Raw genomic sequence first — 72,089 nt, 5'->3', positions numbered from 1 at the left:
CTAAATTAATTTATGGTCATAGGTAAATATAGTACATGTATTTTTTATTTCAATAATACTGCTTATTACACTATGTTAAATGCCTTTTCTATGTCAACATATACATCATACCAGTATGTTTCCATTATTAACCCGAGACTGGAAGTACACTACCAACCTACAAAATACAATATTACCCGACTTACCGTAGATAAAATAAAGTATGCAACTCACAATACCATTTATATTTGGTGATTTTCATAATATTACCTGACTTTCTGTAGATAAAATATTGTATGCAACTCACAATACATCTGTATTCAGTAATTTTTATAAAATAATACCCATTTACAGAAAAGACTTGTATAGTGGATGTTTGTTAGATTGACCACACCGTAAGAATGGTATAGGTTCTTTGTAAAGAGCAGGTGTATGATTGGAGGGAGATCCATGTATAGTAGTACTCAAGCAGAGAAGATAATATTGAGGATATTTGTTGGTTTGGACATACTGTAAGAATGGTATACGTTCTTCGACATATACTATTTCTAGTAATACCTCATAGGCTGCTGCACGGTATATCGTTTTCAGCGACACCTGGTCTGTATCTTTTATGAATTGTTTTGAGCGACAGAGAGAGAGAGAGAGAGAGAGAGAGAGAGAGAGAGAGAGAGAGAGAGAGAGAGAGAGAGAGAGAAATAGGCTGAAGGAGTGTCTTTTACGCTGACATATAGGTGCTAGATGGCTTGGACATACTTACAAGTTGTAGCCGGCGGGCATGAGAAGTCGGTTTGTTTGATAAAACGAAAGAACTCTAATAGACGAAATCTAATCTCACATTTTTTTGACACATTAAAATAGGTCCAATAGCAATGAAGATACGATATAGTGCTGTTTTGGTACTGTTGTCATGTTTGTTTTTTTCTATTGGCGTATCTCCATGCATTCTATTTCTCTTATACTAAAATCAGATCAATAGCAACGGAGATACTAAATAGTGCCGTTTTGGTGATGACTATGTGTGTTTTTTTTTGTCTCAACATATTCATTACCCCTCTTGTTTCGTTTAACGTTCTAATCATTAAAATCAGATCAATAACAACGGAGATATGTAGTAATGCCATTTTGGCAACATCTTTGCGTTTGTTTTTTATTTTATTGTATTCGCTACCCCCTCCACTTTTCAACCATACCTCACACTTCACGATCCTACGAGCCGTCTCGCCTCCACTACAAAACGAGACAAAAACGAGCAGAATGAACCTTAGCGATTTTATTCGTTTTCCCATAAGAAATAACATGGGGCGCCTCCACCAAATAGCCAGAACTCTCCTAGCTCTTTTACTCCGGAAAGTAAGTATATATCTTATACTTGACATGCTTTTGTTTGCCACTGCATGTGAATGCGTGCATCTTTGTGAGTGTGAGGATTGTACACCATGCGCACATACATGTGGGTATTCATGTACCTGCATGAACATATGTACTTTGATATTGGCTGTATCATTAAATTTTATTTAAACCAGACCACCTAACTAACTCTGGTTTTTTGTTGTTTGTAGTATTTGATTTTACTTTAACCGGACCTGATGATGCTGTACAAATTGAAAACAGCGAAACCGGTCGTCAGTGGTAAAATAAATTGTTTGTGAGAACGTCTCTCTTTTCTTTACTACAATAGTATGGACTCGCACATGCAACCCATTCATTATTTTTATACAAAAATACTTTAAATATACTTACTATTATTATAAAATATCTTATTCCCGAGGAAGACAAATCAAAGACACAAAAATTATAATATATATATTTACTAAAAACACTAATAATATATTCTTTTCACGCACACTTTATTTGCGCTACCTAAAGATGTAGCGACTAACATACTGCCGGTGTGCGCATGCGCCAGGGAATGTAAAAATTCACCCTCGTGCCTAAAGAAGTATAACTTCAAAAATCTTAACTGGCAGTAGACAATGTATACATTCTTTTGTTTCCAAAGGCAACTTGATATTTATTTTGTTTTTGTGAATATTAAAGCCAACGAATTTTGTGCCAAAACTTTTAGGACACGTTAAATACAAAAGTGCCCGTCACAGCTCGGACGAGAATTTTACCTATTAACAGATGGCAAAAGGCAAAATGGTCAAAAATGACAGTTTTTTTCGTTTAAATCGCTACAGGTAAAAAGGGTAATTATATATGTTATTTAGAGTATTCATCTTTTCGTAGATGATCAAAGGTTTAAAATGGCAGTTTTTGAATTTTGCTCCGATCATTTGTTGCTTCGGACATTGCAATACAACTAAAATTTCGAAAAAAAATTTGTATACCTTTAGCGACAATGAAATTTGGTGAAATGAACACTTTGATACTACATGAAAAGTTGAGTCAACCAGTCCGTATGATAATGCATAAAAATTACAAATCGATTCGTCAATTAGTTTAAATTTTATTCAATTTGTTTATCCCGCAGAGCTTTCTTTGCAATATTATTGCTCAGAAAATAATAATGTTGCAGCGATTCAGCGGGTAGGTACCACATGAAACAAGAAGACTTCTATTTTCATAATAATAATAATAATAATAATAATAATAATAAACCCTGTGGGAGTTTTTTGTCAGTTCTTCTATCAGGCGCGGCCCCCTGCGAATGGGGGATGCTTTCTGGGTATTCGTAGCGCCAGTACCCAGAGAGTAGCAGGAATACTTGCCGTGGAACAAAAACTGACACCTGGCAGTAGGTATAAAATGCAAACCCATTAATATGGAGAATTATGATTTATGTTTAGGATCGCTGCCTGGGGATCGCCAGGGCACGTCTGGAGCCGGCGCTGGACGTGACAGCATGCGGGACGTCGGTGGCAGGGTGTTGAGGAGGCGGGCCCCTGTCATACAAACAGCTACAGCCCAACAACAACAACAACCACAAGTGAGCCAAACAACAGCAAGAGCTCCACCCGCCGAAAGTGCTGCGCTGGAACCTCAGCCGGCGCTCACTCAAGCGGGACGACCGAGGCAGCGCATGAAATGGACTGCGTCCATTAATGAAAACATTTTGCGCTTCTACTACAAGGTGACAAACCTCGGTCAAGAAACGATCGGCTACCGACAACAGCTGTATGCCGAATTTTGCAGAGAGTACCCAGATATTCAAGTATCGGAGCAAAGAGTATCAGATCAATACCGGGTAATCATCAGAAATAATCTTATCCCAGAGGCTAGACGCGATACCATCAAAAGCGAAGTCGAACGGGAGATTAATAATCAAGGGCTAATTTTAGATCAAGTCCCTAATGAAATCCCTGATCAGCAGATTCCTGAGCTTCCCATACCAGAAACTCAACCTGATAATACACCGCAGGAAAACAACGAGTTACGTGATAGCCTAGTAAACGAAATGGCTCGCGCCGTACAAGAGTTTAATGGAACAAACCCACTTAGCAGACCACCGCTACCAAGAATTAACTCTTGTAAGAAACTGGGTGCGCTGTTACAAATTGTGAACACTGAAGTCCTACCCAATTACGTCGTAGAAGCTCACACATTAGAATATTTGCATATGCTCATCTACTGTGCAGCAACAGCAATTGCTAATGTAATGGGCATTAAGATCAGAACACGACGGGGTACTAATAACGGAAGAACTGGTAACAGAATTGCACCCTGGGAAAAAAGACTGCAAGGGAAGATTGAATTACTGCGTAGGGATATTGGCCAAGTCACAGAATATTTACGAGGAGTACCAAGTAGAAAAGTCATTAGGAGAGCTGAAGAAATAATGCGGAACACTGCAAGACACTCGAGATACGATCCAGACAATAACACAGCTCAACAGTGTTTGGATACATTAAAACAAAAACTCTCCGTCTATTCAGGGCGACTAAGGAGGTACAAACTTAGTAACAACCGAAAAAGCGACAATGCACTTTTTGAAAATTCCGAGAAGGCGTTCTACCGAAAACTCAATTCCACCGTAGAAAGTGCCGACAAGTCTTACCCAAGCCAAGAAGAAATTCATGAGTTTTGGGGAAATCAACTTTCCACACCAGCTGCTTTTAACAACAATGCTAGATGGATAGAAGATACGACGCACAACTGTCACCACTACGTTACTGCTAACTACGAACCATTCACGACTGAAGAGGTCTCAAATGTCATCAAAGAGCTTCATAACTGGAAATCCCCTGGACCAGACGGAGTTCAGAACTTCTGGCTTAAAAAGTTTTGGTGTATTCATGATTGTTTATCAACATTAATTAATCATGTTATCTCTAATCCGCAGGAAATACCATCATTTCTAACTCAGGGAACTACTTATTTAATACCAAAGGATCAAAATAACACCCAAGATCCATCCAAGTACCGCCCAATTACTTGTCTTCCAACTTTGTATAAATTGGTCACATCCTGTGTAACCCGGCGTATCTACCAACACTGTGCTCTAAACAATATCATAGAGCCTCAACAGAAAGGATGCGCTAAGGGTTCCATGGGTTGCAAAGAACAACTTATCATCGACTCAGTCATTTCTAACCAGGCATTCACAAAAAAAAGGAACCTTTTTACTGCTTTTATTGACTATAAGAAGGCCTTTGATTCAGTACCGCATGAATGGCTTATAGATATATTAAGAATATACAAAGTCGATGATAACATAGTGACCTTTTTAAGGCATATAATGAGAGATTGGAAGACTAAAATTCACCTCCAAATACCCGGTGAAAACAATATCGAAACCGAAAATATCGCAATCAACCGGGGCCTGTTTCAAGGAGACTCGTTGAGTCCATTGTGGTTCTGCTTAGCTTTGAACCCCCTTTCCCAGCTATTAAACTCCACTGACTCAGGTTTTAGCATTAGAAACAATAATACTGTGGTAGCGAAGCTCAATCATCTGTTGTATATGGATGATTTGAAATTAATGGCTTCCACTCGAGAACACCTAGAACAGATGCTAAAAACTGTAGAAACATTCTCTAATGATATTAGCATGCACTTCGGACTAGACAAGTGCCGTGTTTTGAATATAGTCAGAGGAAAGGTACAGCCCGGTGGATTCGACATGCAAAATGGCCAGAACATCGAGGCCAGGGGCGAAAACGATATGTACAAATATCTTGGTGTAAAGCAGGCGCGGAAAATTGACCATAAGCAAATGAAAACTGAGATAACTACTGAGTTTATACGAAGGGTAAAACAGCTGCTTCGTTCACAGCTTAACAGTAAAAATTTGTTTAAGGCACTAAACACCTACGCTTGTTCCGCGCTTAGCTATTCATTTGGTATTGTTAAGTGGACAAAAACAGATATAGAAAATCTTCAGCGAAAAGTACGAACACACCTCACAAAGGCACAAAAACACCACCCTAAAAGTGCAGTAGAACGAACGACATTACCCCGGTATTTAGGAGGAAGAGGACTTATGGATATAGGTGAGCAATTAGATAAACAGATTGCTAATTTAAGAACTTATTTTCAGATGCAGGCTGAGACATCTAATCTACACCGCGCCATTTGCGCAGTAGATGACACAACACCGATCAAGCTGAGGGAACCAGAAATGCGCATAAACCACCTTACTAAGGACGAAAAACTGCGCACCTGGATGGGCAAACTTCTGCACGGGCGACATCCCAATGAGGTCAGCCAAGACTATGTCGACAATACAGCGTCGAACTATTGGTTGACATCGGGTAAGATGTTCCCTGAAACAGAAGGTTCAATACTAGCCATTCAGGATCAGGTTATACCAACTAAAAATTACCTGAAACACATCGTCAAAGACCCTCAGATCCAGAACGACAAATGCCGGTATGGATGCCGAACCCAAGAAACCATCCAACATCTTACAGGGGGCTGCCAGGCATTTGCTGCAACTGAATACAAGGAACGGCATGACGCAGTGGGAAAAATCCTTCATCAAGCGATAGCTATCAAGCTGGGACTTCTCCAAACGGACCATGTCCCATACTATCAATACGTCCCTGAGAGTATGCTTAAGGATGGCAACTACAAGCTATACTGGGACCGTACTGTGCTCACAGACCAAACAGTGGCACATAATAGACCAGATCTCGTACTAGTTAATAAATTAACAAGGCAAACAACATTGATTGATGTGGCGATACCTAACAATAATAATCTACGTAGTAAATTTACTGAAAAGATCGCCAAGTACAGAGATCTGGAAATTCAAATACGAAGACAATGGAGAATGCAAAGTACCCAGACGATACCTATTATTATGTCTACTACTGGAGTCATTCCGAAGAACCTCCTCGAAAACATAAAAAAGCTGGGTCTAAATGAACACCTTTATAAGACCATGCAGAAAGCTGTACTACTCGCGACGGCCAGATGTGTACGAAAATTTCTGGGAGATACTCCAGCATACCAAGTCACCTAGGGCTCGATAACACGGAAAGAGTCCCACCAGAGCTCAATCCTTTTGATACCGTAGGTATCTGGGATGAGTCAATTTTCCCCTTAGAGGGAGTGTGAGCCGTATGGCTAAATCTGGGATAATAATAATAATGGTAAGATATTAGTATGCAGTTCGGTCTAGACAAATGCCGTGTTTTGAATATAGTCAGAGGAAAGGTACAGCCCGGTGGATTCGATATGCAAAATGGCCAGAACATCGAGGCCATGGGCGATAACGATATGTACAAATATCTTGGAGTAAAGCAGGCGCGGAAAATTGACCATAAGCAAATGAAAAATGAGATAACAACTGAGTTTATAAGAAGGGTAAAACAACTGCTTCGTTCACAGCTTAACAGTAAAAATTTGTTTAAGGCACTGAACACCTACGCTTGTTCCGCGCTTAGCTATTCATTTGGTATTGTTAAGTGGACAAAAACGGATATAGAAAATCTTCAGCGAAAAGTACGAACACACCTCACAAAGGCACAAAAACACCACCCTAAAAGTGCAGTAGAACGAACGACATTACCCCGGTATTTAGGAGGAAGAGGACTTATGGATATAGGTGAGCAATTAGATAAACAGATTGCTAATTTAAGAACTTATTTTCAGATGCAGGCTGAGACATCTACTCTACACCGCGCAATTTGCGCAGTAGATGACACAACACCGATCAAACTGAGGGAACCAGAAATGCGCATAAACCACCTTACTAAGGACGAAAAACTGCGCACCTGGATGGGTAAACCTCTGCACGGGCGACATCCCAATGAGGTTAGCCAAGACTATGTCGACAATACAGCGTCGAACTATTGGTTGACATCAGGAAAGATGTTCCCTGAAACGGAGGGTTCATTACTGGCCATTCAGGATCAGGTTATACCAACCAGAAATTACCTGAAATATATCGTCAAAGACCCTCAGGTTCAAAACGACAGATGCCGATATGGATGTCAAGCCCAAGAAACCATCCAACATATTACAGGGGGCTGCCAGGCATTTGCTGCAACTGAATACAAGGAAAGGCATGACGCAGTGGGAAAAATCCTTCATCAAGAGATAGCTAACAAGCTGGGACTTCTCCAAACGGACCGTCTCCCATATTATCAATACGTTCCTGAGAGTATGCTTGAGGATGGCAACTACAAGCTATACTGGGACCGCAGTGTGCTCACAGACCAAACAGTGGCACATAATAGACCAGATCTCGTACTAGTTAATAAATTAACAAGACAAGCAACACTAATTGATGTGGCGATACCTAACAACAATAATCTACGTAGTAAATTTACTGAAAAGATCGCCAAGTATAGAGATCTGGAAATTCAAATACGGAGACAATGGAGAATGCAAAGTACCCAGACGATACCTATTGTTATGTCTACTACTGGAGTCATTCCGAAGACCCTCCTCGAAAGCATAAAAAAGCTGGGTCTCAATGAACATATTTATAAGACCATGCAGAAAGCTGTACTACTTGCGACGGCCAGAAGTGTAAGAAAATTTTTGGGAGATACACCTGCATTCCAAGTCACCTAGGGCTCGATAACACAGAAAGAGTCCCACCAGAGCTCAATCCTTTTGATACCGTAGGTATCTGGGATGAGTCAATTTTCCCCTCAGAGGGAGTGTGAGCCGTATGGCTAAATCTGGTATAATAATAATAATAATAATAATAATAAGCCCAGCTATTAAACTCCACCGACTCAGGTTTTAGCATTAAAAGCAATAATACTGTGCTAGCGAAGCTCAATCATCTGTTGTATATGGATGATTTGAAATTAATGGCTTCCACTCGAGAACACCTAGAAGAGATGCTAAAAACTGTAGAAACATTTTCTAATGATATTAGTATGCAGTTCGGTCTAGACAAGTGCCGTGTTTTGAATATAGTCAGAGGAAAGGTACAGCCCGGTGGATTCGATATGCAAAATGGCCAGAACATCGAGGCCATGGGCGAAACGATATGTACAAATATCTTGGAGTAAAGCAGGCGCGCAAAATTGACCATAAGCAAATGAAAACTGAGATAACTATTGAGTTTATAAGAAGGGTAAAACAGCTGCTTCGTTCACAGCTTAACAGTAAAAATTTGTTTAAGGCACTAAACACCTACGCTTGTTCCGCGCTTAGCTATTCATTTGGTATTGTTAAGTGGACAAAAACGGATATAGAGAATCTTCAGCTAAAAGTACGAACACACCTCACAAAGGCACAAAAACACCACCCTAAAAGTGCAGTAGAACGAACGACATTACCCCGGTATTTAGGAGGAAGAGGACTTATGGATATAGGTGAGCAATTAGATAAACAAATTGCTAATTTAAGAACTTATTTTCAGATGCAGGCTGAGACATCTACTCTACATCGCGCTATCTGCGCAGTAGATGACACAACACCGATCAAACTGAGGGAAGCAGAACTGCGCATAAACCACCTTACTAAGGACGAAAAAGTGCGCGCCTGGATGGGTAAACCTTTGCACGGGCGACATCCCAATGAGGTCAGCCAAGATTATGTCGACAATATAGCGTCGAACTACTGGTTGGCATCAGGAAAGATGTTCCCTGAAACGGAGGGTTCATTACTGGCCATTCAGGATCAGGTTATACCAACCAGAAACTACCTGAAATATATCATCAAAGACCCTCAGGTTCAAAACGACAGATGCCGATATGGATGTCAAGCCCAAGAAACCATCCAACATCTTACAGGGGGCTGCCAGGCATTTGCTGCAACTGAATACAAGAAACGGCATGACGCAGTAGGAAAAATCCTTCATCAAGAGATAGCTATCAAGCTGGGACTTCTCCAAACAGACCATCTCCCGTATTATCAATACGTCCCTGAGAGTATGCTTGAGGATGGCAACTACAAGCTATACTGGGACCGCACTGTGCTCACAGACCAAACAGTGGCACATAATAGACCAGATCTCGTACTAGTTAATAAATTAACAAGACAAACAACACTAATTGATGTGGCGATACCTAACAACAATAATCTACGTAGTAAATTCACTGAAAAGATCGCCAAGTACAGAGATCTAGAAATTCAAATACGAAGGCAATGGAGAATGCAAAGTACCCAGACGATACCTATTGTTATGTCTACTACTGGAGTCATTCCGAAGAACCTCCTCGAAAGCATAAAAAGGCTGCGTCTAAATGAACATCTTTACAAGACCATGCAGAAAGCTGTACTACTCGCAACGGCCAGATGTGTACGAAAATTTTTGGGAGATACACCTGCATACCAAGTCACCTAGGGCTCGATAACACGGAAAGAGTCCCACCAGAGCTCAATCCTTTTGATACCGTAGGTATCTGGGATGAGTCAATTTTCCCCTTAGAGGGAGTGTGAGCCGTATGGCTAAATCTATATAATAATAATAATCCTGTGGGAGTTTTATGTCAGTTCTTCTATCAGGCGCGGCCCCCTGCGAATGGGGGATGCTTTCTGGGTATTCGTAGCGCCAATGCCCAGAGAGTAGCAGGAATACTTGCCGTGGAACAAAAACTGACACCTGGCAGTAGGTATAAAATGCACACCCATGAGAATGGAGACTAATAGTTTATGTTTAAGGCCGCTGCCTGGGGATCGCCAGGGCACGTCTGGAGCCGACGCTGGACGTGACAGCATGCGGGACGTCGGTGGCAGGGTGTTGAGGAGGCGGGCCCCTGTCACACAAACAGCTACAGCCCAACAACAAGAACAACAACCACAAGCGAGCCAAACAACAGCAAGAGCTCCACTCGCTGAAGGTGCTGCGCCGGAACATCAGCCGGCGCTCACTCAAGCGGGACGACCGAGGCAGCGCATGAAATGGACTGTGTCCATTAACGAAAGCATTTTGCGCTTCTATTATAAGGTGACAAACCTCGGTCAAGAAACGATCGGCTACAGACAACAGCTGTATGCCGAATTTTGCAGGGAGTACCCAGATATTCAAGTATCGGAGCAAAGAGTATCAGATCAATACCGGGTAATCGTAAGAAACAACCTTATCCCAGAGACTAGACGCAATACGATCAAAAGCGAAGTCGAACGGGAGATTAATAACCAAGAGCTAGTTTTAGATCAAGTCCCTAATGAAATCCTTGATGAGCAGATTCCTGAGATTCCCATACCAGAAACTCAACCTGACAATACACAGCAGGAAAACAACGAGTTGCGCGATAGTCTAGAGAACGAAATGGCTCGTGCCGTACAAGAGTTTAATGGAACAAATCCACTTAGCAGACCACCGCTACCACGAATAAACTCTTGTAAGAAACTAGGTGCCCTGTTACAAATTGTGAATACTGAAGTCCTACCCAATTATTTCGTAGAAGCCCACACATTGGAGTATCTGCATATGCTAATCTACTGTGCAGCTACAGCAATTGCCAATGTAATGGGCGTTAAGATCAGAACACGACGGGGTACTAATAACGGAAGGACTGGTAACAGAATTGCACCCTGGGAAAAAAGACTTCTCGGAAAAATTGAATTACTGCGTAGGGATATTGGTCAAGTCACAGAATATATAAGAGGTGTTACAAGTAGAAAAGTCATTAAAAGAGCTGAAGAAATAATGCGGAGCACTGCAAGACACTCGAGATACGATCCAGAAAATAACACAGCCCAACAGTGTCTGGATACATTAAAACAAAAACTCTCCGTCTATTCAGGACGATTAAGAAGGTATAAAGTTAGTAACAGCCGAAAATGTGACAATGCACTTTTTGAGAACTCTGAGAAGGCGTTCTACCGAAAACTCAATTCCACCGTAGAAAGTGTCGACAAGTCTTACCCAAGCCAAGAAGAAATTCATGAGTTTTGGGGAAATCAACTTTCCACACCAGCTGCTTTTAACAACAATGCTGGCTGGATAGAAGATACGACGCACAACTCTCACCACTACGTCACTGCTAACTACGAACCATTCACGACTGAAGAAGTCTCAAATGTCATCAAAGAGCTTCATAACTGGAAATCTCCTGGACCAGACGGAGTTCAGAACTTCTGGCTTAAAAAGTTTTGGAGTATCCATGAGTGCTTATCAACATTAATTAATCATGTTATTTCTAATCCGCAGGAATTACCATCATTTCTAACTCAGGGAACTACTTATTTAATACCCAAGGATCAAAATAACACCCAAGATCCATCCAAGTACCGCCCAATTACTTGTCTTCCAACTTTGTATAAATTGGTCACATCCTGTGTAACCCGGCGTATCTACCAACACTGTGCTCTAAACAATATCATAGAGCCTCAACAGAAAGGATGCGCTAAGGGTTCCCTGGGTTGCAAAGAACAGCTTATCATCGACTCAGTCATTTCTAACCAGGCATTCATTAAAAAAAGAAACCTTTTTACTGCTTTTATTGACTATAAAAAGGCCTTTGATTCAGTACCGCATGAATGGCTAATAGATATATTGAAAATATACAAAGTAGATGATAACATAGTGACCTTTTTAAGGCATATAATGAGAGATTGGCAGACTAAAATTCACCTCCAAATACCTGGTGAAAACAATATCGAAACCGAAAATATCGCAATCAACCGGGGCCTATTTCAAGGAGACTCGTTGAGTCCATTGTGGTTCTGTTTAGCTTTGAACCCCCTTTCCCAACTATTAAACTCCACTGACTCAGGTTTTAGCATTAAAAGCAATAATACTGTGGTAGCGAAGCTCAATCATCTGTTGTATATGGATGATTTGAAATTAATGGCTTCCACTCGAGAACACCTAGAAGAGATGCTAAAAACTGTAGAAACATTTTCTAATGATATTAGTATGCAGTTCGGTCTAGACAAGTGCCGTGTTTTGAATATAGTCAGAGGAAAGGTACAGCCCGGTGGATTCGATATGCAAAATGGCCAGAACATCGAGGCCATGGGCGACAACGATATGTACAAATATCTTGGAGTAAAGCAGGCGCGGAAAATTGACCATAAGCAAATGAAAACTGAGATAACTACTGAGTTTATAAGAAGGGTAAAACAGCTGCTTCGTTCACAGCTTAACAGTAAAAATTTGTTTAAGGCACTAAACACCTACGCTTGTTCCGCGCTTAGCTATTCATTTGGTATTGTTAAGTGGACAAAAACGGATATAGAAAATCTTCAGCGAAAAGTACGAACACACCTCACAAAGGCACAAAAACACCACCCTAAAAGTGCAGTAGAACGAACGACATTACCCCGATATTTAGGAGGAAGAGGACTTATGGATATAGGTGAGCAATTAGATAAACAAATTGCTAATTTAAGAACTTATTTTCAGATGAAGGCTGAGACATCTACTCTACATCGCGCTATCTGCGCAGTAGATGACACAACACCGATCAAACTGAGGGAAGCAGAACTACGCATAAACCACCTTACTAAGGACGAAAAAGTGCGCGCCTGGATGGGTAAACCTTTGCACGGGCGACATCCCAATGAGATCAGCCAAGATTATGTCGACAATATAGCGTGGAACTACTGGTTGACATCAGGAAAGATGTTCCCTGAAACGGAGGGTTCATTACTGGCCATTCAGGATCAGGTTATACCAACCAGAAACTACCTGAAATATATCATCAAAGACCCTCAGGTTCAAAACGACAGATGCCGATATGGATGTCAAGCCCAAGAAACCATCCAACATCTTACAGGGGGCTGCCAGGCATTTGCTGCAACTGAATACAAGGAACGGCATGACGCAGTGGGAAAAATCCTTCATCAAGAGATAGCTATCAAGCTGGGACTTCTCCAAACGGACCATCTCCCGTATTATCAATACGTCCCTGAGAGTATGCTTGAGGATGGCAACTACAAGCTATACTGGGACCGCACTGTGCTCACAGACCAAACAGTGGCACATAATAGACCAGATCTCGTACTAGTTAATAAATTAACAAGACAAACAACACTAATTGATGTGGCGATACCTAACAACAATAATCTACGTAGTAAATTCACTGAAAAGATCGCCAAGTACAGAGATCTAGAAATTCAAATACGAAGGCAATGGAGAATGCAAAGTACCCAGACGATACCTATTGTTATATCTACTACTGGAGTCATTCCGAAGAACCTCCTCGAAAGCATAAAAAGGCTGGGTCTAAATGAACATCTTTACAAGACCATGCAGAAAGCTGTACTACTCGCAACGGCCAGATGTGTACGAAAATTTTTGGGAGATACACCTGCATACCAAGTCACCTAGGGCTCGATAACACGGAAAGAGTCCCACCAGAGCTCAATCCTTTTGATACCGTAGGTATCTGGGATGAGTCAATTTTCCCCTTAGAGGAGTGTGAGCCGTATGGCTAAATCTGGAAATAATAATAATAATAACACAGCCCAACAGTGTCTGGATACATTAAAACAAAAACTCTCCGTCTATTCAGGACGATTAAGAAGGTATAAAGTTAGTAACAACCGAAAATGTGACAATGCACTTTTTGAGAACTCTGAGAAGGCGTTTTACCGAAAACTCAATTCCACCGTAGAAAGTGTCGACAAGTCTTACCCAAGCCAAGAAGGAATTCATGAGTTTTGGGGAAATCAACTTTCCACGCCAGCTGCTTTTAACAACAATGCTGGCTGGATAGAAGATACGACGCGCAACTGTCACCACTACGTCACTGCTAACTACGAACCATTCACGACTGAAGAAGTCTCAAATGTCATCAAAGACCTTCATAACTGGAAATCTCCTGGACCAGACCGAGTTCAGAACTTCTGGCTTAAAAAGTTTTGGAGTATTCATGAGTGCTTATCAACATTAATTAATCATGTTATTTCTAATCCGCAGGAATTACCATCATTTCTAACTCAGGGAACTACTTATTTAATACCCAAGGATCAAAATAACACCCAAGATCCATCCAAGTACCGCCCAATTACTTGTCTTCCAACTTTGTATAAATTGGTCACATCCTGTGTAACCCGGCGTATCTACCAACACTGTGCTCTAAACGATATCATAGAGCCTCAACAGAAAGGATGCGCTAAGGGTTCCATGGGTTGCAAAGAACAGCTTATCATCGATTCAGTCATTTCTAACCCGGCATTCACTAAAAAAAGGAACCTTTTTACTGCTTTTATTGACTATAAAAAGGCCTTTGATTCAGTACCGCATGAATGGCTAATAGATATTTTGAAAATATACAAAGTCGATGATAACATAGTGACCTTTTTAAGGCATATAATGAGAGATTGGAAGACTAGAATTCACCTCCAAATACCTGGTGAAAAAAATATTGAAACCGAAAATATCGCAATCAACCGGGGCCTGTTTCAAGGAGACTCGTTGAGTCCACTGTGGTTCTGTTTAGCTTTGAACCCCCTTTCCCAGCTATTAAACTCCACTGATTCAGGTTTTAGCATTAAAAGCAATAATACTGTGGTAGCGAAGCTCAATCATCTGTTGTATATGGATGATTTGAAATTAATGGCTTCCACTCGAGAACACCTAGAAGAGATGCTAAAAACTGTAGAAACATTCTCTAATGATATTAGTATGCAGTTCGGTCTAGACAAGTGCCGTGTTTTGAATATAGTCAGAGGAAAGGTACAGCCCGGTGGATTCGATATGCAAAATGGCCAGAACATCGAGGCCATGGGCGACAACGATATGTATAAATATCTTGGAGTAAAACAGGCGCGGAAAGTTGACCATAAGCAAATGAAAACTGAGATAACTACTGAGTTTATAAGAAGGGTAAAACAGCTGCTTCGTTCACAGCTTAACAGTAAAAATTTGTTTAAGGCACTAAACACCTACGCTTGTTCCGCGCTTAGCTATTCATTTGGTATTGTTAAGTGGACAAAAACGGATATAGAAAATCTTCAGCGAAAAGTACGAACACACCTCACAAAGGCACAAAAACACCACCCTAAAAGTGCAGTAGAACGAACAACATTACCCCGGTATTTAGGAGGAAGAGGACTTATGGATATAGGTGAGCAATTAGATAAACAAATTGCTAATTTAAGAACTTATTTTCAGATGCAGGCTGAGACATCTACTCTACACCGCGCAATTTGCGCAGTAGATGACACAACACCGATCAAACTGAGGGAACCAGAAATGCGCATAAACCACCTTACTAAGGACGAAAAACTGCGCACCTGGATGGATAAACCTCTGCACGGGCGACATCCCAATGAGGTCAGCCAAGACTATGTCGACAATACAGCGTCGAACTATTGGTTGACATCAGGAAAGATGTTCCCTGAAACGGAGGGTTCATTACTGGCCATTCAGGATCAGGTTATACCAACCAGAAATTACCTGAAATATATCGTCAAAGACCCTCAGGTTCAAAACGACAGATGCCGATATGGATGTCAAGCCCAAGAAACCATCCAACATATTACAGGGGGCTGCCAGGCATTTGCTGCAACTGAATACAAGGAACGGCATGACGCAGTGGGAAAAATCCTTCATCAAGAGATAGCTAACAAGCTGGGACTTCTCCAAACGGACCATCTCCCATATTATCAATACGTCCCTGAGAGTATGCTTGAGGATGGCAACTACAAGCTATACTGGGACCGCAGTGTGCTCACAGACCAAACAGTGGCACATAATAGACCAGATCTCGTACTAGTTAATAAATTAACAAGACAAACAACACTAATTGATGTGGCGATACCTAACAACAATAATCTACGTAGTAAATTTACTGAAAAGATCGCCAAGTATAGAGATCTGGAAATTCAAATACGGAGACAATGGAGAATGCAAAGTACCCAGACGATACCTATTGTTATGTCTACTACTGGAGTCATTCCGAAGACCCTCCTCGAAAGCATAAAAAAGCTGGGTCTCAATGAACATATTTATAAGACCATGCAGAAAGCTGTACTACTTGCGACGGCCAGAAGTGTAAGAAAATTTTTGGGAGATACACCTGCATTCCAAGTCATCTAGGGCTCGATAACACGGAAAGAGTCCCACCAGAGCTCAATCCTTTTGATACCGTAGGTATCTGGGATGAGTCAATTTTCCCCTCAGCGGGAGTGTGAGCCGTATGGCTAAATATAATAATAATAATAATAATAATTTTGATATTGGTCAAGTCACAGAATATATAAGAGGTGTTACAAGTAGAAAAGTCATTAAAAGAGCTGAAGAAATAATGCGGAGCACTGCAAGACACTCGAGATACGATCCAGAAAATAACACAGCCCAACAGTGTCTGGATACATTAAAACAAAAACTCTCCGTCTATTCAGGACGATTAAGAAGGTATAAAGTTAGTAACAGCCGAAAATGTGACAATGCACTTTTTGAGAAATCTGAGAAGGCGTTCTACCGAAAACTCAATTCCACCGTAGAAAGTGTCGACAAGTCTTACCCAAGCCAAGAAGAAATTCATGACTTTTGGGGAAATCAACTTTCCACACCAGCTGCTTTTAACAACAATGCTGGCTGGATGGAAGATACGACGCACAACTGTAACCACTACGTCACTGCTAACTACGAACCATTCACGACTGAAGAAGTCTCAAATGTCATCAAAGAGCTTCATAACTGGAAATCTCCTGGACCAGACGGAGTTCAGAACTTCTGGCTTAAAAAGTTTTGGAGTATTCATGAGTGCTTATCAACATTAATTAATCATGTTATTTCTAATCCGCAGGAATTACCATCATTTCTAACTCAGGGAACTACTTATTTAATACCCAAGGATCAAAATAACACCCAAGATCCATCCAAGTACCGCCCAATTACTTGTCTTCCAACTTTGTATAAATTGGTCACATCCTGTGTAACCCGGCGTATCTACCAACACTGTGCTCTAAACAATATCATAGAGCCTCAACAGAAAGGATGCGCTAAGGGTTCCATGGGTTGCAAAGAACAGCTTATCATCGACTCAGTCATTTCTAACCAGGCATTCACTAAAAAAAGGAACCTTTTTACTGCTTTTATTGACTATAAAAAGGCCTTTGATTCAGTACCGCATGAATGGCTAATAGATATATTGAAAATATACAAAGTAGATGATAACATAGTGACCTTTTTAAGTCATATAATGAGAGATTGGAAGACTAAAATTCACCTCCAAATACCTGGTGAAACCAATATCGAAACCGAAAATATCGCAATCAACCGGGGCCTATTTCAAGGAGACTCGTTGAGTCCATTGTGGTTCTGTTTAGCTTTGAACACCCTTTCCCAACTATTAAACTCCACTGACTCAGGTTTTAGCATTAAAAGCAATAATACTGTGGTAGCGAAGCTCAATCATCTGTTGTATATGGATGATTTGAAATTAATGGCTTCCACTCGAGAACACCTAGAAGAGATGCTAAAAACTAAAAACTGTAGAAACATTTTCTAATGATATTGGTATGCAGTTCGGTCTAGACAAGTGCCGTGTTTTGAATATAGTCAGAGGAAAGGTGCAGCCCGGTGGATTCGATATGCAAAATGGCCAGAACATCGAGGCCATGGGCGACAACGATATGTACAAATATCTTGGAGTAAAGCAGGCGCGCAAAATTGACCATAAGCAAATGAAAACTGAGATAACTACTGAGTTTATAAGAAGGGTAAAACAGCCGCTTCGTTCACAGCTTAACAGTAAAAATTTGTTTAAGGCACTAAACACCTACGCTTGTTCCGCGCTTAGCTATTCATTTGGTATTGTTAAGTGGACAAAAACGGATATAGAAAATCTTCAGCGAAAAGTACGAACACACCTCACAAAGGCACAAAAACACCACCCTAAAAGTGCAGTAGAACGAACGACATTACCCCGGTATTTAGGAGGAAGAGGACTTATGGATATAGGTGAGCAATTAGATAAACAAATTGCTAATTTAAGAACTTATTTTCAGATGCAGGCTGAGACATCTACTCTACATCGCGCTATCTGCGCAGTAGATGACACAACACCGATCAAACTGAGGGAAGCAGAACTGCGCATAAACCACCTTACTAAGGACGAAAAAGTGCGCGCCTGGATGGGTAAACCTTTGCACGGGCGACATCCCAATGAGGTCAGCCAAGATTATGTCGACAATATAGCGTCGAACTACTGGTTGACATCAGGAAAGATGTTCCCTGAAACGGAGGGTTCATTACTGGCCATTCAGGATCAGGTTATACCAACCAGAAACTACCTAAAATATATCATCAAAGACCCTCAGGTTCAAAACGACAGATGCCGATATGGATGTCAAGCCCAAGAAACCATCCAACATCTTACAGGGGGCTGTCAGGCATTTGCTGCAACTGAATACAAGGAACGGCATGACGCAGTGGGAAAAATCCTTCATCAAGAGATAGCTATCAAGCTGGGACTTCTCCAAACGGACCATCTCCCGTATTATCAATACGTCCCTGAGAGTATGCTTGAGGATGGCAACTACAAGCTATACTGGGACCGCACTTTGCTTACAGACCAAACAGTGGCACATAATAGACCAGATCTCGTACTAGTTAATAAATTAACAAGACAAACAACACTAATTGATGTGGCGATACCTAACAACAATAATCCACGTATTAAATTCACTGAAAAGATCGCCAAGTACAGAGATCTAGAAATTCAAATACGAAGGCAATGGAGAATGCAAAGTACCCAGACGATACCTATTGTTATATCTACTACTGGAGTCATTCCGAAGAACCTCCTCGAAAGCATAAAAAGACTGGGTCTAAATGAACATCTTTACAAGACCATGCAGAAAGCTGTACTACTCGCAACGGCCAGATGTGTACGAAAATTTTTGGGAGATACACCTGCATACCAAGTCACCTAGGGCTCGATAACACGGAAAGAGTCCCACCAGAGCTCAATCCTTTTGATACCGTAGGTATCTGGGATGAGTCAATTTTCCCCTTAGAGGGAGTGTGAGCCGTATGGCTAAATCTGGATAATAATAATAATAACCTGTGGGAGTTTTATGTCAGTTCTTCTATCAGGCGCGGCCCCCTGCGAATGGGGGATGCTTTCTGGGTATTCGTAGCGCCAATACCCAGAGAGTAGCAGGAATACTTGCCGTGGAACAAAAACTGACACCTGGCAGTAGGTATAAAATGCACACCCATGAGAATGGAGACTAATAGTTTATGTTTAGGGCCGCTGCCTGGGGATCGCCAGGGTACGTCTGGAGCCGACGCTGGACGTGACAGCATGCGGGACGTCGGTGGCAGGGTGTTGAGGAGGCGGGCCCCTGTCACACAAACAGCTACAGCCCAACAACAAGAACAACAACCACAAGCGAGCCAAACAACAGCAAGAGCTCCACTCGCTGAAGGTGCTGCGCCGGAACATCAGCCGGCGCTCACTCAAGCGGGACGACCGAGGCAGCGCATGAAATGGACTGTGTCTATTAACGAAAGCATTTTGCGCTTCTATTATAAGGTGACAAACCTCGGTAAAGAAACCATCGGCTACAGACAACAGCTGTATGCCGAATTTTGCAGGGAGTACCCAGATATTCAAGTATCGGAGCAAAGAGTATCAGATCAATACCGGGTAATCATAAGAAACAACCTTATCCCAGAGACTAGACGCAATACGATCAAGAGCGAAGTCGAACGGGAGATTAATAACCAAGAGCTAGTTTTAGATCAAGTCCCTAATGAAATCCTTGATGAGCAGATTCCTGAGATTCCCATACCAGAAACTCAACCTGACAATACACAGCAGGAAAACAACGAGTTGCGCGATAGTCTAGAAAACGAAATGGCTCGTGCCGTACAAGAGTTTAATGGAACAAATCCACTTAGCAGACCACCGCTACCACGAATAAACTCTTGTAAGAAACTAGGTGCCCTGTTACAAATTGTGAATACTGAAGTCCTACCCAATTATGTCGTAGAAGCCCACACATTGGAATATCTGCATATGCTAATCTACTGTGCAGCTACAGCAATTGCCAATGTAATGGGCGTTAAGATCAGAACACGACGGGGTACTAATAACGGAAGGACTGGTAACAGAATTGCACCCTGGGAAAAAAGACTTCTCGGAAAAATTGAATTACTGCGTAGGGATATTGGTCAAGTCACAGAATATATAAGAGGTGTAACAAGTAGAAAAGTCATTAAAAGAGCTGAAGAAATAATGCGGAGCACTGCAAGACACTCGAGATACGATCCAGAAAATAACACAGCCCAACAGTGTCTGGATACATTAAAACAAAAACTCTCCGTGTATTCAGGACGATTAAGAAGGTATAAAGTTAGTAACAACCGAAAATGTGACAATGCACTTTTTGAGAACTCTGAGAAGGCGTTCTACCGAAAGCTCAATTCCACCGTAGAAAGTGTCGACAAGTCTTACCCAAGCCAAGAAGAAATTCATGAGTTTTGGGGAAATCAACTTTCAACACCAGCTGCTTTTAACAACAATGCTGGCTGGATAGAAGATACGACGCACAACTGTCACCACTACGTCACTGCTAACTACGAACCATTCACGACTGAAGAAGTCTCAAATGTCATCAAAGAGCTTCATAACTGGAAATCTCCTGGACCAGACGGAGTTCAGAACTTCTGGCTTAAAAAGTTTTGGAGTATTCATGAGTGCTTATCAACATTAATCAATCATGTTATTTCTAATCCGCAGGAATTACCATCATTTCTAACTCAGGGAACTACTTATTTAATACCCAAGGATCAAAATAACACCCAAGATCCATCCAAGTACCGCCCAATTACTTGTCTTCCAACTTTGTATAAATTGGTCACATCCTGTGTAACCCGGCGTATCTACCAACACTGTGCTCTAAACAATATCATAGAGCCTCAACAGAAAGGATGCGCTAAGGGTTCCATGGGTTGCAAAGAACAGCTTATCATCGACTCAGTCATTTCTAACCAGGCATTCACTAAAAAAAGGAACCTTTTTACTGCTTTTATTGACTATAAAAAGGCCTTTGATTCAGTACCGCATGAATGGCTAATAGATATATTGAAAATATACAAAGTAGATGATAACATAGTGACCTTTTTAAGGCATATAATGAGAGATTGGAAGACTAAAATTCACCTCCAAATACCTGGTGAAACCAATATCGAAACCGAAAATATCGCAATCAACCGGGGCCTATTTCAAGGAGACTCGTTGAGTCCATTGTGGTTCTGTTTAGCTTTGAATCCCCTTTCCCAGCTATTAAACTCCACCGACTCAGGTTTTAGCATTAAAAGCAATAATACTGTGCTAGCGAAGCTCAATCATCTATTGTATATGGATGATTTGAAATTAATGGCTTCCACTCGAGAACACCTAGAAGAGATGCTAAAAACTGTAGAAACATTTTCTAATGATATTAGTATGCAGTTCGGTCTAGACAAGTGCCGTGTTTTGAATATAGTCAGAGGAAAGGTACAGCCCGGTGGATTCGATATGCAAAATGGCCAGAACATCGAGGCCATGGGCGACAACGATATGTACAAATATCTTGGAGTAAAGCAGGCGCGCAAAATTGACCATAAGCAAATGAAAACTGAGATAACTATTGAGTTTATAAGAAGGGTAAAACAGCTGCTTCGTTCACAGCTTAACAGTAAAAATTTGTTTAAGGCACTAAACACCTACGCTTATTCCGCGCTTAGCTATTCATTTGGTATTGTTAAGTGGACAAAAACGGATATAGAGAATCTTCAGCGAAAAGTACGAACACACCTCACAAAGGCATAAAAACACCACCCTAAAAGTGCAGTAGAACGAACGACATTACCTCGGTATTTAGGAGGAAGAGGACTTATGGATATAGGTGAGCAATTAAATAAACAAATTGCTAATTTAAGAACTTATTTTCAGATGCAGGCTGAGACATCTACTCTACATCGCGCTATCTGCGCAGTAGATGACACAACACCGATCAAACTGAGGGAAGCAGAACTGCGCATAAACCACCTTACTAAGGACGAAAAAGTGCGCGCCTGGATGGGTAAACCTTTGCACGGGCGACATCCCAATGAGGTCAGCCAAGATTATGTCGACAATATAGCGTCGAACTACTGGTTGGCATCAGGAAAGATGTTCCCTGAAACGGAGGGTTCATTACTGGCCATTCAGGATCAGGTTATACCAACCAGAAACTACCTGAATTATATCATCAAAGACCCTCAGGTTCAAAACGACAGATGCCGATATGGATGTCAAGCCCAAGAAACCATCCAACATCTTACAGGGGGCTGCCAGGCATTTGCTGCAACTGAATACAAGGAACGGCATGACGCAGTGGGAAAAATCCTTCATCAAGAGATAGCTATCAAGCTGGGACTTCTCCAAACAGACCATCTCCCGTATTATCAATACGTCCCTGAGAGTATGCTTGAGGATGGCAACTACAAGCTATACTGGGACCGCACTGTGCTCACAGACCAAACAGTGGCACATAATAGACCAGATCTCGTACTAGTTAATAAATTAACAAGACAAACAACACTAATTGATGTGGCGATACCTAACAACAATAATCTACGTAGTAAATTCACTGAAAAGATCGCCAAGTACAGAGATCTAGAAATTCAAATACGAAGGCAATGGAGAATGCAAAGTACCCAGACGATACCTATTGTTATGTCTACTACTGGAGTCATACCGAAGAACCTCCTCGAAAGCATAAAAAGGCTGGGTCTAAATGAACATCTTTACAAGACCATGCAGAAAGCTGTACTACTCGCAACGGCCAGATGTGTACGAAAATTTTTGGGAGATACACCTGCATACCAAGTCACCTAGGGCTCGATAACACGGAAAGAGTCCCACCAGAGCTCAATCCTTTTGATACCGTAGGTATCTGGGATGAGTCAATTTTCCCCTTAGAGGGAGTGTGAGCCGTATGGCTAAATCTATATAATAATAATAATAATAATAATAATATCAGTTCTTCTATCAGGCGCGGCCCCCTGCGAATGGGGGATGCTTTCTGGGTATTCGTAGCGCCAATACCCAGAGAGTAGCAGGGATACTTGCCGTGGAACAAAAACTGACACCTGGCAGTAGCTATAAAATGCACACCCATTAATATGGAGAATTACCGTTTATGTTTAGGATCGCTGCCTGGGGATCGCCAGGGCACGTCTGGAGCCGGCGCTGGACGTGACAGCATGCGGGACGTCGGTGGCAGCGTGTTGAGGAGGCGGGCCCCTGTCATACAATCAGATACAGCCCAACCACAACCACAAGCGAGCCAAACAACAACAAGAACTCCACCCGCCGAAGGTGCTGCGCTGGATCATCAGCCGGCGCTCACTCAAGCGGGACGACCGAGGCAGCGCATGAAATGGACTGTGTCCATAAATGAGAACATTTTGCGCTTCTACTACAAGGTGACAAACCTCGGTCAAGAAACAATCGGCTACCGACAACAGCTGTATGCCGAATTTTGCAGGACGTACCTAGATATTCAAGTATCGGAGCAACGAGTTTCAGACCAATACCGGGTAATTATAAGAAACAACCTTATCCCAGAGACTAGACGCAATATCATCAGAAGCGAAGTCGAACGGGAGATTCATAACGATGTTGTAATTGAAGATCAAGTCCCAAATGAAGTGCATGAGCAGATTCCTGAGCTTGCCATACAAGAAACTCAACCTGACAATACAGAGCAGGAAAATAATGAGCTACATGATAACCTAGTAAGCGAAATGGCACGTGCTGTACAAGAGTTTAATGGAACAAACCCACTTAGCAGACCACCGCTACCACGAATAAACTCTTGTAAGAGACTAGGTGTGCTGTTACAAATTGTGAACACTGAAGTCCTACCCAATTATGTCGTAGAAGCCCACACATTAGAGTATCTGCACATGCTAGTCTACTGTGCAGCAACAGCAATTGCTAATGTAATGGGCATTAAGATCAGAACACGACAGGGTACTAATAACGGAAGGACTGGTAGCAGAATTGCACCCTGGGAAAAAAGACTGCTCGGAAAGATTGAATTACTGCGTAGGGATATTGGTCAAGTCACAGAATATATGCGAGGTGTAAGAAGTACAAGAGTCATCAGGAGAGCTGAAGAAATAATACGGAATACTGCAAGACACTCAAGATACGATCCAGAAAACAACACAGCCCAACAGTGCCTGGATACATTAAAACAAAGACTCTCAGTTTATTCAGGACGACTAAGAAGGTACAAAGTGAGTAACAACCGAAAATCCCACAATGCCCTTTTTGAGACTGCTGAGAAGGCGTTCTATCGAAAACTCAATTCCGCCGTAGAAAATCTCGGTAAGTCTTATCCAAGCCAGGAAGAAATTCATGAGTTCTGGGGGAATCAACTTTCCACACCAGCTGCTCTTAACAACAATGCTGTATGGATAGAAGATACGGCACAGAACTGCCAACACTACACCACTACTCTCTACGAACCCTTCACCACTGAAGAAGTCTCAAATATCATCAAAGAGCTTCATAACTGGAAATCTCCTGGACCAGACCGAGTTCAAAACTTTTGGCTCAAGAAGTTTTGGAGTGCTCATGAATGCTTATCGACACTAATTAATTATGTTATTTCTAATCCGCAGGATATACCATCATTCCTAACTCAGGGAACCACTTATTTAATACCGAAGGATCAAAATAACACCCAAGATCCAGCAAAATACCGCCCAATTACTTGTCTTCCAACTTTGTATAAATTGGTCACATCCTGTGTAGCCCGGCGTATCTACCAACACTGTGCTCTGAACAATATCATAGAGCCTCAACAGAAAGGATGCGCTAAGGGTTCCATGGGTTGCAAAGAACAACTTATCATCGACTCAGTCATTTCTAATCAAGCATATTCCAAAAAGAGGAACCTATTTACTGCTTTTATTGATTACAAGAAGGCCTTTGATTCAGTGCCGCATGAATGGCTTATAGATATATTGAGAATATATAAAGTCGATGATAATATAGTGACCTTTTTACAACATATAATGACAGAGTGGAAAACTAGAATTCACCTTCAAATACCTGGTGAAAATAACATCGAAACTGAAAATATCGCAATCAGCCGGGGCCTGTTTCAAGGAGATTCGTTGAGTCCTCTGTGGTTCTGTCTAGCTATGAACCCACTATCTCAGCTATTGAACTCCACAGATGCAGGTTTTAGCATTAAAAATAACAACAATGTGGTGGCGAAGCTTAATCATTTATTGTACATGGATGATTTGCAATTAATGGCTTCCACTCGAAACCAACTCGACGAGATGCTAAAAACTGTAGAAACTTTTTCAAATGATATTAGTATGCACTTCGGACTAGACAAGTGCCGTATTTTAAATATAGTCAGAGGAAAAGTACAGCCCGGAGGATTCGATATGCAAAATGGCCAGAACATCGAGGCCATGGGTGAAAACGATATGTATAAATATCTTGGAGTAAAGCAAGCGCGGAAAATTGACCATAAACAAATGAAAACAGAAATAACTACTGAGTTTATACGAAGGGTAAAACAGCTGCTTCGCTCACACCTTAACAGTAGAAATTTGTTTAAGGCACTAAACACCTACGCATGTTCTCCGCTTAGCTACTCATTTGGTATTGTTAAGTGGACAAAAACAGATATAGAAGCTCTACAGCGAAAAGTACGAACACACCTCACAAAAGCACAAAAACACCATCCTAAAAGTGCAGTAGAAAGAACAACATTACCACGGAATCTAGGAGGAAAAGGACTTATGGATATAGGTGAGCAATTAGATAAACAAATTGCTAATTTAAGAACTTATTTTCAGATGCAGGCTGAGACATCTACTCTACATCGCGCTATCTGCGCAGTAGATGACACAACACCGATCAAACTGAGGGAACCAGAAATGCGCATAAATCACCTTACTAAGGACGAAAAAGTGCGCGCCTGGATGGGTAAACCTCTGCACGGGCGACATCCCAATGAGGTCAGCCAAGATTATGTCGACAATATAGCGTCGAACTACTGGTTGACATCAGGAAAGATGTTCCCTGAAACGGAGGGGTCATTACTGGCCATTCAGGATCAGGTTATACCAACCAGAAATTACCTAAAATATATCATCAAAGACCCTCAGGTTCAAAACGACAGATGCCGATATGGATGTCAAGCCCAAGAAACCATCCAACATCTTACAGGGGGCTGCCAGGCATTTGCTGCAACTGAATACAAGGAACGGCATGATGCAGTGGGAAAAATCCTTCATCAAGAGATAGCTATCAAGCTGGGACTTCTCCAAACAGACCATCTCCCGTATTATCAATACGTCCCTGAGAGTATGCTTGAGGATGGCAACTACAAGCTATACTGGGACCGCACTGTGCTCACAGACCAAACAGTGGCACATAATAGACCAGATCTCGTACTAGTTAATAAATTAACAAGACAAACAACACTAATTGATGTGGCGATACCTAACAACAATAATCTACGTAGTAAATTTACTGAAAAGATCGTCAAATACAGAGATCCAGAAATTCAAATACGCAGGCAATGGAGAATGCAAAGTACCCAGACGATACCGATTATTATTTCTACTACTGGAGTCATTCCGAAGACCCTCCTCGAAAGCATAAAAAAGCTGGGTCTGAATGAACATCTTTATAAGACCATGCAGAAAGCTGTACTACTCGCGACGGCCAGATGCGTACGAAAATTTCTGGGAGATACACCTGCATTCAAAGTCACCTAGGGCTCGATAACACGGAAAGAGTCCCACCAGAGCTCAATCCTTTTGATACCGTAGGTATCTGGGATGAGTCAATTTTCCCCTTAGAGGGAGTGTGAGCCGTATGGCTAAATCTTGATAATAATATTGGTCAAGTCACAGAATATATAAGAGGTGTTACAAGTAGAAAAATCATTAAAAGAGCTGAAGAAATAATGCGGAGCACTGCAAGACACTCGAGATATGATCCAGAAAATAACACAGCCCAACAGTGTCTGGATACATTAAAACAAAAACTCTCCGTCTATTCAGGACGATTAAGAAGGTATAAAGTTAGTAACAACCGAAAATCTGACAATGCACTTTTTGAGAACTCTGAGAAGGCGTTCTACCGAAAACTCAATTCCACCGTATAAAGTGTCGACAAGTCTTACCCAAGCCAAGAAGAAATTCATGAGTTTTGGGGAAATCAACTTTCCACACCAGCTGCTTTTAACAACAATGCTGGCTGGATAGAAGATACGACGCACAACTGTCACCACTACGTCACTGCTAACTACGAACCATTCACGACTGAAGAAGTCTCAAATGTCATCAAAGAGCTTCATAACTGGAAATCTCCTGGACCAGATGGAGTTCAGAACCTTTGGCTTAAAAAGTTTTGGAGTATTCATGAGTGTTTATCAACATTAATTAATCATGTTATTTCTAATCCGCAGGAATTACCATCATTTCTAACTCAGGGAACTACTTATTTAATACCCAAGGATCAAAATAACACCCAAGATCCATCCAAGTACCGCCCAATTACTTGTCTTCCAACTTTGTATAAATTGGTCATATCCTGTGTAACCCGGCGTATCTACCAACACTGTGCTCTAAACAATATCATAGAGCCTCAACAGAAAGGATGCGCTAAGGGTTCCATGGGTTGCAAAGGACAGCTTATCATCGACCCAGTTATTTCTAACCCGGCATTCACTAAAAAAAGGAACCTTTTTACTGCTTTTATTGACTATAAAAAGCCTTTGACTCAGTACCGCATGAATGGCTAATAGATATATTGAAAATATACAAAGTCGATGATAAAATAGTGACCTTTTTAAGGCATAGAATCAGAGATTGGAAGACTAAAATTCACCTCCAAATACCTGGTGAAAACAATATCGAAACCGAAAATATCGCAATCAACCGGGGCCTGTTTCAAGGAGACTCGTTGAGTCCACTGTGGTTCTGTTTAGATTTGAACCCGCTTTCCCAACTATTAAACTCCACTGACTCAGGTTTTAGCATTAAAAGCAATAATACTGTAGTAGCGAAGCTCAATCACCTGTTGTATATGGATGATTTGAAATTAATGGCTTCCACTCGAGAACACCTAGAAGAGATGCTAAAAACTGTAGAAACATTCTCTAATGATATTAGTATGCAGTTCGGCCTAGACAAGTGCCGTGTTTTGAATATAGTCAGAGGAAAGGTACAGCCCGGTGGATTCGATATGCAAAATGGCCAGAACATCGAGGCCATGGGCGATAACGATATGTACAAATATCTTGGAGTAAAGCAGGCGCGGAAAATTGACCATAAGCAAATGAAAACTGAGATAACAACTGAGTTTATAAGAAGGGTAAAACAACTGCTTCGTTCACAGCTTAACAGTAAAAATTTGTTTAAGGCACTGAACACATACGCTTGTTCCGCGCTTAGCTATTCATTTGGTATTGTTAAGTGGACAAAAACGGATATAGAAAATCTTCAGCGAAAAGTACGAACACACCTCACAAAGGCACAAAAACACCACCCTAAAAGTGCAGTAGAATGAACGACATTACCCCGGTATTTAGGAGGAAGAGGACTTATGGTTATAGGTGAGCAATTAGATAAACAGATTGCTAATTTAAGAACTTATTTTCAGATGCAGGCTGAGACATCTACTCTACACCGCGCAATTTGCGCAGTAAATGACACAACACCGATCAAACTGAGGGAACCAGAAATGCGCATAAACCACCTTACTAAGGACGAAAAACTGCGCACCTGGATGGGTAAACCTTTGCACGGGCGACATCCCAATGAGGTTAGCCAAGACTATGTCGACAATACAGCGTCGAACTATTGGTTGACATCAGGAAAGATGTTCCCTGAAACGGAGGTGAATTGGGATACACAGCATCTCAATAAACATCATATTACAAATAAACCTTTTAATAATTAAATGCCCGTGGTAATGTTTGTTTAATAAATACGAGTAACCTAGTTTTGCATGCTAGTATTTGATACAAGGTCGAGTTGCAATAATATTCAGTGGGTGTTTATTAACAGTCAGCACTTTAAATCACGGTCACCTCGTCTTACCAAAACACTAAATAAACAATAACCGACTTTAATTATATTTTTACGAGAACAGATAAATCAATTAGCAGTTGAGATTCGACGGGGTAACATCGATTTCAAGTAAATAATATACCACCAGTTATTTTCTGTGATATATTTAACGTGTAAATAAATGTCTTAACAACGAACTATCTGTCAGTGTTAAAATTTCAAACGAACTAACTGTCAGTGTTAAAATTGCAAACGAATCGGTCGTGTATCGAGTGAGTTAAATTATACAGGTTTTTTATAGTCATTAATGGACAATAATAATATGGATAACGATATACCTCCTGAACCACCAGATCGAGGAAAAAATGTAAAATTCAACAACGAAGGCGAGATTATGGAAACGGAATTGGAAACACCCGGATTAGGTAGTATTCAGAAAAATACGCAGGTAACGGAAAATCATGATAAAAATAAATATTCAGAGGCTTCGGTAAGTCAAAATAATATTTCTAATCAAAATACAGTAATATCAAAAAGATTTAATTTTACAAATAACAGTCAGTTAGGTGAGGTAAATACCACTCCGAGCGTAAATAATAGTCAGGTAATTAAGAACGCAAACAAAAACTTGTATACTGCAACTGATAATGGACCTTATTATGTCTATATTGAAAATAGTCTAGGCAACATTGGAAAATTTTATCGGATTGGGACAGCAAAAATTATAAATAATTCGGTTCCGGAGATTCAAAATAATATTAAACAAATAACCGTTATAGGTAGAAATAAAGTTAAGGTAGAACTAAATTCGGGAGCAAGTGCAAATAAATTAATATTGTCAGAAAATTTAGCTATTAAAAATTATAATTTGCATGCATATAATTAGCCTTTGAGCATGGGATCACACATGTTCATTAACTCGGCCCATGGAGAGTTAGAGCCATCTTCTCTAACACTCACATGGGTAATTCCTACCTGGCGCGTCCATGTCGCGGGGGTGGGCACCTCTCACTTCAGTAGGCCGGAGTGAACAGGTGGCGAAGTTCAGGTAGGGACCCAGTTCTGTGGGGTATAACGCGGACCCCTGCCCAGGGATACGGGTGAAGACCACAACGGCGGAGACGGCGTAGAAGAGGATCTTCGGTTCGGCGTCAATGGCGGAAGTGGCAGGCCTGTTTTTTCGGCATACCACTGCAGAATCGGATCTAAAATGGGCGGTTGTGGATTCTGGTTGGCGAAGAAACATCGACGGCGAAAGAAAAGGAGCAGATTGGGCTCTTTAGTCCTGTAAGACAACCAATCTAAAGGAAGAAAACCTTGATTACAAATTACCCGGTCCTCCTGGTAGGGGGTTAAGACGTCAGGCCGGTTCCCTGTCACTTGTAAAAATTAGAAAAATACCAAAAAGCCTAAAGATTGCCTCGGAATCTCGGACGGATTAAATAATAAACGACTTCGGCGACGGAAAAGGATTATGAACATTGGCACCTGGAATCTGCAGAGTATCAGCGGAAAGATGGAAGAAATAACTGAAGAAATAAAAAAACTAGATATGGATATAGTTGTCTTAACCGAAACAAAGAAGAAAGGGATAGGTATAGAAAAAGTAAACAATTATGTACACATCTTCAGCGGAGTTTCAAAACATGAGAGAGCGAAAAGAGGAGTATCCGTTCTAATACACAAAAAACATAAACATAAAATCACTGACTTTGAAGCAATAGACGAAAATATAATAAGAGTAAACATAACGATAAAAGAAACACCTATTACGATACTTGGGATTTATGCAATCAGTGATGATGAACCTTACACAAACAAAGATGAGTTCTTTGCTAAAGTTAACGACGAAATTACGAAAATTGGAAATAGAAGAGAATTGATAGTTATGGGAGACCTGAACAGTAGAGTAGGTCGTAAAGTAGATAATAAGGTGGTAGGTCCCTACGGAGAAATAAACCAGAATGATAATGGTGAGAGGCTAATTGAAATATGTGAAAACCATCAATTAAAAATAACCAATGGATTTTTTAAACATAGAGATGTACACAAGTACACCTGGACCCAAACTACAAGAAATTTAAAATCAATTATAGACTATATCATCACAAAACAAAATACTAATATGCAAGTACAGGACACAAGAGCATACAGAGGAATAACATGTGGTTCAGATCATTATGTCGTAAAATCAAAAGTAACCTGTCCATTTAGATATAAAATAACACATAATCAAACAAATTGTCAACCCCAACCAGAAGAAACTTTGGAAAAAAGAAGTTATAATTTGGATAGTTTGACCCAAGAGAGTACAAGAATACTATATCAACAAAGACTGGATGGCAAACTAATGAATATAACTGAAACATCAACAGTAGAGGAGGTATATGGAAACGTAGTCGTTAGCGTTAAAAAAGCTGCAGAAGAAGCACTCGGCTTTAACACTCAAAGAAAAAGTGAAAAACTATGGTGGAACAAAGAAATAGAAGCACTCGTAGAAGAGAAAAAGCAAGCGTATATCAGATGGCTGAGCAGTAAACAACAAAAAGATAGAGATGAATACCTGGAACTCAAAAGAATAACAAGAAGAACAACAGTAAAAGCAAAAAGAGAAATGTGGGATAAGAAGTGTCAGGAAATTAATACCTACCTGGGAGGCAGAAAATGTACAGAAACTGTAGCAGTTACGCTACTAACTAAATAAATCCAAATAAAATTTCATCAAATACCCCTAAATAAATCCCGTGTGCGACGCCGTCGATCGACTTAAGAACGATATCTCTCTGCTCACGCGCGAAAACCTCGGCGTTCGATTTTGTCGATCCGAATCGGAACGGCAGTTTTGGTCAGGCTCAGAGCGAACACGCTGTGTTTTTTTTTCCTAAGTGGCGGATTTGGACGAGATTTTGGATAAAATGGAGCAGATATATCACTAAAATGAAGGAACATTAAGACCATCTTTTTTGGAATAGCGATAATATCAAAACTCAATTTATCTTTGGTTTTTTTTTACATAAAAGAAGTTTAAGGCCAGCGTGTTTCGTCTGTCCAAGTAAGTAAACTGTTGATATATTTCTCATTATTTTTCGTGGTAATGCATCATTGTAGTTAAGTTCATATATAATCCATATTATAATAATGATATTCATTTCCATTTACAAAGGAACAATCAATCAAGGCCACAGGGTTTTAGTGTTAAATTTAAATTCCAAATTGTAGATCATATTATCCTTTAAATATTTGAAAAGAACATTAAAGGTCAAGTTTTTCTAGTGTCCAAACCTAAATTCTAATATCTTTTATACCTTATCGTGACGTTTTTACTTAAGTTTTTTATCTGTGATTTATAAAAAGTTTTAACGAGTATCTATACAGTCTATCTGTCACGCCCATCTAATGCGCACGTCCCTGTCATGTCTGAATTGAAGTAAACTTCAGAAATTTTGACATGACATATGGATACCTAACCTACCTAATATTTGATGTTTTTGTTTGGGCCTGTTCAATATGTACTGCTACTGTTATTGTAATACATAAATAACTAAATTTAATAAACTTTATTGTAGATTCCGCCACTTAGACACTTAGTGACTTAGTCACTTAGTTACGTCGTAACTTAGTCACTTTGCATTCCTTTGCATAATTTATGTCACTTGAAGTATGTACCAGTAACTGTTAGCAACTTTGCCATGGTTTACCCATAGAGCTCGCTGTTTCGTTGGAGAAAACCAGTACCTGACTTCACAACATTTAGGATTTTTCAGTAGGACTTGCCCACCACAGCATCCAACCAGTTTATCGTGCCAAAAGGACTCTCCTATGGACTTCATCTTGAATTCTTAAATAGGAACTGTGGTGAAAGATAAGTTTGTTTACTTTTATTATTTATATATTTTGGGTACTCTATAGTTGCTTGCACTGTAAACTGTTTGTATGCATACAATCGAGTGGAACTAGGTACATATTTTCGTGACAGATAGGGTTTTCAGGTCTTTGTTTTGTTCCATATTATAAATAGTAGTTTTTTCTAATTAAGTAAGTCTTGTTTAATAATAATCATAAATAATTGTAGCTTAAAATTTGATAGGGAATCGGGGGTAAAATTTTGTCGAGCTTTTAAAATAGGGAATATGTCTAGTGGGTTTTTACATTGTATATTAAGAGTCTGACCAGCTCATTTATATAAGTCAATTGTATAATAATTAGTATTTTTGCTAGATGAGATACTTAATTTTTGGTAACCGTAGCGTTCTTGTCGTGTACGTATCTCATTAGACGAGTTCAATTTAGGAAATATTACTAACTTTTAGTTGTAAGAACTTTGTGCTATTCACACGGACTTTTGCTTTTGGATTTTCTACTAATACATTTACTTAGCGCAGTGTGTAGTGGTTAATTGTAAGTTAGTGGCTGTTTGGTCCTGTTTGACCGTTTCACCACCCACTACCACTGTTATTGTGTTTTGATTTATATATTACATTGTCAATATATGTATAATAGAGTTATTGTTAATATATTTGTTATTAGAAAGGTTGATGTTTTATTTCAGTCTGTATTACCAGTATATAATATAGCAAGACACGGTTAGTATTTAGTATTTTGTATTTCAGGTGGTTGTAACCAGTGTCATAGAGTTCCTGTTGTTCGTTACTTCAAAATCTCGAACCTGTCCAACTTCTTGGTTCTGAGAGCTGAGTTGTTCGTTCGAGTTGGCGCCCTTTGTTCTTCTTCTTTCTTTGTTGTATCTCGATATTATTTTATCTCTAGCATTCTGATCTATTTTTCTTCCATTTTTGTGTTTGCAGGTCTCATTTTCTTTCTAGTTACTATCATTTCATTATCAATTTTTTTTTCTCATATCTCCAAAGCCAATATTCGGTGTATAGAAGCTAGCCCAAATACCCACTTGAGATTTAGTGTCTCTCTGCCCATTTAATTTGTCCTTCTGAGCTAAGCCCCTCTTCTTGTCGTCTTAAATCTCTTCTCATTTCTTTTACCCATCTTTATTCAGTTCTTCTTCTCTTCAAAAATCTCTATACCCAGAGTATAGAGGTTTCAATTGGCGCCCAACGTGGGGCCTCTTTTACATTTTTGGCTTTAAAAATATTTTCTTTAACTTTTGGTTTTATCTTGGTGGTTTCAGTGCCTGTGTTTTTAGATTTTCATTTTAACGTTTAGTTTATACTTCAATTTTTTTTTTGGACAGTATCTTGTATCTATATCTTGAATAAACTTGTTTTGCTATGGTATACTCTGTTGACTGAATGGATTGCTTTGTTTTGATTGGTCAAATAATTATTTTGAATTAATAATAAATAAATTGAAAATTTGAATATCTTGAATTTAGCTATTTTACAAGTCCGGAATAGCATTAAAAGTGAATCACTACCTTGAATTAAAAGTTTTTTCGATTTTAGGTTTATCGGAAGTTGTAGCAGTACATTTCATCAGATTTCACGACTGGACCAAACAAATAAACATTACTGGTATAGGTATCCACTCAGAACATTAACTTGAGGACAGAGAGTAAGTTAAACTTTACCTACTTACATTTTATCTCATTCTCGTGTTTATTTCCCAGTTGTTTATAATGGCATCGTTAAGGTATAAAATCTGTTTATTTATTTTGTTTACCTAGTTAACATCTGTTGTTGTGCCTTTTATCTTATATTATCTTATCTTAATGTTGACTAATATCTTAGTTTTGGACTTGTTCATTTTGCTGTTAGTTGCCTCTTGAAAGTCCAAACTATATACCATAGGAGTACAGGATGGATAATGGGAATTTTCCCCATCTTGAATTCTGGGTTAAATGAGTATTTATAGGGATACTTAGAAAATACTGTTAAAACATTTTCTTTGAGTTATGGCTTTGCATGGTTCAAGCGCGCGGACCATGCCCATAAAGCTTATGTATTCACTTAACTGTGTCAGGGTTTAGCGTGGGTTCAGGACTGATCACCCCGAACTTGTGCACTTCACTTGGCTCAGAAATACATTAATATCTATAAGTTGTTCCCAGAGTGTCTCTTAGGTTGAAATTAGAATGTGTCATCTAGAATTGGATCGTTCTGATATTCAGCAGTAAGTAAGTCTGTTTAACTTGGTTGTCATCTCCTATGCTGTTATCTTTTAAATGATTTGAGTTTTAACATATCTTTACCTGAAGTGACTTTACCTTTACCTGAAGTGAGTTTACTTTTACCTGAAGTGAGCTTATCTTTACCTTTACCTGAGGTGAGCTTATCTTTACCTTTACCTGAAGTGAGTTTATCTTTACCTGAAGTGACTTTACCTTTACCTGAAGTGAGTTTACCTTTACCTGAAGTGAGCTTATCTTTACCTTTACCTGAGGTGAGCTTATCTTTACCTTTACCTGAAGTGAGTTTATCTTTATCTTTACCTGAAGTGACTTTACCTTTACCTGAAGTGAGTTTATCTTTACCTTGAGTTTATCTCGTACCTTTACCTTGATGAGTGCATCTCTTATCTATATCTGATTGAATGTATATCTTATCTTTATCTTGATTATTATAAAGTCCTAAGAATCTGTCCTTCTCTGTGCTTGTCGTGAGTAAAGAATTGGATCACGTCAATAGTGCAGTTTAGGTATTACAGTTAGGACCCTAATTATATCTTACCTTTTGTGCATACCCTCTACCATGAGTAGATGTGGGCTTGCAATTATCTTTACCTTTTAGCATACTCTATACCATGAGTATAGTGGGCTTGCTAGTATCTTTACCTAGATTGTGTCTTCCTATCACTGCTCAAGAGAGTAGATGTTAAGGATTATCTTTTACCTTGATTTTTAGTTGTTGGTGATATCCAGAACCATATCATTATTTATGTTTAGCTTTGTAGTAATGTAGTTTCAACTAGTCTTGATGAATTAGTCCCTCATTGAATTCTCGGGTGATTAGTAGAATTTGTTCGCTCTAGTATCAATGTTGGGTAAATTTGATATGTTGATTGTTGTGTATGGTTCTTGGTTATACTGTGTTAGGTGTTGTTAATACACACCTGTAATTTAGATTTAATGATGGGTTACTAACACTTGAGAATGCAGATAGTAAGTAGTGTTAAGAGTTGACTTACTCTATAAGGTTGTATAATTATATTTAGAATGTAAGCGATTAACACGTGATTGTTTGTTTTTTTTTTTTTTTCAATCTTTGGTTTTACTAAATTAAAATTATCGCGTTGAATAACTTATGTCGGTCAGTTACCTATGTCGGTTAGTTACACATCTTTTCTATGTTTTATACTTTCTGCAAATATGATTAAATATGTCTCGCGTGGCCTTTATACTGTCTGTATGACTTCGTTCCTGATTTTTGTTCCGCCTCCTCAGCAAATAGTATGGCTGTTGAGGCTACCATAATTATGGTTTTATACCACCACGTTTCTCCTTTACTGTGTCCATCCTCGGGTTCGCCCTAGCGTTAGTTCGCTCAGGAAAACTTAAAAAAAAAAAAGGAATCCTTTGGGAGTTTTCCTTTTTTTTGCTGGAGATGAGGGAGAATGTAGCAGTTACGCTACTAACTAAATAAATCCAAATAAAATTTCATCAAATACCCCTAAATAAATCCCGTGTGCGACGCCGTCGATCGACTTAAGAACGATATCTCTCTGCTCACGCGCGAAAACCTCGGCGTTCGATTTTGTCGATCCGAATCGGAACGGCAGTTTTGGTCAGGCTCAGAGCGAACACGCTGTGTTTTTTTTTCCTAAGTGGCGGATTTGGACGAGATTTTGGATAAAATGGAGCAGATATATCACTAAAATGAAGGAACATTAAGACCATCTTTTTTGGAATAGCGATAATATCAAAACTCAATTTATCTTTGGTTTTTTTTTACATAAAAGAAGTTTAAGGCCAGCGTGTTTCGTCTGTCCAAGTAAGTAAACTGTTGATATATTTCTCATTATTTTTCGTGGTAATGCATCATTGTAGTTAAGTTCATATATAATCCATATTATAATAATGATATTCATTTCCATTTACAAAGGAACAATCAATCAAGGCCACAGGGTTTTAGTGTTAAATTTAAATTCCAAATTGTAGATCATATTATCCTTTAAATATTTGAAAAGAACATTAAAGGTCAAGTTTTTCTAGTGTCCAAACCTAAATTCTAATATCTTTTATACCTTATCGTGACGTTTTTACTTAAGTTTTTTATCTGTGATTTATAAAAAGTTTTAACGAGTATCTATACAGTCTATCTGTCACGCCCATCTAATGCGCACGTCCCTGTCATGTCTGAATTGAAGTAAACTTCAGAAATTTTGACATGACATATGGATACCTAACCTACCTAATATTTGATGTTTTTGTTTGGGCCTGTTCAATATGTACTGCTACTGTTATTGTAATACATAAATAACTAAATTTAATAAACTTTATTGTAGATTCCGCCACTTAGACACTTAGTGACTTAGTCACTTAGTTACGTCGTAACTTAGTCACTTTGCATTCCTTTGCATAATTTATGTCACTTGAAGTATGTACCAGTAACTGTTAGCAACTTTGCCATGGTTTACCCATAGAGCTCGCTGTTTCGTTGGAGAAAACCAGTACCTGACTTCACAACATTTAGGATTTTTCAGTAGGACTTGCCCACCACAGCATCCAACCAGTTTATCGTGCCAAAAGGACTCTCCTATGGACTTCATCTTGAATTCTTAAATAGGAACTGTGGTGAAAGATAAGTTTGTTTACTTTTATTATTTATATATTTTGGGTACTCTATAGTTGCTTGCACTGTAAACTGTTTGTATGCATACAATCGAGTGGAACTAGGTACATATTTTCGTGACAGATAGGGTTTTCAGGTCTTTGTTTTGTTCCATATTATAAATAGTAGTTTTTTCTAATTAAGTAAGTCTTGTTTAATAATAATCATAAATAATTGTAGCTTAAAATTTGATAGGGAATCGGGGGTAAAATTTTGTCGAGCTTTTAAAATAGGGAATATGTCTAGTGGGTTTTTACATTGTATATTAAGAGTCTGACCAGCTCATTTATATAAGTCAATTGTATAATAATTAGTATTTTTGCTAGATGAGATACTTAATTTTTGGTAACCGTAGCGTTCTTGTCGTGTACGTATCTCATTAGACGAGTTCAATTTAGGAAATATTACTAACTTTTAGTTGTAAGAACTTTGTGCTATTCACACGGACTTTTGCTTTTGGATTTTCTACTAATACATTTACTTAGCGCAGTGTGTAGTGGTTAATTGTAAGTTAGTGGCTGTTTGGTCCTGTTTGACCGTTTCACCACCCACTACCACTGTTATTGTGTTTTGATTTATATATTACATTGTCAATATATGTATAATAGAGTTATTGTTAATATATTTGTTATTAGAAAGGTTGATGTTTTATTTCAGTCTGTATTACCAGTATATAATATAGCAAGACACGGTTAGTATTTAGTATTTTGTATTTCAGGTGGTTGTAACCAGTGTCATAGAGTTCCTGTTGTTCGTTACTTCAAAATCTCGAACCTGTCCAACTTCTTGGTTCTGAGAGCTGAGTTGTTCGTTCGAGTTGGCGCCCTTTGTTCTTCTTCTTTCTTTGTTGTATCTCGATATTATTTTATCTCTAGCATTCTGATCTATTTTTCTTCCATTTTTGTGTTTGCAGGTCTCATTTTCTTTCTAGTTACTATCATTTCATTATCAATTTTTTTTTCTCATATCTCCAAAGCCAATATTCGGTGTATAGAAGCTAGCCCAAATACCCACTTGAGATTTAGTGTCTCTCTGCCCATTTAATTTGTCCTTCTGAGCTAAGCCCCTCTTCTTGTCGTCTTAAATCTCTTCTCATTTCTTTTACCCATCTTTATTCAGTTCTTCTTCTCTTCAAAAATCTCTATACCCAGAGTATAGAGGTTTCAAAACATGGAAGTTCCTCAATAAAATAAGAACTAACGAAAGGAAGAGCACAAACATTCAATTAATATCCACACAAAAATGGGAAAAGTACTATGGGGAACTACTGACAGAAAATAGGGACGAATACTTAACTCAATCACCAACAGAGGTTAACATTGAAGGAGAAGATATAACAATACAAGTGACAGAAATTATAAAAGCTATAAAAGAACTGAAAAACGGTAGGTCTCCAGGACCAGGCGATATCCCAGCCGAACTAATAAAATGTGGATCACAAAAATTGTTTGAAACCGTCACTTGGTGCATAAATCAATTTATAAATGGTTCTCCCATACCCGACGAGTGGAAAATTGCTTATATTTCGTCGATCCATAAGAAAGGAGATAAGCTTAAATGTGAAAACTATAGAGGGATATCAGTGACTAGTACATTCAGCCGTTTGTATGGACGAATAATTAGAGACCGCATTGAGAAGGAGTACAAAGACCAAGAGGAAGAAGAACAATCCGGTTTTCGAACAGGAAGAAGCTGTACTGATAATATCTTCTGCCTCAAACAACTAATAGAAAAAAAATTAAGCACAAATCAAGAAGCCCACCTCATGTTTATTGACTTGCAGAAGGCGTACGATACAGTTCCTGTAAACAAACTCTGGAACGTGTTACGACAGACGAATATTAGTGTCACCTTAATAAAAGCCTTAAGAAATTTGTATGAAGGGTCAACATCATGTAACGGTCCACCCGTTATATTATCATTTTTAGCGCTGTAATTATTTTTAAAAAAATAATTATTTTCTCTTGACCTCCCATTTAAATTCTTTAATTTATCGTAAAGGACTTCTCATGTGACGTCACACTGTACGGAACATAGTTGTTGAACCGTTCCTTGTCGTTTAATTCGTGTTCCGTGAGAGTTTGACGTTTTCCTCGCTGACTGTGGGAGGAATGAGAGGCACTTGGCCGGTGGCTGCGAGGTTGACAGGTTGGTGTTGGTGGTTAGTACCGTAAATGGCGGTTAATTTCTTCGAAATTAATTTTTATTTCAACTAAGTTTGGAAGTATAGTAAAAAGTTACCACCACTTGTTTCCTGGAGTACGGGTTTCCTGGAGTAAGGATGGGAGTACCATCAGTGGAAGAGGAATAAAAAATTAACCGGTAAATCGTTTTTTCTACTAATGTTTTTTAGTTAACCTTGAATATATGAAATAGTTGGTTCATTGTTAAATGTTCTTAGCCAGTCCCTTAGGTGAAGGATGTAGATTATTTCGATCTTTATATTATCTTTATATCGATCTTTATATTAATGGGGTTTTTGGTTTTACATAACCAAACATTTTTGAAGTCCTCAAATTAATATTGGAAATAATTACCATTTCTCTGTACGTTTTAAACCGATTGAACATCCAATATATCTATAAATTTTCATGTCCAATATATCTATAAATTGTCATGTAACTATCTTTGTCTGGTTCAATACCATTTCATTAAGGTATATAAAATGTATGTAGATGGCTATTACTATCTTAATCTCATGTTATTTCAGATAAGTCATATTTTATATTCCTATTTCAAATGCAATGCCATTATTTGTTCATGTTTTCAAACTCAAAATAGTTCAAGGTTACCTGAGATTAGTTTTTGTTCCATTTTTAATGGTTGTTTTTTTTATGTTATTGCTTCTAAAAAGTTTTCCTCGATTATTTCTTCTTCTCTTTACTTTTGTTTACCGGTTTATATGAGAAATCAAACGAAGTATATGTTTTTAGCCATTTGGAAGAAAACTAACCCTCATGTGATGTCGTACCCACCTTGACTACCTAGGGAAGCCACCTTGACCTTATTGCAGCTACCGCCAAGTCAAACTGGGAGTATGTTTTGGGAACAAGCTTTTTGGGGGACATTCCAGCTCCTTTTCGTCCTGCCACCTGGGCCTACGGGGGGGCATGGAGGTGCATCATAGTGATGCTCATTTTCTAGGATGCAACCGCAACCTCGTTTGGGAACATTTAGTGAGGAGTTTTAGTAACTATTGGTTTTTTTTATATTTCAGACTATCTGTTAAATACACTATGTTTTTTTTCCAGATTTAGGTTACCTCTGTTTTTTTTGACATATGTATTTGTATATTAGATTATTTGGTTCCCAAACTTTGTATCTACGGTAACTTCTTGTGCACAGGAATAAGCCTAGAGAAAATTAGGTTTTTAATACTTTATTATTGCTTTGATATTGGTTTATGTAATTCGGGTAAATTTATTTTGTAACATTACTTGCTTGTTTCCCAAATATTGTATTTATTCGCTTTATTTCGTTTGTTCGGTTACTTCGTCGTTACTTTATTTCATTGCATTTGCTCGGTTAATTTAGGTCATTTTGTCGGTATTTTTCTTAACTTCACTTCTATAACGTTTATTCATTTGTATATTTAATTTTGCTTTATTCAGTATTGTATTTTCTCTTAGTGAGGCTTGGGCCTATTTATTTGTATTATTTTCATCTTCGTCGGTTTCCTTTAGTTGTACGTAGCAGGCGTACTATAACCATTTGGTAGAAGACTTATGTAATTTTGTACCCTATATGTTAGTGAGAGGTACTTATACCTGTAATTTTGTAACAGGTAACATTGTTGTTATCTTAGGTTGAACATAACTTTTGCAAACTTTTGTCATGTTAGAGTCACATAATATGAACTTGTTTAACTCAGAGATTGTTAAAAATCTAGTAGTTATTTTTAATAAATATGTATTTATTTTGTATATCATGAATTTTATTATTCCTTTATGTTCATTATTACAGGTTTAATATATTTAATATTTGACAGCAGTATAAGATACCTGGGAAAATGATCGAAGATCATTTTCATGGCGCCCATGATTAGTTAGTTTTATTTATTTTGTTCGTTTTTAGTCATTAGTCATCTCCATTCATTTTCAGTACATTATTCTTATTTTATTATTTCATCTTTTAGTCATCATTACTATCTATATAGAGCTACTGTTCTTCGACAGGCATGCAAACGAGCCGTATCCATCCTTGAGTGTCAAGTTGCTCTCTTGCATCTATAGCTAGCCAACTCTATTCAGTTTGCCTCTGTCTCTTCCCACTTTACTTCTATCCCTTCTAATCCCCCTTTCTTCAGTACTACTGAAAAGTAGTATTTTTTATTTTTCCTACTTCGGCTCAACCGCTGAAGCCCCTTCATTTTTATTTTCATAAGAGGCCCCAACTAGTTACCTTAGTCTTTTCTTTTCTTCTTTTTTTTCCTTACTTCTGTTGGAGTATATCTTTCTTTTTACTTTCACTCCAACAGAAGTTTTCTTATTTTTGTTACACTGGCGCCCAACGTGGGGCCAACCGTTTATGGTTTTAAGACAGTAGTTCTTTTAGTTCATTTTTATTTTATTGGAATTTTTGTATTATTAACTTTTTGATATCTTTGTATATATGTTATTTCTGATTTATTTTTGTCTTTAATTTTTATTAATAATAAACAGGTAGACTTATACTGCTTCTTTTGGTTTTGATTAGTTTATTTCGATACCTCATTTTTAGTTTTAGTGGTACAGCTCATATTTTAGTTTGAATTTTGTATTTTTATTGGAAACGTATTTGTGTATTTAGAATGAATATACATGACTGACATTATGTTCTATTATTATGGATTTTTAGTCCTTCTACCAATGGTAGTATGTTTGCACGTACAATTAATTATTGACTATATGCATATATTTTTTTTCTAGTATGGTTATATTTTACACCTAACTAGAAATTATTTTCAGGATTTAGGTACTTTATTTACTATATTGATTTGATTTTTATATATTTTGCTGGCATTTTGATTTGTTGGTGTGTCGCTAATATTTTCTCCATATGTATATTTGTCTTACAAACTTTAGATTATATTTTATATTTGTTATTTTTGATATTTGGGTTGTTTGGTAAGACAGGCACACACCACAAAGCAATATCAGTCCAGACATTAGTTTCTATACATGATACGTTGAATTCGCATGGTTCGGATGGTTACAGATGGTCATCCAAACTATTTTTCTTTAATTGGTAGTGTTAAACATAACAATTATAATTATTGTATGATAAAGTAGTTCCATTATCCATCTCAGTTTCTAGTTTTGTTAATGTTGGTAATATTATACCAGTGTGGGTACCATAATATAATGCTCATAGAAATCAGATACTTTAGGTTGAGATTTAAATATAAATTCTTTATTAGTTAGGAAACATTGATTCTATTTTTCTATTAAGTTATAGAACAATCTTCAGAAGAAGATTACCTTAACAGTGTTGTTCAAGCTAATCTCTTCTTCTGTTTGTCTTTAGCTTAGCTCAATCTTTAGTATGGTTAGAAATTTTAGTCTGATATTTTTTTTGTCATCTGATAATGCAGGTACCTACATACATTGCTTGATTTCATCTTTGGCTTTGTTGTTGATGACTTTTAATTTATTACTTATTAATTTAATTATTATGTAGTACTTTATGTATGAGTTTAACTTTTTTTTGGTATTAGGCATGGTGCATTGTAATTATTATTATGAGTCAATGTTATTAATTGCTAATCCTGTCAGTAGGATTATACAATTAATCAGAACTTCACTTGTATTTTTGTTTAGTTTTTGCACACCTAACCCCTTAAGTTAGAAGGGTTGTTGAATTACTGTATATTTATATACTTATTTGGACAGGTAAGCTCATACAAGTACTCTTGTTTAATATGGATATTATTATGGAACTGTATGTTAGGCACTACTTATCTCAGGTTATGTGTTATATTATTTGGAATATTTGATTACTTACTAATTTTTTTTGATCATATTTATATCTTATTATTGAATTTGCCATATTGGAAAGATGTGGTTTTTAATTTGTTATTGGGTTACTCTATTAACATTATTTGTCTCCAATATCTTAAACACTTTATAATAATTTATATCCTTCTATCCTACACAGTATGATTCTGGAATTAGTTTGGAATTTTTATGTAAGTAGGTATGAATTCTTGAGTCTTTCATATTTCTTCTTAGAAACTACTTAGTCTATTGATGCTCAAAGTTGGTGAATACGTGGGTTCGAAGTTCAGCAAGGCGCCATTGCTATCCGATTTCGCAATCTATGTCTTTCATTGCAGAGTAGACAGATGTTTATCTATCATAATATTTCTGGTCAGGAAATGCCTGCAGCATGTCCTAACTATTCTTGTCTAATTAGTCCAATTATTCCAGTTACATATTTACAATTTGATAGGGAAGTGTTTAGTTTATATTATGTCTCGTACTTCATAGTATGTCTGTTTGTTGACTATCCCTATACATAGTAGATCCCTTAATTTAGTATTTGAGGTGTTTAGACAAATGAGTTGTTCATCAGAGTATATTCCCACTTCTTTCCTTAGGCATTAGTTGCTATTCAGATTTTGGAACATTTCCTGAATAATTCCACGTATGTGAGAGCGCATGATTCTGCAGTTTTAATTAAAATTGGTTGCCCGTTCTCGTCAATTTTTTTTTTCTATCACTTATCACATATTTTTTTTTCCTATCACTTATCATAGTGTCATAAAACTTATAAGTTCACCATCCATTCTATTTTCTTTCTCACTTATTCTTACGTTATAAGTACTTTATCTGAGTCTGGTTATTCTCATACATCTGTTGTAGCAACATGCTATAGTTCGCGAATACCAGCACGAATTAGTTTATGTAGTTTCTATAATATTTTAGTCAATACACTTTAGGTATTTATCTTACTTTTGATTTAGTTTGATTACATCTCTGTTACTTAGTCTGTTAGTAATTTTTTTTGTGACTTATTTTGATTACTTAGTTTAGATAGGTTCATATTACCGGATGAGGGTGTATGTAGACCTAATTTATTTATTTTGTTCAGTATTAGTTACCATTGGATCCAATAATTTAGTATATTTAGTATTAGTAAGAATTGGTCCATAAATTTGCCTGATCGTTCTTCTTTGGATATACTCCTATATAAATCTGGTGTCCATTGATAGTCCGATTCTGGATAAGTGTCCGATTCTTCATTTATTTTGTGTATTTGGTTGGATAGGTTCGTATTACCGGATGTGGGTGTACGTAGACCTGATCTGTTTATGTGGTTTAGTATTGGTGTGAATTGGTCCATAAATTTGCCTGGTCGTTCTTCTTTGGATATGCCTTTTATGAATCTGGTGTCCACTGATAGTCCGACTTTGGATTAAGTGTCCGATTCCACATCTATTTTGGTTATTGAGTTTTGGATTCCTTTGGTATGTTCAGCATTGGTATTATTTGGCATTAGTGAGAATTGTTCCATAAATCTTCCTGATTGTTCTTCTCTGGATATACTATTATGAATCTGGTGTCCATTGTTAGTTCAATTTTGGATTAAGTGTTCAATTCTTTACTTATTTTAGTTACTGATTTTTTTTTATTCACTTTGGTATATTTACTTTTGAAATGGTTCGAATTGGCTCACATCTTTTTCCTGGTTGTTCCGTCCTTGGATATACCCTTTACAAATCTGATGTCCATGGATAGTTCAATTTTGGTTTTAGTGCCCAACTCGACACTTAGCATTATTATGAACTTTAGTACAATATTTAGTTTTGTTTGACTTTTAAGCAATATGTTAATATTTGGTAGCAGAGAGTAACATGTAACATTTTAGTATGAATTTGAGTAATTTATTTATTTTTCCTGATCATTAGCTTATTCTTATTGGTAATCTTGCGAATCAACGTGGATTGTTAGACTATTGTAAATTTAGTTGTTAATATTTTGAAGTTTAAAAAAAAAATTTTTTTTTTCGTTAAAAATTTTTTTTTCCCGAGTAGGAGGGGATTGTAACGGTCCACCCGTTATATTATCATTTTTAGCGCTGTAATTATTTTTAAAAAAATAATTATTTTCTCTTGACCTCCCATTTAAATTCTTTAATTTATCGTAAAGGACTTCTCATGTGACGTCACACTGTACGGAACATAGTTGTTGAACCGTTCCTTGTCGTTTAATTCGTGTTCCGTGAGAGTTTGACGTTTTCCTCGCTGACTGTGGGAGGAATGAGAGGCACTTGGCCGGTGGCTGCGAGGTTGACAGGTTGGTGTTGGTGGTTAGTACCGTAAATGGCGGTTAATTTCTTCGAAATTAATTTTTATTTCAACTAAGTTTGGAAGTATAGTAAAAAGTTACCACCACTTGTTTCCTGGAGTACGGGTTTCCTGGAGTAAGGATGGGAGTACCATCAGTGGAAGAGGAATAAAAAATTAACCGGTAAATCGTTTTTTCTACTAATGTTTTTTAGTTAACCTTGAATATATGAAATAGTTGGTTCATTGTTAAATGTTCTTAGCCAGTCCCTTAGGTGAAGGATGTAGATTATTTCGATCTTTATATTATCTTTATATCGATCTTTATATTAATGGGGTTTTTGGTTTTACATAACCAAACATTTTTGAAGTCCTCAAATTAATATTGGAAATAATTACCATTTCTCTGTACGTTTTAAACCGATTGAACATCCAATATATCTATAAATTTTCATGTCCAATATATCTATAAATTGTCATGTAACTATCTTTGTCTGGTTCAATACCATTTCATTAAGGTATATAAAATGTATGTAGATGGCTATTACTATCTTAATCTCATGTTATTTCAGATAAGTCATATTTTATATTCCTATTTCAAATGCAATGCCATTATTTGTTCATGTTTTCAAACTCAAAATAGTTCAAGGTTACCTGAGATTAGTTTTTGTTCCATTTTTAATGGTTGTTTTTTTTATGTTATTGCTTCTAAAAAGTTTTCCTCGATTATTTCTTCTTCTCTTTACTTTTGTTTACCGGTTTATATGAGAAATCAAACGAAGTATATGTTTTTAGCCATTTGGAAGAAAACTAACCCTCATGTGATGTCGTACCCACCTTGACTACCTAGGGAAGCCACCTTGACCTTATTGCAGCTACCGCCAAGTCAAACTGGGAGTATGTTTTGGGAACAAGCTTTTTGGGGGACATTCCAGCTCCTTTTCGTCCTGCCACCTGGGCCTACGGGGGGCATGGAGGTGCATCATAGTGATGCTCATTTTCTAGGATGCAACCGCAACCTCGTTTGGGAACATTTAGTGAGGAGTTTTAGTAACTATTGGTTTTTTTTATATTTCAGACTATCTGTTAAATACACTATGTTTTTTTTCCAGATTTAGGTTACCTCTGTTTTTTTTGACATATGTATTTGTATATTAGATTATTTGGTTCCCAAACTTTGTATCTACGGTAACTTCTTGTGCACAGGAATAAGCCTAGAGAAAATTAGGTTTTTAATACTTTATTATTGCTTTGATATTGGTTTATGTAATTCGGGTAAATTTATTTTGTAACATTACTTGCTTGTTTCCCAAATATTGTATTTATTCGCTTTATTTCGTTTGTTCGGTTACTTCGTCGTTACTTTATTTCATTGCATTTGCTCGGTTAATTTAGGTCATTTTGTCGGTATTTTTCTTAACTTCACTTCTATAACGTTTATTCATTTGTATATTTAATTTTGCTTTATTCAGTATTGTATTTTCTCTTAGTGAGGCTTGGGCCTATTTATTTGTATTATTTTCATCTTCGTCGGTTTCCTTTAGTTGTACGTAGCAGGCGTACTATAACCATTTGGTAGAAGACTTATGTAATTTTGTACCCTATATGTTAGTGAGAGGTACTTATACCTGTAATTTTGTAACAGGTAACATTGTTGTTATCTTAGGTTGAACATAACTTTTGCAAACTTTTGTCATGTTAGAGTCACATAATATGAACTTGTTTAACTCAGAGATTGTTAAAAATCTAGTAGTTATTTTTAATAAATATGTATTTATTTTGTATATCATGAATTTTATTATTCCTTTATGTTCATTATTACAGGTTTAATATATTTAATATTTGACAGCAGTATAAGATACCTGGGAAAATGATCGAAGATCATTTTCATGGCGCCCATGATTAGTTAGTTTTATTTATTTTGTTCGTTTTTAGTCATTAGTCATCTCCATTCATTTTCAGTACATTATTCTTATTTTATTATTTCATCTTTTAGTCATCATTACTATCTATATAGAGCTACTGTTCTTCGACAGGCATGCAAACGAGCCGTATCCATCCTTGAGTGTCAAGTTGCTCTCTTGCATCTATAGCTAGCCAACTCTATTCAGTTTGCCTCTGTCTCTTCCCACTTTACTTCTATCCCTTCTAATCCCCCTTTCTTCAGTACTACTGAAAAGTAGTATTTTTTATTTTTCCTACTTCGGCTCAACCGCTGAAGCCCCTTCATTTTTATTTTCATAAGAGGCCCCAACTAGTTACCTTAGTCTTTTCTTTTCTTCTTTTTTTTCCTTACTTCTGTTGGAGTATATCTTTCTTTTTACTTTCACTCCAACAGAAGTTTTCTTATTTTTGTTACAATCACAAATAAAAACTGGAAACAGATTATCGCAAAGCTTCCTGGTTAATAAAGGTCTACGTCAGGGGTGTTGTGTATCACCGACCTTATTTAAAATATATGTTGCAAAAGCATTGAAAGAGTGGAAACGAAAATGCAGAGGCATGGGCGTAGACCTTGGAGAGATTTGCTTATATACATTGCAGTTTGCTGATGACCAGGTTGTTATAGCAAACGATAAAGATGATTTAGAGTACATGGCAAGGAAATTACAAGAAGAATATAGAAAGTGGGGACTAGAAATTAATACAGAAAAAACAAAATACCTGCCAATAGGTACCGAACTATCGAACATCACATTAGAAAATAATGAAATCATCATGCCCTGCGACCATTACACATATCTAGGAATCGTTTTTGACACAACGGGGAAAGATGATGAAGAAATAAAGAGAAGAATAACACAATCCAGAAAAACAATAGGTTGTCTAAACAGCGTACTGTGGAATCATGAAATAGGAAAAAGAAGAAAACACAATATCTACGAATCTCTTATTAAAAGCAGTCTATTGTACGGAGCAGAAACTTGGCGGATAACCGAAAACAACAGAAGAAAACTGGAGGCAGTAGAAATGGACGCTTTTAGAAGATCAGTAGGAGTGTCACGCAGAGAGAGAATACGTAATGATGAGATAAGACAGCGAATGGGGGTTGACGGCTCTCTAACAACATACATAGAAAGAAAACAGCTGATATGGTACGGACACGTCCAGAGGATGGATAACTCAAGACTCCCTAAAATAATTATGCAATGGGTACCACCAAACCGCAGAAAGAGAGGAAGACCCAAGAAATCTTGGAGAGAGGGAGTAACGAAGGCGATGAGCGCAAGAGATCTTAGAGAGGGCCAATGGGATGATAGAGTGTCATGGAAATTAGGCATCGGACAACGTCGCAAGACGTTTTAAAACCGATTGATAGATAGATAGAAAAATTATAATGCGTATTTACCAAATTTTCTTATTCAAAAAAAGGGCGTAATTAAGTTGGTAGATAAAGATTTAGATACAAAAGAATTGAAATCATTAATTAAACCAAGATACGGATATAATTTTGATGTTATAGACGTCAAAAGAATAAATAGAAAGGTTATAAATTCAGAAGGAAATGCAGATTTTGTACCTACATCTACCATAATTGTTACATTTAAAGGGCAAATAGTGCCACATCAGGTAGTTATAGAAAAATTAGTGTACGAAGTAGAAACGTATCAACCGAGATTAATTCAATGTTTGAAATGTTTACGGTACGGACACGTTAGTTTTCAGTGTAGAGGAACAGACAGGTGTAGGTTTTGTGCTGGAGAACATGAGAGTTTAAAATGTTTAGATAAAGAGTCAGTAAAATGCATATTATGTAACGGGAATCATTCCGCAACAGATATAAGGGCTGAGTGTCCAGAAAGAGAAAAACAAAAGAGTATTAAAAATATAATGAACGTAGAAAAAATATCTTATTATGAGGCTAAAACAAAATATCAAAAAAATTTCTCATCGGCAGTAAAAAATAGTCAAACATCGAATCATTATACAATAACAAAACGTAGAAGAACAGAAAGTGTTAATTCGATAACAAACGACACGGCAACGCTTGAACAACGTAAAGAAATACTAAGTAAACCGAAACTACAATCACAAACAGTCTATAGTAATTTTCATAATGTACCACAGTATCATAATATTTCATCTAATTTACAAATAAATAAAAAAAATGTGTGTGATAATATTTTGGAATGCTTTACAACTATTCTCAATAATTTAAATCAATCTTTAGAAGCAAATACATTGTTAGTTTTAAAAAATAGTATAGAGAAAATTCTTACTAGAAATGGCTAATATAAATTTCCTACAATGGAATGGTAGATCAGTATTATCAAATAAAGGTACTTTAGAGAAATATCTTTTTGACAAGAATATATCTGTATGCTTTTTGTCAGAAACCTGGTTTAAACCAAACATAAATATTAAATTCACAGGGTATAATATTTTTCGAGAAGATAGAGGTGATGGATATGGAGGAGTGGCTGTACTGCTAAAAGGAGGTATAGGTTTTTCTCCAGCTCCAGCATTTCATAAAATCAATAATGTAATGTGCAAACAGGTAACCATTCACTTAAATTTAGGAAAAAAGATAAATATATGTAAAACCAGGGTTATCTATATCTAAAAATGATTGGAAAATTTTTTTTAATAGTTTAAAAAAACCATTTTTAGTTGGTGGAGACTTTAATAGTCACAATATTGCTTGGGGTTGTAGTACTACGGATCGAGCGGGTAAAAATCTATTAGAAGCATGCGATGAGAGTGGTACTGTATATTTAAATACTGGTAAAGAAACGGTATTACCAAGGCCGGGATTTTTTAATAAATCAGCTATAGATATTACCTTTTGTACAACCGATATTGCTCATTTATTTGAATGGGATGTAGACGATACAACACTAGGCTCAGATCATTATGTAATTTATATGAAAATGAATATAAACGTTAGTGTAAGTAATATAGATTGTAAAACTAATTGGAAAAAATGGAATGTTGATAAAGCAGATTGGGAAATTTTTTCCTACCATATGGAACAATATGCACAAACTCATAAAGGCAGTCACAGATATACAGATTTTATTACTAAACTAAATGAGGTCAATGCAATCAGTATACCAGAGAAGCGAAAATCGATTAATCCAAAATTTAATAAACATTGGTGGAATCAGCAATGTAGTAGGGCAGTCGAAGAACAAAAGGTAGCATTAAGACGGTACAAGAAAAAAGGAACAATGGAAAACTACATTAATTATAATAAATGTGTAGCCCAAACGAAAAAAATTATACAACAGAATAAAAAGAAAACGTGGAAAGAATTTTGCATGTCTTTAAACAGAAACACAGATATTAAAAATATTTGGGGACAGGTTAAAAAGCTAAAGAATGTGTACAAACCACCAATAAATTCAACAATAGAAGGGGAATGGACAACAACTTTCTTTAATAAAATTGCACCGCCAGGTCCGAGACAAAATATATTGTATCCAGTAAATACAGAAAGACACAGTCTAACTAAAAAATTTTCTATGGACGAATTAGAGTCATCCATTAAAACAACTAAAAATACAGCTCCTGGAATAGATAATATACACTATGTTATGCTAAATAAGTTAGGGATGGCTGCAAAGGAGATGATCTTGGCAATATACAATGATATATGGATAACTGAAAGTTACCCCTCTAGTTCGAAAGAATTCTTAGTTGTTCCTTTTCTGAAACCAGATCGAAGTCCTGAATCACCAGATTCATATAGAGGTATCTCTTTGGGATCTTGTATTGCTAAAACTTTTGAAAGAATGGTTAAAATCAGATTGGAGAAGTGGCTAGAACTTAATAAAAAAATGTCAATGACCCAATTCGGCTTCAGAAAAGGTTATTCTGGTACAGAAAATCTAAGTCATTTAATAACAGATATTAATTTATCCTTCACTAACAATAAATCAGTTACATCTCTATTTATAGATATTGAAAGTGCATACGATAATGTTAACCTCAACATATTGTATAATAAAATGATTGAAGTTGGATTACCAGAGTCTTTTAACACAAAAATAATCAAGTTGTATAGTAATAGAAAATTATATCTTCAAATCAACAACGAACGCTTAGGACCACAAATTGCTCAAGACGGATTACCACAAGGAGGAATATTAAGTCCAATTTTATACCTAATATATACATATGATTTGGAAAAATCGGTAACAGATACTAAAATATTACAATTTGCAGACGATTTGGTAATTTATAGTGACCAAAGAGAAATAAATACAGGTGTAGAAAAGGTAAAACAGAGCTACACTGCAATTAGAAATTGGGCGTTTAAAAATGGTATGTCCCTTTCAAATAAAAAAACACAAGCATGTATATTTACCAAACGTAGGAAAGGCATTCCAAAGGAAATAGAAGTAATAGATGGTATTAAATTTCCGGTTAAAAAATCAATAAAATATCTTGGGGTGATTTTGGATCAGAAACTCTTATGGAAGGAACATATAGAAAACACAGTTAAGAAAGCAGAAAGGGGAGTGAACGTGTTGAGAACCATTTCACATTCTAAATGGGGAGCAGATCCTAATATTTCCTTACTGATGTATAGATCCTATATTAGATCAATAATAGATTACGGATCTATTTTCTATGCAGATGCAGCAAATGTTCATCTACAAAAAATTGAAAATGTTGTCAATAAATGTTTAAGACTTTGCATAGGTGCTTTAAAATCTACTCCAATAAATAATCTACATGTGGAGTGCGCAGAGATGCCATTAAGGTTAAGAAGAAATAAACTGTGTAGTCAATTCTTAGTAAATTTATCACATAAAGAATCAGAAATAATTAATAAAATTCATTGGCTTTCGATAAATGATTTAATAAAAGGTTATTGGAAAAAAAAAGAAATCTCCCTGTATTGCTGAATGTTATAGAGAACTGGCAGAATATAAAGAAACTTTACATACAACCCCAATTAATTTAAATTATATTTTTAATACAGTACAATTAAAAAATTTAAAAATAAACTTCCTAAGAGATTATTCCAATTACCCAACATGTATTAGAGATGTGATGTTTAAAGCTGATATTAAAGAACTATCATCAAATGCTTATCAAATCTACACCGATGCTTCCAAAAGTACTAAAGGAACAGCATGTGCAATATACGATCCTCAAACAAATGAGAGTAAGATGTTTAAATTAAACGCAAATAGTAGCATATACTCAGCTGAATTAATAGGCATATTAGAAGCCCTAAAATACTGCCAAAATCTTCCAAACAAGAAAATTTATATTTTCTCTGACAGTAAAAGTGCTTTGCAAAAAATTAAGCACCTTCAATCTACATCTAAAATAAATTATATCATCTTAGAAATATTACAAAAAGTTGAAGAATTAAATAAAGATTTCAAAACAATACATCTAATATGGGTCAAAAGCCATTGTGGAATACTGGGCAACGAAACAGTTGATGTCTTAGCTAAAAGGGCCATACACGAAGGAGAAGGAACAAAATACAAATGTACAACAAATGAAATAAAAAAAGTTATTAACAACGTTTGGAAATCAAAATGGGAAGAAGATAATAAAAACAATCAAAAAGGCAAACATTACAAAGAAATTCAAGAAACGATTCCCAAAAAACCATGGTTTATAAAGGGGAATCTTTCCAAAAATGCAATAAGAAAAATTTGTCGTTTGAGGTTTAATCACGTACCGGTTCCCAAATTTCTATTTAAAATTCGTTTAAAAACCGATCCATATTGCAATTGTGGAGAAATAGGAGACGCAGAGCATCAAATATTAAATTGCTCTCTAATACAAGCTCAAGTGAAAATCTTTTTGGACAAAATTTATAAGTTAAAGGATGTCATACATCCAATTAATTTAAAATTCTTATTAAATCAAAGTAATAATCCACAACTGGTCATTTTATTATGTGAACATATTAAAAATATTAAACTGGAAATATGAGTAGCTATGGTTAACTATCTGTATTTAGAATTAGATAAATATTGTAAAAAAAAATGTAAAAACAATGTAATAAAAAAAAAACAGAAACCATTAAGAAGACGAATAACCTCCGCGAGGATGAATCGGGTTTTATTCTTACCGTAATGGAAAAAAAAACAAAAAACAAAAAAAAAAATCAAAAAACAAAAAAAAACAAAAAAAAAGAAAACAAAAAAAAAAACAAAAAACAAAAAAAAAGCAAAAAAAAAGAAAACAAAAAAAAACAAAAAACAAAAAAAAAGCAAAAAAAAAAATATATATAACAAAAAAAAATAAAAAAGATACAAAAAAAAGGAAAAAAAAAATATAATTGAATAAAAAGATGAAAAATATAATGAAAACTAAAAGTAAAAAATGTGAATGTAAAATAATAATAATAATAATGATATGATGATATTGTAATGTATACATAGGGAAGTAAAATAAACATAGAGTAGTTGAAATTAATGTAAAAATGAGCAAACCCGGTTAGATGGGCGAATGGACCCTAAGGTCCGCAGTCATACAAAACCAAGAAAAAAAAAAACAACGAACTATATTTACTACATCAACCCTCATAGTCGGGGTAACCACCCCTCAGTATCCAGGGTGGCTCAGAAGGCGGGAGCCACCATATGGCGATCCAAGACCAGGGAAGAACCCAGAACTAGCAGTCTAGAACGAGAAATGGGAAAACACGTCAATGTTCTTGCACCTCGACCACCCTAGATAACAGTGGGGTGCCCACATAAAAAGGATGGAGATATCAGGACCGAGACGGAGATGATTATGGTATGGAGATGGAACTTCGTGTGGACAATGGACAATGCTATGGAACGTGCAGCGAGGACTTTTGCGTGATACGAACACAGACGTGTAAAAGTGGTGAGTCCATATTATCTATTTTTATGGTATTTCCTGATTCGTATAATATAAAATATAAAGTATAAAGTAATATTAACGTAATTATCATTTAAGACGCACATTACCTTTTAAGTTTTACCTATTTTTACTTAATTATTCTATTTTAATTTCCTTATGATACCAATATTTATCAAAATATACAGAATGTTTTTTAACCCTGATATTAGTTATTATAGGACGTAATGATACATTTTATTTGATACTGATTTTTATATGATTTTTTATATATTTACCAACATATTTTATCTTTGCTGATTCTTATCCATTTATTATTTGACTACTGATTTTTATTACATTTGTATTGGCTAAGCAGTAGACCCCTTTTTAATGGTGATTTATATTGAGTGATATACTGATTTTTATGGCAATTTACTATATTTTTACTATTTTTGGCATAATATTTTTCATATATATTTACTATACCGCGTAAGACTGTCAAATTTATGCGTTCGTTACGGGTACAGGAATAAGAAAATTATGAATAAATGAGTAGCAACAAAGTTACTTGGGAAGATTTCATCAAAATAGTTGAGGAGATTACGCAAGAAGTAACAAGACAAAGTAGAAGGGTCTTGAAGAAGAAAGTACCTAAATCTAAGGATATACAAGAAGAAGTAACGACACAGCTAATTAAATTGTATAACAAATTCACACATTTAACGAAGAAAAATTGGGAAGCGCTATCGGACAAACAAAGAGAAGCGTGCAACAAATATTTCGGAAAAATAAGAGACAAAGTTATACGCTCATTTCAAGCTGTAAACTTAAGGACAGTAGTTCCAAGTTCAATACATCAACTAATCGACAAGGAAATAGAGGAAGAACAAAGCGACGAAGAAGTAGAAGAGGAAAAAAGTGACGAGGAGATAGAGGAAAAAATTGACGAGGAAATAAAAGAGGGAAAAAGCGACATAAAACAAGAGATAAAAATATTAAACATGGCTCTGACAATCAACGAATTTTTGAATATTGCAAGCAAGGTATTGCCCAACGAGTTTGATGGAAGCGCAGGGAAATTACAACCATTTTTAGACGCATTAGAGTTACTTGGAAAAATAGCAGAAGGACACGAAGAAACAGCAATAACATTAATAAAAACAAGATTGACTAATAAGGCTAGAAATCTGATAACTACAGAGGATACGATCCCACTTATAGCAGCGGCACTGAAGAAAGAATTAAGAGGTGACAATCCGAAAACTATAATAGACAAGTTAACAAAGAAAAGGCAAGGAAACAAAGATGCAGCAGTGTACGCATCCGAAGTAGAGGAATTAGCGGAACAGTTGAAAGTAGCATACATAGCGGAAGGAATGCCATTGGAGCTAGCGAAAAAATACACAACGGAAACAGTTGTAGCAACAATGAAGCGAAACGTTAATACGGATAGAGCAAAGCTAATACTGGAGGCAGGTAATTTCACAACACCGCAGGAAGTAGTATCTAAATTTTTATCGATTGATACGACAGAGGAGAACACACAGGGAAGAGTGTTCAATTATAGGACGAATTATGAAAATAGGAGAGGACAACAGCAATACCGAAGAGGATACCACAACAAATACGACAGAGGAAGAAGAAATAACTTCGGACAACGGAACGAAGGAGAAGAAACAGGAAACCAACGGAATTATTCCAACAGAGGATATAGACAATTCAACAACCAAACGTACAGAGGAAACCAGAGAGGAGGACGAAACAGAAACGTAAGGCTACTTGAGTTAGAAGACAGCCAAGAGGAAACAGAAAACCAGCAGTTGGGGTTTTGAATGAACGAAACAAGGAAAGTACACAGTCAGAAGTGGAATATAATATTTACAACTTCGACTTAAACCTAACGAATTTTGTACGAATGAAAACAGGAATCCTAGAAAACACAAATACCTTTATCATAGACACAGGAGCTGATATTTCAATACTGTAATGTTCACAAGATTTTATGAAGGAACATGTGGAACCAAACACAAAAGCGAAAATAAAAGGAGTAACTAAAGGAGAATTACAAACAATGGGAGAAGTTGAAACAACACTAGAAGTAAAAGGATCTCGATTTGAGCATATCTTTCAATTATTGGAACCTAGCTTTCCTATTCCAACCGACGGAATCATTGGGAGAGACTTCATTTCAAATTTTCAATGCATACTAGACTATGCTAACCTTAAAATGCACATTAAAGAGGACAACGATTGTTACATTAGTACAAACATTTTGGATAATATAGATAATGACACGATAATAATACCGCCCAGATGTGAAATTTACAGAATCGTAAAAATTTTTCAAACGCTGAAGAACGACAGGATAGTGGAACAACAAGAAATACAACCAGGAATATTCATAGCGAGAGCAATTATTTCAAGTAATAATCCGTACATCAAAATTTTGAACACAACCTACGAAACAGTAAAAGTAGAGACAAACGAAATCAAAACATTAGACATTAAATTATTCAACATATATAGACTGATCAACGACAGCAAGGATAGGAAAAAGGAATTACGGGAATCATTGAAGTTAGACATTCCAGAATACATACGCGATAAGTTAGTATCTTTATGTGAAGATTATTCAGATATATTCGCCCTAAGGCACGACATGCTAACATGTAACAACTTCTACGAGCAGAAACTGAGAGTTAAAGACCAAACTCCGGTATACATTAAAAACTATAGGACACCTCATGCACAAACAGAGGAATTAAACCGGCAAGTGCAAAAACTGAGAGACCAAGGAATAATAGAACCGTCTACATCAGAATACAACAGCCCAGTAGTACTGGTACCGAAAAAGGCGATAGATGGAAATAAAGCATGGAGATTATGCATAGATTTTAGACAACTGAACAAGAAAATAGTCACAGACAAATTTCCTTTACCAAGGATAGACTCGATACTAGATCAACTAGGAAGAGCAAAATGGTTTTCAGTTATAGACATAATGTCAGGTTTTCACCAGATACCATTAGAAAAATCATCGAGAAAATACACATCGTTGAGCACAGAAAATGGAGCATTTCAATTTACCAGATTACCTTTTGGATTAAATGTAAGCCCAAATAGCTTTTCAAGGATGATGTCAATAGCATTTTCGGGATTAACACCAGACAAAGCATTTCTTTACATGGACGATATAGTAGTGATAGGAATTTCTGAAAAACATCACCTAGACAACCTGAAAAAGACATTTGAGACATGTCGAAAATTCAATTTGAAACTTAACCCAGGAAAATGTCAATTTTTTAGAAGAGAAGTAACATATTTAGGACATGATCTTTCTCAGGAAGGAGTATCACCAGACAAAGCAAAATATGCAACGATTGAACAATACCCGACACCTAAGACAGCGGAAGAAACAAAAAGATTCGTAGCATTTTGTAACTATTATAGACGTTTTATTCAAAATTTTGCTGAAATATGCAGACCACTCAACAGATTATCAAGAAAAGGAGTAGAATTTTTTTGGTCAGAAGAATGTGAAAAAGCATTCAATAAGCTTAAATCATCTCTGATGAAGCCACCGATCCTAAAATATCCAAATTTCAATAAACAATTCATCCTAACAACAGACGCATCCAACGAGAGTTGTTCAGCAATTTTAAGTCAAGATTATAACGGAATAGACCTACCTATAGCATACGCATCAAGAAGTTTTAATAAAGGAGAATGTAATAAACCTATAATCGTTAAGGAATTACTAGCGATTCATTGGGGAATTAATCATTTCAAATGTTATTTGTATGGAGCACCAACATTTTTAGTAAAAACGGATCATAAACCACTAACACATTTATTTGCAATGAAAGAACCAACTTCGAAACTTACAAGAATCAGATTAGATTTAGAGGAATACGATTTCGAAATAGAATACATAACAGGGAAAAATAACTATGCAGATAGTCTTTCAAGAATAACATTACATCAACTAATGAACCTATACATAGACAATACCCATATATTAGCTATAACACGAGCTCAAGCAAGAGAAAATAAGAAGGAAGCAAGGCAAACGAAGGCAGAAAGCGAACTCGCACTACAGCCAGAAGCCCACAAACAGACAGTAAGAAAGGTACTAAATAATTTAGAGGCGCATAGACTACCAATTTTGTCTTTTGGAGCAGAACTAATCTCACCAAGGCTGAGCATTAGGGTCAAAAACAAAATAAAGTGCAGCAAGAGCATAGCCACAGGATTCAATCATTTCGATTTAAACCAAATGTTGGCACAGCTGGATAAGCTGGCGGTAGAGAATGCAGTACGTAAAGTAAAAATATACGTAAACGATATTATTTTTAAAGTGTGCACAATTGAGGAATTTATTAAACAAGGAAACAAAATATTAAAGAATGTTGAAATATACATATGTGAAGTACCAGAAACAATAGAAGAAGACAAAGAAAAACACAGGCTAATAGAAGAATATCACAATCATCCGATGTTTGGAGGACACGTAGGAAATAACAGACTCATAAAGAAGCTAAAAGCAAGATTTAGATGGAAAAATTTGGAAAAAGACGTAAGAAAATACGTTAAACAATGTCATAAATGTCAAATTAATAAACCGAAAAAAACACATGTCGAAGAATTCGTGATATCGGACACTTCTTCCAAACCATGGGACATAGTATATATAGATACGATAGGTCCATTCACTAAAAGTAACGAAGGTAATAGATAATGTATAACAATGTTATGTGAACTTACTAAATACGCGGTCAGCATACCCGTGTGCAATAAAGAAGCAGATACAATAGCCCGAGGAATTTTTGATCATTTCATACCAACATACGGACTCATGAAGCAAATAAGAACAGACCAAGGCACAGAATATAAAAATGAAGTAATGCAGGAATTAACAAAGCTATTAAAAATAGAGCACAACTTCTCAACGGCATACCATCCACAGTCCATTGGAAGTTGCGAAAAACTACACAGAACATTAAACGAGTACGTAAGAGCATTCATAGATGAAGACAGAGAAAATTGGGATGTGTGTTGCAGGATGTTCACATACTGCTACAATACAACCCCTAAAGTGTACCATGGCTACACACCGTTTGAACTATTATATGGCAGGAAGGTTAACCTATCAGAAGACCTTACACAGGAGGTTCAACCATGTTACAATATAGATGCTTACTACAATGAGTTACGTTACAAACTACAAAGCGCACACGAGAGAGCTAGAACCTTCTTACTAAAGCACAAAAAAGAGCGACAAGAAAAGAATAAGCTCAAAGCAACACCACAACAATTTAAAATAGGAGACCTAGTCCTGGTAAAAAGGGAAGAGAATGGTAAGTTTGATAGTCTTTATGTAGGCCCTTTCACAATAACAGAGGTAAATAATGTTAATTGTAAGATCAGATCGGAAAACAATAAAATCAAGGAAATACATAAGAATAGACTATATGCTTACAATCCGAGAACACCGTGAGTGACAAGTGAAACGGGAACAGTCTAGATAACGAACATTTTCACTTTTATTTTTTGTATCTAATTAGTATTTATAGGAAAAATGTATATATTGTACTTCGTAAAACGCAGCAAGTAATTAGTGGTACTATTAGAAAAATTTTCTTCCTTTTCCGTAGTCAGAAAATTTTCGGGGGAAGGGGAAGATGAATTGGGATACACAGCATCTCAATAAACATCATATTACAAATAAACCTTTTAATAATTAAATGCCCGTGGTAATGTTTGTTTAATAAATACGAGTAACCTAGTTTTGCATGCTAGTATTTGATACAAGGTCGAGTTGCAATAATATTCAGTGGGTGTTTATTAACAGTCAGCACTTTAAATCACGGTCACCTCGTCTTACCAAAACAGTAAATAAACAATAACCGACTTTAATTATATTTTTACGAGAACAGATAAATCAATTAGCAGTTGAGATTCGACGGGGTAACATCGATTTCAAGTAAATAATATACCACCAGTTATTTTCTGTGATATATTTAACGTGTAAATAAATGTCTTAACAACGAACTATATTTACTACATCAACCCTCATAGTCGGGGTAACCACCCCTCAGTATCCAGGGTGGCTCAGAAGGCGGGAGCCACCATAGAGGGTTCATTACTGGCCATTCAGGATCAGGTTATACCAACCAGAAATTACCTGAAATATATCGTCAAAGACCCTCAGGTTCAAAACGACAGATGTATGGATGTCAAGCCCAAGAAACCATCCAACATATTACAGGGGGCTGCCAGTCATTTGCTGCAACTGAATACAAGGAACGGCATGACGCAGTGGAAAAAATCCTTCAAGAGATAGCTAACAAGCTGGGACTTCTCCAAACGGACCATCCCCCATATTATCAATACGTTCCTGAGAGTATGCTTGAGGATGGCAACTACAAGCTATACTGGGACCGCAGTGTGCTCACAAACCAAACAGTGGCACATAATAGACCAGATCTCGTACTAGTTAATAAATTAACAAGACAAACAACACTAATTGATGTGGCGATACCTAACAACAATAATCTACGTAGTAAATTTACTGAAAAGATCGCCAAGTATAGAGATCTGGAAATTCAAGTAACGAGACAATGGAGAATGCAAAGTACCCAGATGATACTTATTGTTATGTCTACTACTGGAGTCATTCCGAAGACCCTCCTCGAAAGCATAAAAAAGCTGGGTCTCAATGAACATATTTATAAGACCATGCAGAAAGCTGTACTACTTGCGACGGCCAGAAGTGTAAGAAAATTTTTGGGAGATACACCTGCATACCAAGTTACCTAGGGCTCGATAACACGGAAAGAGTCCCACCAGAGCTCAATCCTTTTGATACCGTAGGTATCTGGGATGAGTCAATTTTCCCCTCAGAGGGAGTGTGAGCCGTATGGCTAAATCTGGGATAATGATAATATACATACATGCCCTGTGGGAGTTTTATGTCAGTTCTTCTATCAGGCGCGGCCCCCTGTGAATGGGGGATGCTTTCTGGGTATTCGTAGCGCCAATACCCAGAGAGTAGCAGGAATACTTGCCGTGGAACAAAAACTGACACCTGGCAGTATGTATAAAATGCACACCCATGAAAATGGAGAAAAATAGTTTATGTTTAGGATCGCTGCCTGGGGATCGCCAGGGCACGTCTGGAGCCGGCGCTGGACGTGACAGCATGCGGGACGTCGGTGGCAGGGTGTTGAGGAGGCGGGCCACTGTCACACAAACAGCTACAGCCCAACAACAAGAACAACAACCACAAGCGAGCCAAACAAGAGTAAGAGCTCCACTCGCTGAATGTGCTGCGCTGGAACATCAGCCGGCGCTCACTCAAGCGGGACGACCGAGGCAACGCATGAAATGGACTGTGTCCATCAACGAAAGCATTTTACGCTTCTATTATAAGGTGACCAACCTCGGTCAAGAAACGATCGGCTACAGACAACAGCTGTATGACGAATTTTGCAGGGAGTACCCAGATATTCAATTATCGGAGCAAAGAGTATCAGATCAATACCGGGTAATCATAAGAAACAACCTTATCCCAGAGACTAGACGCAATACGATCAAAAGCGAAGTCGAACGGGAGATTAATAACCAAGAGCTAGTTTTAGATCAAGTCCCTAATGAAATCCTTGATGAGTAGATTCCTGAGATTCGCATACCAGAAACTCAACCTGACAATACACAGCAGGAAAACGACGAGTTGCGCGATAGTCTAGAAAGCGAAATGGCTCGTGCCGTACAAGAGTCTAATGGAACAAATCCACTTAGCAGACCACCGCTACCACGAATAAACTCTTGTAAGAAATTAGGTGCCCTGTTACAAATTGTGAATACTGAAGTCCTACCCAATTATGTCGTAGAAGCCCACACATTGGAATATCTGCATATGCAAATCTACTGTGCAGCAACAGCAATTGCCAATGTAATGGGCGTTAAGATCAGAACACGACGGGGTACTAATAACGGAAGGACTGGTAACAGAATTGCACCCTGGGAAAAAAGACTTCCCGGAAAAATTGAATTATTGCGTAGGGATATTGGTCAAGTCACAGAGTATATAAGAGGTGTAACAAGTAGAAAAGTCATTAAGAGAGCTGAAGAAATAATGCGGAGCACTGCAAGACACTCGAGATACGATCCAGAAAATAACACAGCTCAACAGTGTCTGGATACATTAAAACAAAAACTCTCCGTCTATTCAGGACGATTAAGAAGGTATAAAGTTAGTAACAACCGAAAATGTGACAATGCACTTTTTGAGAACTCTGAGAAGGCGTTTTACCGAAAACTCAATTCCACCGTAGAAAGTGTCGACAAGTCTTACTCAAGCCAAGAAGAAATTCATGAGTTTTGGGGAAATCAACTTTCCACACCAGCTGCTCTTAACAACAATGCTGGCTGGATAGAAGATACGACGCACAACTGTCACCACTACGTCACTGCTAACTACGAACCATTCACGACTGAAGAAGTCTCAAATGTCATCAAAGAGCTTCAAAACTGGAAATCTCCTGGACCAGACGGAGTTCAGAACTTTTGGCTTAAAAATTTTTGGAGTATTCATGAGTGTTTATCAACATTAATTAATCATGTTATTTCTAATCCGCAGGAATTACCATCATTTCTAACTCAGGGAACTACTTATTTAATACCCAAGGATCAAAATAACACCCAAGATCCATCCAAGTACCGCCCAATTACTTGTCTTCCAACTTTGTATAAATTGGTCATATCCTGTGTAACTCGGCGTATCTACCAACACTGTGCTCTAAACAATATCATAAAGCCTCAACAGAAAGGATGCGCTAAGGGTTCCATGGGTTGCAAAGAACAGCTTATCATCGACCCAGTCATTTCTAACCAGGCATTCACTAAAAAAAGGAACCTTTTTACTGCTTTTATTGACTATAAGAAGCCTTTGACTCAGTACCGCATGAATGGCTAATAGATATATTGAAAATATACAAAGTCGATGATAACATAGTGACCTTCTTAAGGCATATAATCAGAGATTGGAAGACTAAAATTCACCTCCAAATACCTGGTGAAAACAATATCGAAACCGAAAATATCGCAATCAACCGGGGCCTGTTTCAAGGAGACTCGTTGAGTCCACTGTGGTTCTGTTTAGCTTTGAACCCGCTTTCCCAACTATTAAACTCCACTGACTCAGGTTTTAGCATTAAAAGCAATAATACTGTAGTAGCGAAGCTCAATCATCTGTTGTATATGGATGATTTGAAATTAATGGCTTCCACTCGAGAACACCTAGAAGAGATGCTAAAAACTGTAGAAACATTCTCTAATGATATTAGTATGCAGTTCGGTCTAGATAAGTGCCGTGTTTTGAATATAGTCAGAGGAAAGGTACAGCCCGGTGGATTCGATATGCAAAATGGCCAGAACATCGAGGCCATGGGCGATAACGATATGTACAAATATCTTGGAGTAAAGCAGGCGCGGAAAATTGACCATAAGCAAATGAAAACTGAGATAACAACTGAGTTTATAAGAAGGGTAAAACAACTGCTTCGTTCTCAGCTTAACAGTAAAAATTTGTTTAAGGCACTGAACACCTACGCTTGTTCCGCGCTTAGCTATTCATTTGGTATTGTTAAGTGGACAAAAACGGATATAGAAAATCTTCAGGGAAAAGTACGAACACACCTCACAAAGGCACAAAAACACCACCCTAAAAGTGCAGTAGAACGAACGACATTACCCCGGTATTTAGGAGGAAGAGGACTTATGGCTGTAGGTGAGCAATTAGATAAACAGATTGCTAATTTAAGAACTTATTTTCAGATGCAGGCTGAGACATCTACTCTACACCGCGCAATTTGCGCAGTAGATGGCACAACACCGATCAAACTGAGGGAACCAGAAATGCGCATAAACCACCTTACTAAGGACGAAAAACTGCGCACCTGGATGGGTAAACCTTTGCACGGGCGACATCCCAATGAGGTTAGCCAAGACTATGTCGACAATACAGCGTCGAACTATTGGTTGACATCAGGAAAGATGTTCCCTGAAACGGAGGGTTCATTACTGGCCATTCAGGATCAGGTTATACCAACCAGAAATTACCTGAAATATATCGTCAAAGACCCTCAGGTTCAAAACGACAGATGCCGATATGGATGTCAAGCCCAAGAAACCATCCAACATATTACAGGGGGCTGCCAGTCATTTGCTGCAACTGAATACAAGGAACGGCATGACGCAGTGGGAAAAATCCTTCAAGAGATAGCTAACAAGCTGGGACTTCTCCAAACGGACCATCTCCCATATTATCAATACGTTCCTGAGAGTATGCTTGAGGATGGCAACTACAAGCTATACTGGGACCGCAGTGTGCTGGCAAACCAAACAGTGGCACATAATAGACCAGATCTCGTACTAGTTAATAAATTAACAAGACAAACAACACTAATTGATGTGGCGATACTTAACAACAATAATCTACGTAGTAAATTTACTGAAAAGATCGCCAAGTATAGAGATCTGGAAATTCAAATACGGAGACAATGGAGAATGCAAAGTACCCAGATGATACTTATTGTTATGTCTACTACTGGAGTCATTCCGAAGACCCTCCTCGAAAGCATAAAAAAGCTGTGTCTCAATGAACATATTTATAAGACCATGCAGAAAGCTGTACTACTTGCGACGGCCAGAAGTGTAAGAAAATTTTTGGGAGATACACCTGCATACCAAGTCACCTAGGGCTCGATAACACGGAAAGAGTCCCACCAGAGCTCAATCCTTTTGATACCGTAGGTATCTGGGATGAGTCAATTTTCCCCTCAGAGGGAGTGTGAGCCGTATGGCTAAATCTGGGATAATGATAATATACACACATGTCCTGTGGGAGTTTTATGTCAGTTCTTCTATCAGGCGCGGCCCCCTGTGAATGGGGGATGCTTTCTGGGTATTCGTAGCGCCAATACCCAGAGAGTAGCAGGAATACTTGCCGTGGAACAAAAACTGACACCTGGCAATAGCTATAAAATGCACACCCATGAGAATGGAGAAAAATAGTTTGTGTTTAGGGCCGCTGCCTGGGGATCGCCAGGGCACGTCTGGAGACGACGCTGGACGTGACAGCATGCGGGACGTCGGTGGCAAGGTGTTGAGGAGGCGGGCCCCTGTCACACAAACAGCTGCAGCCCAACAACAAGAACAACGACCACAAGCGAACCAAACAACAACAAGAGCTCCACTCGCTGAAGGTGCTGCGCCGGAACATCAGCCGGCGCTCACTCAAGCGGGACGACCGAGGCAGCGCATGAAATGGGCTGTGTCCATTAACGAAAGCATCTTGCGCTTTTAAGGTGACAAACCTCGGTCAAGGAACGATCGGCTACAGACAACAGTTGTATGCCGAATTTTGCAGGGAGTATCCAGATATTCAAGTATCGGAGCAAAGAGTATCAGATCAATACCGGGTAATCGTAAGAAACAACCTTATCCCAGAGACTAGACGCAATACGATCAAAAGCGGAGTCGAACGGGAGATTAATAACCAAGAGCTAGTTTTAGATCAAGCCCCTAATGAAATCCTTGATGAGCAGATTCCTGAGATTCCCATACCAGAAACTCAACCTGACAATACACAGCAGGAAAACAACGAGTTACGCGATAGTCTAGAAAACGAAATGGCTCGTACGGTACAAGAGTTTAATGGAACAAATCCACTTAGCAGACCACCTCTACCACGAATAAACTGTTGTAAGAAACTAGGTGCACTGTTACAAATTGTGAATACTGAAGTCCTACCCAATTATGTCGTAGAAGCCCACACATTGGAGTATCTGCATATGCTAATCTACTGTGCAGCTACAGCAATTGCCAATGTAATGGGCGTTAAGATCAGAACACGACGGGGTACTAATAACGGAAGGACTGGTAACAGAATTGCACCCTGGGAAAAAAGACTTCTCGGAAAAATTGAATTACTGCGTAAGGATATTGGGCAAGTCACAGAATATATAAGAGGTGTATCAAGTAGAAAAGTCATTAAAAGAGCTGAAGAAATAATGCGGAGCACTGCAAGACACTCGAGATATGATCCAGAAAATAACACAGCCCAACAGTGTCTGGATACATTAAAACAAAAACTCTCCATCTATTCAGGACGATTAAGAAGGTATAAAGTTAGTAACAACCGAAAATGTGACAATGCACTTTTTGAGATCTCTGAGAAGGCGTTCTACCGAAAACTCAATTCCACCAATAGAAAGTGTCGACAAGTCTTACCCAAGCCAAGAAGAAATTCATGAGTTTTGGGGAAATCAACTTTCCACACCAGCTGCTTTTAACAACAATGCTGGCTGGATAGAAGATACGACGCACAACTGTCACCACTACGTCACTGCTAACTACGAACCATTCACGACTGAAGAAGTCTCAAATGTCATCAAAGAGCTTCATAACTGGAAATCTCCTGGACCAGACGGAGTTCAGAACTTCTGGCTTAAAAAGTTTTGGAGTATTCATGAGTCCTTATTAACATTAATTAATCATGTTATTTCTAATCCGCAGGAATTACCATCATTTCTAACTCAGGGAACTACTTATTTAATACCCAAGGATCAAAATAACACCCAAGATCCATCCAAGTACAGCCCAATTACTTGTCTTCCAACTTTGTATAAATTGATTACATCCTGTGTAACCCGGCGTATCTACCAACACTGTGCTCTAAACAACATCATAGAGCCTCAACAGAAAGGATACGCTAACGGTTCCATGGGTTGCGAAGAACAGCTTATCATCGACTCAATCATTTCTAACCAGGCATACACTAAAAAAAGGAACATTGTTACTGCTTTTATTGACTATAAAAAGGCCTTTGATTCAGTACCGCATGAATGGCTAATAGATATATTGAAAATATACAAAGTAGATGATAACATAGTGACCTTTTTAAGGCATATAATGAGAGATTGGAAGACTAAAATTCACCTCCAGATACCTGGTGAAAACAATATCGAAACCGAAAATATCGCAATCAACCGGGGATTATTTCAAGGAGACTCGTTGAGTCCATTGTGGTTCTGTTTAGCTTTGAACCCCCTTTCCCAGCTATTAAACTCCACTGACTCAGGTTTTAGCATTAAAAGCAATAATACTGTGGTAGCGAAGCTCAATCATCTGTTTTATATGGATGATTTGAAATTAATGGCTTCCACTCGGGAACACCTAGAAGAGATGCTAAAAACTGTAGAAACATTTTCTAATGATATTAGTATGAAGTTCGGTCTAGACAAGTGCCGTGTTTTGAATATAGTCAGAGGAAAGGTACATCCCGGTGGATTCGATATGCAAAATGGCCAGAACATCGAGGCCATGGGCGACAACGATATGTATAAATATCTTGGAGTAAAGCAGGCGCGGAAAATTGACCATAAGCAAATGAAAACTGAGATAACTACTGAGTTTATAAGAAGGGTAAAACAGCTGCTTCGTTCACACCTTAACAGTAAAAATTTGTTTAAGGCACTAAACACCTACGCTTGTTCCGCGCTTAGCTATTCATTTGATATTGTTAAGTGGACAAAAACGGATATAGAAAATCTTCAGCGAAAAGTACGAACACACCTCACAAAGGCACAAAAACACAACCCTAAATGTTCAGTAGAACGAACAACATTACCACGGAATCTAGGTGGAAGAGGACTTATGGATATAGGTGAGCAATTAGATAAACAAATTGCTAATTTAAGAACTTATTTTCAGATGCAGGCTGAGACATCTACTCTACATCGCGCTATCTGCGCAGTAGATGGCACAACACCGATCAAACTGAGGGAACTAGAAATGCGCATAAACCACCTTACTAAGGACGAAAAAGTGCGCTCCTGGATGGGTAAACCTCTGCACGGGCGACATCCCAATGAGGTCAGCCGAGATTATGTCGACAATATAGCGTCGAACTACTGGTTGACATCAGGAAAGATGTTCCCTGAGACGGAAGGTTCATTACTTGCCATTCAGGATCAGGTTATACCAACCAGAAATTACCTGAAATATATCATCAGAGAGCCTCAGGTTCAAAACGACAGATGCCGATATGGATGTCATCCCAAGAAACTATCCAACACCTTACAGGGGGCTGCCAGGCATTTGCTGCAACTGAATACAAGGAACGGCATGACGTAGTGGGAAAAATCCTTCATCAAGAGATAGCTATCGAGCTGGGACTTCTCCATACAGACCATCTCCCGTATTATCAATACGTCCCTGAGAGTATGCTTGAGGATGGCAACTACAAGCTATACTGGGACCGCGCTGTGCTCACAGACCAAACACTGGCACATAATAGACCAGATCTCGTACTAGTTAATAAATTAACAAGACAAACAACACTAATTGATGTGGCGATACCTAACAACAATAATCTAGGTGGTAAATTTACTGAAAAGATCGCCAAGTACAGAGATCTAGAAATTCAAATACGAAGGCAATGGAGAATTCAAAGTATTCAGACGATACCGATTATTATGTCTACTACTGGAGTCATTCCGAAGACCCTCCTCGAAAGCATAAAAAGCTGGGTCTGAATGAACATCTTTATAAGACCATGCAAAAAGCTGTACTGCTCGCGACGGCCAGATGCGTACGAAAATTTCTGGGAGATACTCCTGCATTCCAAGTCACTTAGGGCTCGATAACACGGAAAGAGTCCCACCAGAGCTCAATCCTTTTGATACCGTAGGTATCTGGGATGAGTAAATTTTCCCCTTAAAGAGAGTGTGAGCCGTATGGCTAAATCTGGATAATAATAATCTCCCGTTTTATACTGCTAACGCAGCTTTGGGATTATAGCAGGGTAGTCTGCTATATCTAGGGCCTACGGTATACAAACGAAAGTAACAGGGCCAGTGCTACGCTTCAACCGCCTATTGTTACCCCTGGTTTTACCCAAGGTACTTATTTTATTCAGGCTGAGTCGACATATGGCCTATAGACATTTAAAAATGTCTAGATGTTCTCGCCGGCGCTGGGATTAGAACCCCGACCTACCTGCTTGGAAGTCCGACATACTACCGCCTAAACTATGCGGGCGGCATATTTACAGATGCTAGCGTGTGTAGACACCAGGGTGTTGAAATCAGTTAGGGTTTGGAAAAACAGGACATTTACAGATGCTAAAGTGTGTTGACACCAGGGTGTTTAAATCAGTTAGGGTTTGGAAAAACAGTATATTTACAAATACTAACAGATTAGGACACCAGAGTGTTGAAACCATCTAGATTTTTTAGTGGCGACACATGAATAGATACTAACGGCTATTGACATTGATTTTATATACCTACTTCTGTGAAAAAAATATTTAAGTTGCTTAGATATTAATAAATAATTAAACATTGTTAGGATATGAACAATATAAATATACAGACCACTGTCCTAATGTGATGATGTCTCCTGATTTTTGTACTAATTCTATGTTACACCAAAGTGTTCCCATCGTAAACGTACTTCCTGATACTCCATGTAATTTGATTTGTTTTCTCTTATTTATGTGTTTCGTCATTGTCCAACGATTCAGCTAACAGCTGCGCCGGTATCTATTAACAGTCGTATGTATTTTCCTTTGAAATGCGCTGTTATGTAGTTCAGTCCATTTATTTCGAATTGATTAGCTTCTATTCGTAGAGTCACGAAAAAATCTACTTCGGGTATTTTATGTGCCTTTGTTCGTTCGTTGCGAAATATGTTCCTGCTGCATTACCTCTTTTATATTCTCTTTGATGTGTCCCTTGGTTGTTGCTCCTTCCTCTCGGTGTTCTCCAAGATCCTCTACTTCTTTGAAAATTGGTTTGGTTATTGCTTTGTTGTTTCATTTGTCCCTCTGGTCCTCTAATTCTGTTATCTCTATTTTCTTCCTTCCTTCTGTCGAAACTATTTCTGTATCTGTATTCTATGTTTCTTCTTCCTTTCCTATGTGTCTTACTCATTTGAAGTCTCTGTTCGTACCATAGATTCTTCGTCCTTTGCAGTAGCGATTGTTTCCGCTAAAGTTGCGATTTCTTTTGCTTTTAGTATTGCTTTAATTTTTTGAATATTCTTATAGCAATTTTTTTCATTAACTGCTGCTAACACTTCTTCCGATCCACTGTTGCCATTGGCTTGTGCAATCGTTAGCTTAGCCATAAGCTCCTCCAAATTCCTTCCGATTTTTTCTATACATCTATTTGCTTGTTTGGCTGATTTATCTCGGCCGATAAAACAGGTACCAATTGTTTCACCGTCATCTTTTTCTTAATATCTGCTATTAGTTCACCAATTGAGCCATATGGACCTTTCAGTCGTAGTTTCGCTGACTGTCAATTTTGCCTTTAATACGTATTTAATCAATTGCTTCTTTCCTACTTCGTCCAAAAATTCGTTGTATAATTCGATTGCATTCGAGAATGCCTTGATCGACTCTTCTGTGCTTCCAATATGTGGGATCAGGTCTCCTGCGGTTTTGAGATCAAATTTTTCTGCCATTGTATCGCCTTTATGCTTCTGCTTTCTTTTCTCTAATACTACTTTTAATGCTTAATTTTTTTCCTTTGTCCTTGTAATTATCCCCCTGACAATTATCTCTTTTTTTCGGTGTGTTTTTCTAAATTGTATATTGTAAGCGTTGCCTTAATTTTGTCTGTGTAGTCTCTTAATTTTTTCAACCATTTGTTGGTAATCTGCAAGCTATTTTGTCGTTGTACCGTGGCTTTTCCCAAATTCCTGTCCATTATTCTTAGTTCCTCGAAAATTTGTTGAAATTTTTCTTCGAAGATAAATAAATATTTCACAATGTTCCTTTCAATCGGTCAACTACATAAATATTTCCGTCTATACCAGTAAAGTAAACAAATATACCCCATTCCACAAATATACGTCTGTTTTGAATTATCGCGACAACGAATATTTTACTGTGGAAAAT

At 37.7% G+C, this 72,089-nt stretch overlaps 1 protein-coding gene and 1 long non-coding RNA gene across 5 annotated transcripts; both read left to right on the top strand.

The window, feature by feature from the left end:
• The first annotated feature begins 30,231 nt into the window (after window positions 1–30,231).
• On the top strand, window positions 30,232–38,708 carry LOC126884352 (craniofacial development protein 2-like). 3 transcript variants are annotated; one of them, XM_050650284.1, is made up of 2 exons: window positions 30,232–32,381; window positions 37,745–38,708. In XM_050650284.1, exon 1 carries the CDS (start codon window positions 30,804–30,806, stop codon window positions 32,031–32,033), a length of 1,230 nt encoding a protein of 409 aa, XP_050506241.1. In that variant the 5' UTR covers window positions 30,232–30,803; the 3' UTR covers window positions 32,034–32,381; window positions 37,745–38,708. The 3 variants fall into 3 exon arrangements, with proteins under 3 accessions (XP_050506241.1, XP_050506239.1, XP_050506240.1); XM_050650282.1 differs by having other exon boundaries at window positions 32,896–38,708; XM_050650283.1 differs by having other exon boundaries at window positions 30,232–37,230.
• Window positions 38,709–39,983: 1,275 nt separating this feature from the next.
• Window positions 39,984–48,120, top strand: LOC126884360 (uncharacterized). Of its 2 annotated transcripts, none has more exons than XR_007697985.1 (2): window positions 39,984–40,392; window positions 47,132–48,120. It is a non-coding gene; the product is annotated as an uncharacterized LOC126884360 (long non-coding RNA). The 2 variants fall into 2 exon arrangements; XR_007697984.1 differs by lacking the exon at window positions 39,984–40,392 and adding an exon at window positions 40,402–46,520.
• Window positions 48,121–72,089: the final 23,969 nt, after the last annotated feature.

The sequence above is a fragment of the Diabrotica virgifera genome, chromosome 5, assembly GCF_917563875.1.
Source record: "Diabrotica virgifera virgifera chromosome 5, PGI_DIABVI_V3a".
Classification (NCBI taxonomy): domain Eukaryota; kingdom Metazoa; phylum Arthropoda; class Insecta; order Coleoptera; family Chrysomelidae; genus Diabrotica; species Diabrotica virgifera.
Note: the sequence above shows the minus strand (reverse complement) of the source record. Positions and strands in the feature narration are given on the sequence as shown.

Bases quoted from the DNA above. Each gene is read 5' to 3' on its own strand.
- LOC126884352 (XM_050650284.1), top strand. From the start codon at position 30,804: ATGAACATTGGCACCTGGAATCTGCAGAGTATCAGCGGAAAGATGGAA.